At 41.1% G+C, this 72,089-nt stretch overlaps 3 protein-coding genes across 13 annotated transcripts in view; 2 read left to right on the top strand and 1 right to left on the bottom strand.

The window, feature by feature from the left end:
- Dnm3 (dynamin 3) overlaps positions 1–17,658 on the top strand; it is a 453,602-nt gene extending 435,944 nt beyond the window's left edge. For 4 of the 9 annotated variants that reach the window (XM_013114325.3, XM_013114326.3, XM_005071347.4 and 1 more), the window contains one exon: positions 8,640–13,357. In XM_013114325.3, the coding sequence (XP_012969779.1) occupies positions 8,640–8,709 (70 nt within the window). In that variant the 3' untranslated portion in view covers positions 8,710–13,357. Of the gene's footprint in view, positions 2,688–8,639; positions 13,358–17,479 lie in introns of those variants that run through there. The other 5 variants (XM_021227897.2, XM_021227898.2, XM_021227901.2 and 2 more) reach the window with 3 other exon arrangements.
- Positions 17,659–23,156: 5,498 nt separating this feature from the next.
- Positions 23,157–56,317, top strand: CUNH1orf105 (chromosome unknown C1orf105 homolog). 2 transcript variants are annotated; one of them, XM_040738259.1, is made up of 8 exons: positions 35,357–35,413; positions 36,219–36,318; positions 36,452–36,537; positions 39,914–40,001; positions 45,867–45,944; positions 49,929–49,999; positions 53,115–53,179; positions 55,971–56,317. In XM_040738259.1, exons 4-8 carry the CDS (start codon positions 39,957–39,959, stop codon positions 56,114–56,116), a joined length of 405 nt encoding a protein of 134 aa, XP_040594193.1. In that variant the 5' UTR covers positions 35,357–35,413; positions 36,219–36,318; positions 36,452–36,537; positions 39,914–39,956; the 3' UTR covers positions 56,117–56,317. The 2 variants fall into 2 exon arrangements, with proteins under 2 accessions (XP_040594192.1, XP_040594193.1); XM_040738258.1 differs by lacking the exons at positions 35,357–35,413; positions 36,219–36,318 and adding an exon at positions 23,157–23,244.
- Positions 32,874–35,345, bottom strand: Pigc (phosphatidylinositol glycan anchor biosynthesis class C). 2 transcript variants are annotated; one of them, XM_005071345.4, is made up of 2 exons: positions 35,206–35,345; positions 32,874–34,260 (listed from the first exon to the last, which is right to left on the bottom strand). In XM_005071345.4, exon 2 carries the CDS (start codon positions 34,047–34,049, stop codon positions 33,156–33,158), a length of 894 nt encoding a protein of 297 aa, XP_005071402.1. In that variant the 5' UTR covers positions 34,050–34,260; positions 35,206–35,345; the 3' UTR covers positions 32,874–33,155. The 2 variants fall into 2 exon arrangements, with proteins under 2 accessions (XP_005071402.1, XP_012969719.1); XM_013114265.3 differs by having other exon boundaries at positions 35,180–35,284.
- Positions 56,318–72,089: the final 15,772 nt, after the last annotated feature.

The following is a 72,089-nucleotide window of genomic DNA, read 5'->3' on the forward strand; positions in this document are numbered from 1 at the left end:
AACCTTCCTGCTTCCATCTCCCAAGTGTTCAGATTATACAAGTACTCCATATAGTGCCCAATGGGAAAGACATTTAAGGCATTTTGTAATTCTTTGAGCTATTTTTTGACAATAGATGCTGATATAAGATGCATTCTGGACCACATATATATTTTTAAGTTCGTAGTGTGATTATCCTCAAAGCTAATTTTATTTTAAGACTGAATGAAATTTTTCCTTTGAGTAAATCTTTAAGTGTCCTGCCCCAGGGCCTACACCACAAGAGGTTCCTACTCTCTGTTACTACAATTTGCAGTCACAAGGAAAAACTGTAAAAACTGAGCCAAATATCCACTGGTTTTTAAAAAACACTCCGTATAGTGTCAGAAACTATTTTAATAACTAAAATAATAAACCTTCATATGAGGCAAGTTCTACAGTATCTTAATTATTGGCTTCTGGGGTGAAAAATTAAGGAAACATTAGTGAATGCGCTAACTAGACAAAGCATGGCAGGAATTTCCCTCCACATATCTAGGACGGAAAGCAAAATAAAATCCATGCTGTGTATGAAAACCACCAGCACGAGAGTCAACTTCAAATTTTAGAGCTACCAATAAATAGCAGCCCTCCGAAAAATCCTGTAACTCATCAGGAGACTTCGGTTAATCCAGTGAAATGCTCTATACTCCAATTCAGGAATCTGTAATGAACGGCTGTTGATTGTCCATGATGTATAGTGGCTAGTGTTTTGCCCTACAATGTAAGTGTTTAAGTTGTCTTAATACTTCTAATACTCTAAGAACATATTAATATTTAATAGTTGAAAGCCAGATGGAATCTTTAGCCTTTAAAAACATGATTATCTTTGAATAAGCACATTGAGGCAATGATGCTTTCTGATATTTCTTCAAATTATGGTCTCACAGCTTTTGCTCTGTTTTCACTCAAGGCCTTTTCTCCATGAGTCTATTTGGAATATACTATGAATTCATAGTCTTCTAGGTGATTGGACAGTACATGGGGACACTCATGGCAGTGCCACTTACCAATCCTACTATATTCCCAAGTCCCCTTCCCTGCAGGATGCAGAATTTCAGTAAAATAGTCTAGAGAGACCCCAAGGAACCTTTGCAATTTACAAGTGCTTCTTCATTGGTCTCTAATCTGTTTGTAGTATTCATTTTAAATGCTATTTTTGTCATAGGAATTTGCATGTTTTACTTTTCCCCCTGTAGAATCCATACCATTTGTTAAAATGAAAGTGCATCTTCCAGTGTAATCCCGTGAGAGCAGGGAAGATAGCACTGTTATCTCTCATACAGAAAACCGTGTTGACTTGGAAAAGCAAGGGTTAGGAGCATCCCCTCTTTACTGCAGTCCCCTTGCAGCCCCCCCCCCTTTATTCATCCCTATTCTGATTTCCTTTGTCACTCTGGCCCTACACACCATTATATAGAACAGTCTTCCGCTAGCTACTTATGGTGGACACCTGCCTTCTAGCTGTGCTTGGCAGGCCAGCAGGATGAGGTAATAATCAGAAGAGAATGTTCTGGTTCTTTAGCCGCATTCACGTACAATTTTACTCAAAACAGCTCTCTGCGGGTGAGAACAGAGCAGCTTTGAGATCCCTCTGTCTAACATTCTGTAGGAGCCTAGAAGATGAAAACTGTAAACTTTTTTTTTATCCTTCTTGATTTAATGGAAATATAAATGATATCTACCTTGGCCCATCCTTTCAAAACTGTTTACACACAGATGTGCATGGAAACGAGACGCTCACGTTTATAAACATTTTGGCTCTATTTTCTCCAAGTCCAGCCGTCATCATAAGCATTTGCCCATGTGGCTGTACAGCACTGTTTTCCTAAGAGCGTATTTTGTGAAGGATTTCTCCAGGGTGATGGCGGTCTTTGTAAGACAGACGCCTGAAGGACATATGGTTTCCATAGATTTTCTGTCTAGACTGACTTTATTTAGTGACTCTTGGTCTGAATTGGTCTAGTTAAAGTTTCTGCAGGAGCTTGTATAAAAATTGTAGATGTGGGCATACCATCAAGGTGTACAACAAATCTTTGACTCATATTGGCAAGAGAATAGAAGGGATCATTAAACATTTTCCTTTAAGTTAAGCCATTCTGATCATGATGAACATCTGCTCACCCATTCTGCCCTCAACCAGTGTCCATAATGGAAGCTAACTCTTAGAAGTACTCAGAATAAATTCATAAACCCCTCACTGTTTTCCTAAGAAAATTCTTTGTGTTGCCATTAGTGGGGGGGAGGGGACATTGAGCGCTCTAATTCTTTCTTCACATGGCCCAGGAGGCCTATGATTTCTTGCCCTTTTAGTACCAATTTTTACAAACACAACATTTTTCTGACTCGAAGAAAAAAAAAAAACACCCAACAAGCCACTGAGTAAGGGACTCAACCATTTGGCATTTCAGTAGCTCCTTCAAGCAACAATGAAAATTCAGTTTTAAAATGTGGTTTTGAACCAGTGTTCAAGGCTGCTCTAGGAACAATAAGATCCTTTCAGAGGGAAAGAATAACTTCCAGGCTTGCCCAGCAGTCGGCCTTGCTCCCTCTTTTGTGAGAGCCCCAGCCCTGTTTAACTGCTTCACAGCCTCAGCCTCATGGAAAGGAAAGACTGTGGGACACTCCACACACACACACACACACACACACACACACACACACACACACACACACACACACACACACACACACACACACACACATTTGTTCACTGACATGGCAGCTTACAAGGCACAATGCCTCTCTGTTTTTCTGCTTGCTTTATTTTTTTTCTTTTGTTTTTAAATTTTGAGATCTAAGTCATGTTAGAGCTCCACCTGCTGGATTTTTTAAAGAATACTATTGAGTAGATCATGAGTTCATACATGGCCTTTGTCTCCATATTTGCCACTCAAAAGGCAAGAAAAGTATTGTGTTGTGCATTTAACACTGGCCTTTTTTGACTCACCAGGTATCACCAGGCAGGAGTAAAATGTTACTGCAGCAAGGTCTTTCTCAGTCTTCAGAGTCAGATTTATTTTGTTACAGTAAAACAAGTTTTTCAAAAAGAATTAGTCTGATCACCTTTCCAATTATAGTTCCCTTCTCTGAACCAAGGCTCTGAGCCCCATTCCTATGCCTGAAAGACATCCAGGGTCTCTCTCCTCTTTCCCAAAGCAGCAGCGAGTCTCACTATTTTATTCAGAGGTGCAGATTTCTGCCTTTTCCCTCCCTGTTCCTGATTTTCTTTTCCAGTGACTTCAAACGCCACAGAATTGCATATCCTGAAAGTGGGAACTTAACACTTTCCATAGCTGCCTCTGAGTACCTACTTCAGAGCCTTACTTTCTTCCTCCAGATGGCAAGATCAGAATCTCCCTCTCCTGGAGCCTGAGGTAGAAGGAAGGTGAGGGCCAAGAAAAGGAAGGGCAGAGGAGAAGGAGAATCAGGAAGGGTCTTACTCCTCTATTATTAATAGGAATGATTCTGTGGAACAGAGTCCCCAGAAACTTCTTTCTAGGAAATGGAGGAAGAGAGGGAGGGATGGATGGAGGGGAAGAATAAGGACTGTAAAGAAGGGGGAGAAAGAGGAGGAAGAGGAGGGAGGGAAATCACTGGAAGGAATGCCACCTGACTTAATTCAATATGCTGTAAATCTTTGGAAAACCAGGTCCTACTTCTGTTTTCTTATGTCTACCTCTCTCCATCTTCTTTACCCCCTTCCTCTCCTCAGGTTACCTGTTGTTAATGACATAGTACAGAAAACAATCACAACTAGTCTTTTAAACATCACAGTTTCATACCCCTAAACATCCTCTAAACTCTCTAAGTTGTTACATCATTTTATCTGGATGTGGGGCAAAAGAAGTCACTTGATAATTATGATAAAGGGTGGCTGATGCTTGATTTTCTAAGCAGCAGACTTTTCCTGGCTTCCTTTCCTTTACAGACACCCATTTCTATTCTGGAGCACCAGACCCTCAACTTTCCCTATGTTCTAGAACACTCTCTCTCTCTCTCTCTCTCTCTCTCTCTCTCTCTCTCTCTCTCTCTCTCTCTCTCTCTCTCTCTCTCTCTCTCTCCCTCTCTCCCTCCCTCTCTCCCTCCCTCTCTCCCTCCCTCTCTCCCTCCCTCTCTCCCTCCCTCTCTCTCCCTCTCTCTCCTCCCCCCCTCTCTGTCTCTCTTTCTTTCTCTCGACGCTAGGACTTCAAGCTTGCTAGCACAGCTTTATATGAACATTTACCTGTTGTTGTCACTGCTAACCTGTCTCTGTCCTAACAAAAGAGCCTTCCAGACAGTGTCAATCTTTTTTTTTGCAAATCTCTATCAACATAGTACCTTGTACATACATGGGGAAAGAAAGAATACAAAATGAGTTGACCTGCAATACTTAATCAAAATTTACTTTGGAGGCTGGCTCCCCACACAGTGTATTTTTTAAGTAAATTTATTTATTTTGTTTGTTTGTTTGTTTGTTTGTTTATTTTACATCCCAGCCACAGTTTTCCCTTCTTCCTCTCTTCCCAGTGCCACCCCACCCCCACCCCTGTTCTCATCCCTCAATCCACCCCTCCTCTATTTCTGTTTAGGAAAGGGTAGGTCTCCCATGAATATCAACAAAATATGACTTATCAAGTTGAGGTATCAAGCATGTATCAAGACTGGGCAAGGCGACTCAGTATGAGGAGTAAGGCCACACAGTGTATTTCACAAACTGATATAATACACTTTCTTTCAGTTAAGTCTACTGAAATAATCTGAGTCAATGTTTTTGTAAAATCCTTTTCCTTATCTTCAACTGAGACAGAGTTAATGTGAATGAGTCATCATTGAAAAGCTGGGTTTTTGTTGTTGTAGGCATATTGCCTCATACCTGTTAGGGAAACCTAAATCAGATCTATAGAGAAATCTAAATAAACTTTAACAAAGTACATTTCATTTTTATTTACCTCAGAGACAAACTTATCAAGGTTAGTACATGCTTATATTGCCAAATAAAGATTATGAACAATTTTCTCCTTATGTTCTCATTTCAAGTCCCATACATTGATTCTTATTTTCCTAGTGATATACATATATTATAAAATCAAGGGTTTGTTCTTACAGGTGAACTATATGTCACCTCTTGTTTGAGTCACATTATCTTTAGACCCTTCAAATAGACTCCAAGTTGTATATACTTCCATACATCTAGTACAAACTATTCTTGGTTAACAATGAGCTTGATGGCATTCCTTAAGCCACAAAAGGCAAAAAATATGCCAGAGAGCAAGTACTCTAGCCTTGTTTATAATAAAATTATAAAATACCTTTCATTTGAACAAAGTAATGAGTATCATAGCACTTTTCTGAGTTTAGCTAAGAACCATCTAAATATATAATACCTAGTTTCAAAATTCCCCAAATAAGAACCCAAATACAAATACAATGTTGACACCCAAAACCCTGCATTCTGCAACTTCTCTCATAGGATAAACATTCAAAGGAGGAAGTGAAGGCCTGGTTCATAGCTGCCTTTCCATTTTATTCAAAGATGTGCTTGCTCCTTCCTGAGTTAGATCCAGGTGCCTACACTCACTCACATCCATGATCTCCAAATTGTCACACTGCCCCCATCAAGTGCCATGGAATTTGAGTAAAAAGTACAAGATGAGAACTCACTCCACGGGAAGTTTAGAAGAGTGTTCAGAGGGGGCTGCAGAGAAGTGTCAGTAAAAAATGCTTACCAGTGCACATATGAGAACCTATTTTTGGATACCAAGAACCCACACTTAAAAAAAATCCAAGGTAGCTGTGTGTGTGTGTGTGTGTGTGTGTGTGTGTGTGTGTGTGTGTGTGTATTGGGAATATAATTCCAGTGTTGGGAAAGAGGAGACAGGAAGAAACCTGGGGTGTAACGACCAGCTGGTCTACCTAAATCCAGGAGCTCCTTGTCTCAAAACTTAAGGTGTAGAGTAATCAAGAAAGACTTCAACATCAACCTCTGGCCTAATTAAACACACACACACACACACACACACACACACACACACACAAAAGCTGATGAACAATGAACAATGAACAATGAAGTCTGTCTGGGTAGAGTCTCCCTGAACCCATTAGGATTGGCCTCACATCATGAACACTCTAGGCTAGATAACAGAAAGAACAGATGGAATTAAACTTCTATTCTTAAAAGACAATAAAGTGAGAGAAGGAAACAAATGGTGGCTTCTTAACCTTATCAGTGAAGCCAGCTTCTGCCTAAAATGCCACCCACCCTGCATTGATGAGCATCGGACTTTCTTACAAAAACTGTCATTGTCCAAAATCCTGTAAATGGGCCATCCCTGCAGCCACAACTCAAAGTCTTACATCTTTCCCTTTGATTCGAAAACAGAAACATGGCTCTTCTATCATAACCATAAACCGCCCACACACAACACAGTGTTTCAATCAATGTTAAATGATACAAGATGCTCCATTTCAATGTAATGGATTACTTAATGAAGCCCATCACTTAACAAAGCAACTGAGGAAAAATTGGTACAAAACAACTAAGTTTGCCCCCAAACAAACTGTCTTGTGAGGTGAATGTCTTTGGAAATGGGAATGGTTGGGAATTGGACCAAAGAAATAAATTTGAACAGTAAACCTTATATACCTTCTTAGTGCTGAAGTTTGCACATGTCTTAGTATTTGTCTGGAGTTTCTTCCTAGCAGTGTTTTACAATACAGTTTACTATTGTTTTAGAGATAATGTTCACTTTTTCCAAAAGAGTACGTGGGTCAAGACTCTTCGGGATTTTTTTAATTGCACATATATGGATTTCTTTAATCTGAAACTGGGCAGATTACAAAGATGTCTTAATCATTTTGAGGGAACACAATGGTATCTTAAACTTCCATTTTTTTCTTCTGTTATTAATTGACCAAACTGCTATGCAGTGTGTGTGTGTGTGTGTGTGGCGCCCCAGGGACATTCTTAATGAGCACAACTGAACAGGTTTTCCTAATTTATTCATTTAGAAAAAACTTACACACACACAATTTAAAACAATAAAATCTAAAAGACAAACTGGAAAAATGTGGGTTACAGTCACTATCAACTAATAAACAGCCTTTCTCTATGATAAGACCAATGGCTATAATATCATCAGGTGTTTCTTACTTCTGGGTTACTCTTCCAGTTTATTAGTTGTCAAACACTCACTACTGGATAGTAAGTGGACCATGCCCTGCAGGAATACTGATATGAGTAAAACAACCCATTTCTAATCAGTAAAGATGAGAGATGAGCCTAATTAGACATTGAAGCAGCTATCTCAGGAAGAGGAAAGTAGGTCAGAGAAGGCCTACTTCACTGAGAATTATCTAGAAAGATGAACAAAAAGTCACTGATAACAAAATTACATATAATACCACACTAAGCAATGCATGACACAAGTATTACCTCGGGCCTCCCCATCAAAAGAGAAACTGGTACAGGTTCAAAACTTGGGATATAAGCTGAAAAGAATACTGATGGCCATCTCAAAAATGGAAGAATATATGAACAGAAGAGACATTGTTTTTGCATAGTCATAGAAAGAAAATTACTTTTTCCAGTGGAGAATTGTCAAGCCCTTCAGGTGTCATAGAAATCTTTCTGTAAAAGGGCTTGTTCACTGAACAGCTAGCATTGTTTACATGCCTTCCTCTACCAATAAGTATCTCTATGCATCCTTTTTAAAAATAAATAATTTGACTTGATAATATTGAACATCTCAATTACAATAACATTTATTCAGGTGGATGACTTTCAGAAACACCATGGCCAACCAGATAGTGGCCAGTACTACTATAAATCTTGATGAACCCTGTAAGACTCAAAATAGAGCTGTCACTCATGCAGCTTAAATGGATACTCACCATCTAGCCTGTTCTTAACCACCTCAAAAAACTCTAAAAGCCTTGCTTTCTAATTTTCTATTGTCTGCAATTAGAAGCAAAATACAGAACAACTAGGGGAAGCAACTGCTAAAAGCAATAAGAAGTGGTAATCAACATCCTGGCAGAGACAAACAAAGATTCAAAACTATTGTTGATACTTAATACATCTCATTAATTCCTCCAGTAGGCATACCTCAGAGCACAGTTCACCCTCTGTAACAGTGGTTCTCAACCTTCCTAATGCTGTAACTCTTTCATGCAGTTCCTCATATTGTGGTGACCCCCAACCATAAAATTATTTTTGTTGCTACTTCATAACTGTAATTTTGTTACTATTGTCAATCATGATGTAAATATTTTTGGAGATAGAGGTTTGCCAAAGGAGTTGTGACCCACTGGTTGAAAACCTATAGCCATTGTGCTTAACTATCAGAGATCTGTGCAGGATGTTTCACAGTGGCTTTCAAATTATTCCATATCTGTATTAGTATCAGGAGAAATCTCCTTGGTCTTGATAAAGATTTGTATAATTAAAAACATACGATTTCCATTGAAAATTAGGATACCTGGATGACTCAAAGGTGACAATCTTAGAATCATTGCAGATTATGACCACTCCTACTGACCTTAATTGCATGTGCATGTGCATTATGGCTCTTTGTCAATGTCCTGAAGAACAATTCTGCTATTATACCTGTTTCTTTACCTGTTTCTTTCTCTTTTTCTAGCCGGAGGCCACCCCCATCGCCAACTCGCCCCACTATAATCCGTCCACTAGAATCCTCACTGTTAGACTAAATGAAGTGTCTGGCATGGCAATTAATCACTAATGATTTATGCAAAAGCAACATATTCTGTAACCTTTGCAGTCAACCATGAGTAGTCGCATGTATGAACAACCATAGGCAAGTAGCCAGTTTTACTAATGTATTCATCACCCATCTTCATTGCTCATGGTATGCCAGACCTTTGGGGTTTGACTGGAAAGAGCTGCTAACCTATAGAGAGACTTAATATGTTGTACTGACCAAGGTAATTTTGTATAGCAGTCCTATACTTTGGTACCATTTATTTATCCAACATATATTTGAAGAGTTTTTTAAGGTGTCTATAAAGCAACTTATAAGAGTTCTTAGCAGACATAAGAGTGAGCTTAGAGCCACTCAAGCTTCTCCCCACATTCTGTTTAGGACAGCAGAAATTCTGTTGTCTGATATCAATGCCACCACCTACTCCACAATGACTTATTTAGATGTCATTCCCTTCTTTATTTCATAAGACTGCTAGGAAGTCAGGTTTTAAAATTAGGATAAGTTAAAATGGAAGCCTTTCAGGCACATGAGGCAGTTAGCAAAGGGTTTGATCTGGGGAGTGTCTCACAGTGCCAGCGTGCTTTGCTTCATTCTAGAAGCACAAGCAAAAACGGAGTAAGGCCTGATTGTTTTTATTTTTCATTTTTTGGTAATAACAAAAAATCAATCAGTAGATTGGGCTGCTTTCAGAGTTCAAGGAAGAAGCAAAACTATCACCATTCTAAAAGTGTTTTGGGAAATATAATCTATTATCTTACATATTTACCCCTTTGTAGGCTCTGTGAAGGAAGGCTGACATTGAAAATGTATAATTTTACAGTTGATTTTTTTGCATGGGTAACTAACTCCATTTAGTTATTATGATTATTATTTTGGCTGGAGCAAAGTTAAATGTATGTTAATACATGATTCCAATGGTTTACATATAAATTATTATGCAAGAATCTCTTTAAAACAACTTTAATGTCTCTATCCATCCCAGACTCTTAAATCTTGCAGTGTAATGCATTGAAAGTGCAGTCCCTGGTATGGAAACTCAGAGTACCATGGTTTAATAGCACAGCTCACATGTTTACAGATGCCTTGCTCCAGCTTGCTCCCAAAAATACTTTTGCAATATTGAACTTCAAAACAACTTTTCAATTTCTAGGATTTCTAAAATTTACAAGAGCAGTCTAGCCTAGAGGTTAATAGTTCAACCTTAAGGCTAAGTTTTGAACTACCTACAACCAGATGATTAACATGTAGGAAACGAATGGGAATTCTGTCTGATAACTGCTCCCAGACAGCAGAGTGAGCATTCACTGATCCATGGAGTCCCATGACATTATTCCATATTCACAAAAGTAGATCAGATTTTACTAACTGCAGTGTCTGACTTTGAAGGCAGCAAACATGATTTGCATGTGAACTTCACTTTAATTTCCTGTGCAGTTTCTACCCAAAGCAGGCAGCCCTAAAGTATGACATAAAAATTTAGCCATTATTTTAAAAAATCCAAGTTAAATGGCACTGCATTGAACTTATTCTAATGGGCTATATTCCACTTATAATTGACAAAAATTAGAGAATATAATATATACAAAGGGAGTGTTTTCAATCTTTAAGTGACAGAGTATCACCACTCTTAGCTTCTCTCATTTTTCCCATTGGAAAAAAAATTGTGAATGAAACTCACACACAAGATGCACATTGTCATTGAAAACGGTGTCCCAAATAAATGGAAAAACATCAAGCAAAGCTTCATAATCAAACAAGTAATGGATGGTGGGGTCTTCACACGAAACTCCCTCCTCTTAGGGTTTCCTTTGCTTCTTCCTTTGAGTTCTCTAAAATAGGCAGCTAACGAATTAGATGCTTCAGGGTTTGGCTTTGTACTTACTGTGGTTTTGCATCTTGCTGTATTTCAAAAATTTCCTTCTGTTAGAGGAAAATATTGCAGAAAACCACTGGTGTGTTCTCAGATCAGCACAAACCAATGTCAAGGAAAATTGGGGATTTGTCTCTCCAAGTTTCTTCCCACTGATCTTAGACTGTCATAAACAATGGCATTTGTTGTCTTTTGCTTTTGTTTCTTGATCCACAAATGCCCTCTCCCAAGCATCTCCATTTGTCTGGACAGTTTTGTTCTCTTTGCTACTGTGTTATATCTGATGGCACCCAGAAACCCCCACCCCACCCCCAGAATTTCAGCAATGGCATTCCAGGGTATGCTGCAGTTTTAGGGGTTTGCATCCTACTCACAGGAGATGCCAACGTGAGTGGAGCCTGACGTTGTAGAATGTGCAGAGTTTGTGGAGTGGCATGCATATCATCAGGCCTTAAGACGGGAATGTAAGCTAGAAGGGCCTTCCATTTCCCATTCCATTTCTAATCTCTTGTGTAACCTCCAGATTGACAATTCAGATGCTGTCAGCACAATATATGTAGCTCTACCTTGTCTAGCATAACACTAAAACTAATAATGAACCCAGTGTTTTTAGGATTTGAAAAAAATAACTGTACTTGTTTGATAAGTAAATCCAGTTTTACTGTCACGTGCTAAATTTTGCATGCATGTTGGCTAACTGGAATAACCATTTACTCAGTTATGGATGGAATGTGAAACAGTATTGATTTAGAACAAATATATTCCCAAAACTCTTCTACTAAGAAAACCTTCTTGAATATTGCTTTTAGATGTGTTTTATAGCATAGAAGAGCAGTAGGGTCCATTTATTGGCAATTTCACTGTTTGTGCAGATACATACTCATTCTATCCAAAAGCATAAGAAAACAATTCCTGTGATATAAGTATTCTGAATTTAGAATTAAGTAGCCACATAGATTAATTTGTGATTTTTAGACTGTAGCCATAACTCTAAAATATGAAATGGGACCTGATACCAGTATGTGACAAGTGTTGATGTTTTCTGTGTACCCATTTTCTCTGCATGTCTCTAGGAATACACTATATACATAGTAAACATGTGTTTTGTGTCCTTTTTGAGTAAGTAGGTTCAAAAGCACTTGCTAAAATACCATTAAGCATGAATGTGATAAACATGTACATTATATATATATGTATATGTATGAGTATAAATATCAGTGTAAACCTGTGCTCAGTATGTAAAAATATGAATATATTTTTAACTGTGCTAATGCGTGATACATGTTGGGAAGATCTGCCATAACCTGTGATTACCGTAGTTCATTTATCATAACATACATGAGATACACAAGATTTTCTAACTCATACTGTATATATCCTGAGGGGTACAATGCTTATGATAACCAGGATGAGGTAGAGTGATGATAACCAGGACAAGGTAATGTCAATAGTCATCAGTACTGAAACCCACAGCACTGCTACTCAAAGGCATTACCCCTTGGTGATACTCTGATAAAAAGTATAAGATTTGGGAACTTTTCTCTAAGGTCCCTAGTTAGAATTGTGTTATCTGAAGATTGTTGAGTTGACTTTTAAGAAGTTAAGTTGATCTGTATGGTAGTCTGATCTCTATAGTAAAAGTTAAAAGAATACAGAGAGTCAGCAACATAATGAAAGGAATGGATATTCCTGAGCAGAGCTACTATAAAACATACAGGGGACAGGTTATTTAATTCCTTGGAGGTATGTTATCTACTCTTTCAGGTAAACCTTTTGCATTTGACAGACTGTATAATTAAATCGATGGGAATCTCTGTAGGAAGGAGAATACAACCTAAACAGATCTCCAATCTGTCTTAATTCAGTGAGAGATGATTGTGTCTAAGACTCCAGCCATGAGTTTTATGCAGTTTCACCTAGGACTACTAGCTGTGAACTCAAAGTTCCTGTGAATGAAGCCAACTTTAGAGAAATAATGGATAGTTCATCAGATCATTTAGTCTTTTTTAAAGAACTCAATCTGTCTTCTAGATAATAGGCCGCCTATCTAGCTGATATGTTTAAATTATGTGGTGCTCTGTATGTGATATTTTAGCAATATTTTTGAAGTATATATAGTATATGCATTGTTAGTTGTGTATATATAAATACATGTAAGAATATTTGTGTGTGTGAGAGCAAGAGACGGGAACCTCAGAGAACCTCCTGCTTAAGGTCTGTTAGTACTGGTATACTGGTGAGACTTCTCTACCACTGGTCAAGGGCTTCACATGTGGCTCCAGCTCAAGGCATTAATTTCCTTATCACCTTTACTGTTGAATTCCCTAAACTTTACTCATAATATTTTCAAAGTGTACAAAAATCACTCCTCTGCTGCCAATCTGTGGAAATCACTTCTCAGAAACCCCACCACTATGACCTTGTGTCTGATTCCACATGCACTCCTTTGTTTCATGGGCTTCTGTATGTCCTCTTCTCTCCCTGTTCAGAGCCAAACTTCTCATTTACTTTTTTATGAATGATGACTACATAGAAGTCAAATCCTGTCTTCTCTGTTTATTCCTTAATTAACATGAGCCAAAATACTTTCCACTGTCTTTTTTGGCACTTTTGAGATTTCTTAATGCTGGATTAATATGGATTCTGTGAATGGGATTTTTGAAGCAAATTCCTAAAGTCTGTATCATCCTTGAAGGTCATGTACCTATTGTGAAAATGTGAAACTGTATTTCGAACCTGAAATAAATTATTACATTTGAAGGAACCCCCAATTCCTCATTCTTGTATACATTTGAGTCTATGCATTTCAGTTAACACCTGAGAGTAAATTCATATTGCCCCCTTTGCTTAGATTTGTCCAACATAATTAAAGTGGAGAGTGATACCATTTTGCATGTCTATACTTAAGTTATGAGAAAAGGAGATTTTTAGAGCAAAATAGGTAAATCAAAGGGAAGGGGTGGAAGGAGACACTTCCTACTAATTTGAAATAATAGGTTGCAGGATTCTGTCCTCAGACATCTGCATCGTATGACCTTGGCCAAGAAGCAATGTGGCAGCTTACCCCTGGAAAAGAAGTATTTGTGGGAAAATCCAGGAAATGGGAGGAAGGATAGTCTATTTACATGTTAGGTCGACAGAAGACCAACACTGATCACCTGGCCAATACATGTTACCTGATCACAAGCACAAAGGAGGAAATGTACCTGCAATGTGTTCAGTAATAAGAAAATATAAGTGCTCAGTAGGTACAGACAATCCTTTCCCTAATTGTGTTTCCAGATAATAAACACCATCATTATGAGTTTTGTTGATAGCTCCCTAACCACACATGGTTCTAGATTATGCCATCAAAATGTACATTCTAGGCAGTATAAAAAAAGGGAGAAATGTTGGCTTAATTTTCCATGCATGGCCAGGATGTGTAATTATGGGAAAGAAAGCTGGGCAGATTTTTCAGCTGCAATTTCCTTCTCTATACATTTCCCACAAGTGGAGAACTCATGCCTTCAAAGGAAGCAATCTACTGGGAGAGATCATGGATAAGAATCAGGCTGGTCTCTTACATTTTGTTTTAATCACATGATTCTAATGTATGGTAATAATATTCAGAATAATTTCTAATGAAAAATCACAAAAAAATACCTCAAAGGTCAATATTGTCACTCTTTGGCAGCTTTCCATTTGTTTCTCAAACAGCTGTGCCATCACTGTGGCTTGATTTCTTCTCAAGATCCCTATCTTTCTGCCACAACCTTTCAATTGCCCTTTGAGAAATGCATCTGGCATCCGGTTTCACAAGACTCAACCTAACTTCACCCACACTCTTCTACCAATTCTTAATACTGTCACATTTTTATTGGTGCTCTTTCATACTGTGGTGGTGACATAGTAATTAAAATATATGCAAGGGATATTGACTAAAATTACTTACTTAATTCAAAGCCTTCCAAAGTACGTCGCCTGAGATTGTAATGAACTCACACAGAGACCAAGAGTCATTTTATCAGTGCATTTTGGGAGATAAAGGCTATAATTTAAATGTCTTTTACTGAAAGAAAATAAATAAATTACACCCCTTATATCCTTGAAGAGGATGTGAATCTTCAAGAGAGTGCTAGTGTCCACAGGCTTCCAAGACCTCTTTGATTATGTTTCATTCATGCACTACCCCACAGAACTACATAGTATTCTAAGTCGCCTGCTTTAAAAACAATTGCTTTGAGGGTGTTAGGCAAGAGGGGAAAGCCATTGTGTGTGATGATTATTTGAAACTAAATGACACCAACAAAAAGTTGTGGGATGAGTTCAAGTGTAAAAGCAAGATGAAGTCCCAGCTCAGGACAGACATCCAGAGCACTGGTAGCTTTGTGACCACTGTATCTGAGCTCCCTGGAAGAAGATTCCGTAAGAGCAGGAATTTGAAAACAGAAGAGGTGTGCACAGGCACTGATTCTTTCCAAACCTTGGGTGGGACCTCATTGTTTCCTACCTTACTTTCTTTTCTCCCCTTTCAAAAAAAAACTGCTTTGAATAATTTCATTATACTTGTGAGACTATTGTGAATGAAGATAGCCAGGTCCATTTAAAATGAAACTTCACCAAAGAACTGAATGCACCCCAATTAGTCCTGTTATCTTTCTTACCTCACTTTCCCATGCTTCAGGCTCACCCCTCTGCTGTGGGATGGCAAGTTGCCTAAACAGTGGGCAGAGCAAGCAAGCAGCCATTGTTTGGTGAAATTTCACAGGAGAGAGAAAGCCTAGAAAGAAAATCTAAGAGTTCATTCCACAGAAAGGGCACCAATAGAGGGATAGAGCTGAGAGGGTCTAATTCATTGTCACTAATAACCCTTAATAATTTTCTCATCTTTTTCTTTGTATTTGGAAAAACTTATCTGTAGAGTTATTTTTCTGAACATTCAAGAAAATATAACCTGAATATATAATCTTCACTATACTATCTGTGTCTATGAATACCAATTTGTTGGGGTATGAAATTTGTTAACTCACTACGCAAGTACTTTTGTAATTTTTAATGTGTAAAGCCCACATATGTTCAGCACTTGCCTTCAAGCACTCTATAAATATAGAATTCTGACAAGGAAATGGAAAAAAAAGACCTGTCAAGAGCCACAGTAGAACTCGCAGACCCACTGAATGCTTTTACATCAGTGGTGTTTTTCTGGCAACAACAGGACACGGGGTGACTGAAGATGAGAAGGAGCTGTCTGAGGGAATGTCACCATGGTGTTAGAGGCAAACTTTCTTGCTGTCAATGAAATATATTTTGGGACATAATATGTCTGATCCTGTTTCTGAACTGGAACACCAACCTAGCTCCCATGGGAAGGTGTTTTTTGGCATATGCTCACAGAATGTCCCTTCAACACTGTGGGCTTGCTGTTTGGTTTAATGGCTCACCTCCCCACCATGCTGAGGTAATTAAAGTGTTCTAAAACCCCTTCAGAACTCAAAATAGTTTCTGTTTGCTAGGCAGGTGATAAATCTCATTCGGCCTGACAGAAATGTAATTACACTTTCTTCATGAAAACACCAGGGATACCATTACCGGGATCTCTCAAAGCCCAAAGCTTGCATAGCCCCCACAGTTGAATGGTTAGGAACTAAGAACAAGTTTTTCATCATTTAAATAGATGGGAGGCCTCCTTAGCGTAGCCAGATTAAATTAGACTGGAGAAAATTTGGTCTAGGACTTTGGGAAAGGTAACTCAAGAAAAAAACAGTCAGTTTGGTCCCATTAACATCTCACAGAAGATTTAAAAGAGAGAAGGAAGTGTTTGGGTTTTGCTTTTTACAGACCCAACTGTCATCTTCACAAGAAAGTGAGTATGTTGCTGGACATCTGGTTCAAGATGCAGTCCCACAGAGAGGAGGGTTTGTGATGGCCTCACAGAGAGTCAGTTCCCAGTGACTGGGTTAGAAAGAGGGAATTGGCCCTGTCTGATACAAAGTTGTCTCTTGTAGCATGGAGGTTACTGTATCCTCTGGAGATGGAAGTCACCTCCAATTCCAGAGGCTGGTGTCAGGCAGCAACAGGACTCTGAACCCTGAAGCCAAACAAGCCAGGCTAGGGATCAGGGAAACATCCAGAAAACAAGTGTCTGTGTACCCTTGACTTGCTTCCCAGTAAATAAGGATTTTCCATGCTCCTTGCTCTAAGACAGAGGGAATTCCTTAAAATCCTGGGGCCACCCTGGCTGGCTGTTTTTCCTAGACTTGATCCTAGGCTTCCATACTATACAACTATTCACCTCAGATCTATGACTGTAAATTAACCCCTGAGGTCTCTGTGTTGGGATGAAGTTGCTCATTTGATCTTGATACCCTTTAATTTCTTCACCTTGAAAAATATTTCACTAGTCACCGGATAATGTAAGAACTAAGGAGGTAAATGGAAATTTCCATCAACAGAATTCTATAGCAATCCCTTCCCCCACGTGGGGAACATTCACATTATTCATTTAAGTTTTTGGAAATAATTAGGGGTCATAAAATTTGGATTAGAAATCAAATATGCAAATCTAAAAGATATCTTTAATATTGATCCTAATTAACCTAAATTTGATTACAAGGATTTATAATTCTAATGATGCAACATGTTGTTGAATGGGCACCCATGCCTTAGCATGCTGCTGGTACTCTGGGAGAGTCCTAGTGGCTGCTAACTTTGCCATGTGGTCTACTTTCATTTCCCCTGCATGTCTGCCTGGTCTTTGCTTTATTTGGGGTTTTTTGTTTGTTTGTTTGAATTAAACTTTTGTGGGATAATTTTGCATGCTATTATTTGGATTTATTTTATAATTTAAACATTGTTTTCCTCTACATTGTTTTTCTCTTTTATTATCTTGTTTTGTTTTCACTAGGAGACCCCCTCCTGCAGTTCCAGGCCGACCATCCTAAACCCATCCCCCCAACCCTGTCATTCAGTCATTCATCTCCTTTTGTTTCCAACAACATGTCTACCCGTGGTATTTAAAAAACTTTTGCTTGCACTATGTCACATGTATATAAAAACTTTTATTTTTGATCCATCTTTAATTAAAAATAAATTTTATTCTGTATAAAAAAATGCATGTCTTCATTTCCTTTCCTTTAGAAAAATGAGCTGAATTAAAATAATTCATTTAAGCTAATGCTGGATAAAGTTAAACTGCATTTATCTAGCCTTTTCCCCTTCTTTTTTTAAGAAGGGGAAATAGATTTTGTGGTGGACTGGGGGTAGGTGGGGATACAAATAGGAGGGATCAGGCAGGGAGTGGGAGAGATGTAGGAAAGAGTACTAGGAGAAATGACTGGAACAAGGGGGGTGGTATGAGAGGGTATTATAGAAACACAGTGTAATGGAAACTCCCTGAAATCTATAGGAGTAATCCTAGAGATTTCTCCTAGCAATGGGGAATACAGAGTTCTAATTAGCCATTTTTGTAACCAGACAAGGCTCCTAGCAGTAGGACTGGGACATTAACCCAGCCACAAAGTCTTCAAATTACAATCTGTCCTACCTATAAGGCATTTGAGGACAATGGTGGCACAGAACTTGTAGAAGTGTCCAACCCATGATTGGTATAACTTGTGGCCCACACCATTAGAGGGAGCCCACATCTGACACTGACTGAATGACCAGGAACTACATTCAGGTCAGCCCAGAGACCCAAGATAGAACCAAACATGATTGACTCCCCCACCCCCAAAAGTCAATGAAATGATTCCTGATGCTACTCTGCTATACTGATATATTAGTGCCTATCCTAACTGTCATCAGAGAGGTTTCACCCAGAAACTGATGGAAACATTAGATTGAGCTTGGGGAACCCCACAGAAGAGAGGGAGGAAAGATTATAGGAGCCAGAGGGGTTGAGGAGAGGATATCATGAGAACACAGTCCACAGAATCAACTAAGTAGGGCTCACAGAAGCTCACAAAGACTGAAGCAACAATCATGGAACCCGTATGGGTCAGAGTTAGATCCTCTGCATATGTTATGGTTATGCAGCTTGGTGTTCTTGTGGGATTCTCAACAATGTGGGGGGGGGTGGGGGGAGGTTGGGGGGGGAATCTCTCTTTGCCTGCACTTTGAACCCCTTTCCTCCTACTGAGTTGCCTCATCCCGTCTTGATGTGAGGGTTTGTGCCCAGTTTTATTGTATCTTGTTAGGTCATATTCAGAGGTTATCCCTGGGATGGGCCTACTCTTTGTTTAGTTTGTTTGTTGTTAAGGGAAAATGGAAGAGGAGTTGATCCTTGATCTGTAGGAGAGGAGAGGTGGGGAAAGAGACTAGGAGGAGTGGAGGGAGAGGAAATAAAAATAAAATAAAAAGTAAGTAAATAAGAGTATTTTTGAGATGGTTTCATGTAGCCAAGGCTGGTCTTGAACTCTGGATCCTATCTCCACTCAACCAAGTACTTAAATTAGTAGCACACAGCTCCTGAAAAATGTATAGTTTGATATATTTAAGAGCTGAATAGCAAAGAATTACATTATTAGACCACTGTGATTTATGATACTATTTGACAGAGAATGATAGTGTATTAAATTGAAAAATAAGTTAATGAATAGAAATATCTTTCAACACAGTACAAAAAAAAGGAAAAAAAAAGAATGAACATTTAGGAGTCTAGAAAGGGCACAGAAGCCTCAATCCTTTTGTTCTGCCTCCAGAATCTTATCAATAGTTATTATTGCACAAAAATATTTTACTATTACTTTCCTAATAAAGCTATTATAGAAGAATAAAAATGTAATATTACATGTTGTGGAATATATTTTAAGATGTGTTACATTCATTTCTCCTATGGAATATTTGTTCAATGATGTAAAAATGTATTGCATTCTTTTATGTTGCATTTGTTTAACTCTGTGAAGCTGTTACTTTGCCTGTCTAAAACATCTGTTTGGTCTAATAAGGAGCTGAAGATCCAATAGCTAGACAGGAAAAAGGACAGGTGGGACCAACAGCAGAGAGACTACTGATCAGCATGGGAGTTTTGACCTGCTCCATTTCCGACCTGGCCCGGTTCACCCCTCCTTAGGCAACCTGGTAGTTCCTGGCTCCCGGGAGGTCACCAGATTGATGCAGAACTTAATGTGGACACCTGATCGGCATAGCACACTACAGCCCAGAACTCCTGGACTCAAGCGATCCTCTAGTCTCAGCCTCCCGAGTAGCTGGGACTACAGGTGTGCGCCACCATGCCTGGCTAACAGAGAGACTAAAGGGAAGGAGAAAAAGAGAAAAGAGGGGAGTGAGAAAATGAGGAGAGGAGGATGTCAGGGGCCAGCCACCTAGCCATACAGCCAGACACAGAATAAGAAGAGAAAAAAACGACATACAGAAATAAAGAAAGGTAAAAGCCCAGAGGCAAAAGGTAGGTGGGATAATTTAAGAAAAGTTTGATAATTATGGGGTTAGGGAGAAACCTGGTGCTAGAGATATTCTCAAGAATCCACACGAATGACCCCAGCTAAGACTCCTAACAATCATGAAGAAGATGACTGAACAGGATTTCCCCTTAATCAGAACCTACATCCAAATAACTGATAGAAGCAGATGAAGTGATCCACAACCAAGCACTGGACTGAGCTCCTGGAGTTCAATTGAAGAGAGGGAGGAGGGATTATATGGCCAAGGACGGGGGTCAAAAGCATGATGGGGGAAACCACAGAGATAGCTGACCTGAGCTAGTGGGAGCTTATGGACTATGGACTGACAGCTGGGGAAACTTCATGGGACAGAACTACACCCTCTGAATGTGGGTGACAGTTATGTGACTTGATCTGTTGTGGGGGAGCAGGCAGTAGCACCAGGACCTATCCCAGGGGGCATGAACTGACTTTTTGGAGCCCATTCCCCATGGTGGGATACCTTACTCAGCCTTGACCCATGGGGGAGGGGCTTGTGTCTTCTTCAGCTTGGTTTATCAGACTTTGTTGACTCCCCAAGGAAGGCCTTACACCCTGTGAGGACTAGATGGGGAGTGGAAAGGGGGTGGTGGGAACCATGAGAAGGGGAGGGAGAGAGAACTGGGGCTGGTATATAAAATGAAAAGTCAATTTTTTAAAATGCATTATGAAAAAAATCAAAAACAAAGAAGGAAGGAACGAAAAAAGGAAGGAAGGAAGGAAGGAAGGAAGGAAGGAAGGAAGGAAGGAAGGAAGGAAGGGAAAAGCTGGCTAGAAATAAGCCTAGCTAAGGCTGGGCATTCATAAGAAAGAGTAAGTCTCTGTGTGGTTATTTGGGAGCTGGGTGGTGGGCCCCTAAAGAGTCAAAGGCCAAAGAGTAAAAACAACCAACTACAATTACAGAAGAAACTGTGGGTCTGAAACACATAAGCTTACAAATTGTATCTGAAAAAAACATATTTAAAGAAAAATCACATTTAAAATTCACGAGCAAGAAACCATGAAAGGGTGTCCCCCCCACCAACAAACTTCCTTGAGGATGTCAGTGAAGCACCAAAGAAATTGAGTCAATAGAAGCTTCAGGGAAGAGAAAACTTTTTAGTACATCAGTCCTTAAAGAATATCAGCATTGAAATTTTAGGCTCTGGATTTTTTAACTGTCCCCAAATTTATACAAACAGAATGCTTACTTTTAAGGTAATGTAGTATATTCTGCCAACTGTTTGGCAGCTTTGCCAAAGGCTTTTAATTTTATTTGTGATTTTCTTGTTGAAGACATACATGAGTTGAATTTGAATTGAAAAGCAGCTAGCCCTTCTCGGATGAGAGCCCTTGTGAAAATGCCTCATTTCACTGTTTAAAATAGAATAGTACACACCAAGAGAGCAAATCCTTCTCTGGGACTCTGTGTTCCATTTGCTTCCCTAGAATCCCATTTACATTTGACCTGGGGGAGTCCTGGCAAAGGCAGGCATGAGGAGGTTCTGGGCAGGGCCTCCTTCTTCTAAAAGAAGACCCCCTCATTAAAACAATTTTCTTTGGACCATGAGAACCACTTAAATCATTTTTAAGAATTAAATTCTCTACTCAAAAATGCAAGCCAGCTTCTCGGGTTTCAAGTTGCATGTTCTGTGTCACCTCCCTTTTTGCTGTATCCAGGTTCAATAATGAACAGGGTAACTGGCAACAAAGTTCAAAGACTCTAAGGCAAGGCAATCAGCCCGTTCTGTACTCAGGGCAACTGAGCCTTTGCCTTTACCTCAGTCCTCATCTGATAGTGTTTTTATGTTTGTATGTGTATTGTATGCTCACATATGTTGTGAAAGTGTGCATGAACTCACAGAGGCCAGAGGACTTCCCAATATCCTCCTCTATCAATTTCTACCTCACTCCTTTGAGTCTGGGTTTCTAACTGAATTTGGCCAGCAAGGCCCAAGGATCCCCCTGCCTCTGCTCCACATAGCACAGGGATTACATGCAAACTTGTGACTGCACTTGGCTTTTCAAATGGGTGCTGGGATATGACCCCATGTCCTCATGTTCCTTCAGCCAATACTGCTGTATTCTGAGCCATCTTTTCAGCTCCTTGAATTTTAAAGCAATATTTTTTTCTAGAGAGATCCATACACCAGCAGACACATAGTCCCTGATTATTTAATAACCCTTTGCCAAGCAAATTGAGGCTGTCAGTGCAAGAGTTTTCCTCCAATTAGTTTTGTTCTTTCAAACACTTGGTATCTTCTCATTTCGTCTAAAACTTAAATGCAGACTTTGTTTTTACCTACTACTTCACAATTTGGATATTTACGATTTGAACTGACCAGATGAACAAGAAGAAAGTGAAATTTCAGCTATACCAGAATGGAATGATCTTGAGTCATCTGAACTGAATAAAAGTGTGATCCCTCTCACTTTATAGACAGAGGAAGCAAGAGGGAGTCTGGGGAGAGAGGAGAACAGCATGGAATGAAAGTAAATGCCACGAGGCTGCACTGGCACGTGTTTACTGTACAAAGTTCTTATGTCACTCATAATATACCTTTCTTCAACCAGCTACTAGCTCTCAGTCTCCACCTCTACCTGCATCCTCCATGTGTGACAGAGTAGGAAAGGTATTACAGTCTTCAAGACTGATCATAACCCAGGATGGCCAAGAGGAGTTAGTGCTTCTTTTGAAAGCTCCATGTATAGCCACCCCTTTCTTTATGCATCAATTGTCTTGCAATTCAGAATAACATCTTGGTCAGCAGGGGCAGTAACAGAATCAAAGCAGCTTATGAAATAACCAAATCAGCAAGTTATCACATATTGTTATGATAAAAGGTTTGGTTATGTTTCTAGGGAAGACCATTAATGCTACAAGTGCTGATACAGCTAGCTGAGATCTCAAGAGCATTAATCCACTCGCTCCAACCATGACCTAATGTTCCAGAAGGTACCAATTGTGACTCCTGACAAAGAGACAAAGAGAATTCATGCCAGCCAATCAAAACCCAAACTTTTCATTCCTAATAGAATACATGCTGCAAGATTCTAAGTCATTCAAGTGTTGGAGAGAAAGGGGGCATGCTGTTATTGAAATTATGAAGGGGTCTCCCACCTGCTTTGGTGCCTATCTGAGAGGTCCTGCAGCAGCTTTCTCTTGACAGCACACATAGAGGCTGTTGTTCTGCAGTCCACGGCTCAAAAAACTGAGAACACCTAAGAGATGGAAAAGAGAGAGTTAAAGGTAGGAAAAATTAAAACCTTCAATAGTTCTCTTAGAGCTTCACCACTAAATAAATGTATGTCAACCTTGGGTACCTTATATACAAATGAGGAAAGGATTTCAGTCCAGGCTCAGGTGAATGCATTGCTTTGGGCCTGAGATGAGGCAAAACAGCATCGAACTATGCTAAGGCTTGCTAGTATGTATATACTATGGATAGTATGTAGGTTCTTCATAAAATAACACTTCTTCAACTAACTGATGAACATTTTGTCCCACTTCATCTCCCACTGTGGAGACCAGGAAACAAAGAAGGGACAGGTAACAACATCTCTTCATGGCATGTCCCACTACTCCCTCACCACCTTCTACTAAAGCCATCAGATTATGACTCTATCAAGGAATTGATCCATTTATTAGCTCAATAGAAGGATCCAATTCTTCAAATCCCAGCTGACATCCACACACTGGATCCCCATATGAGCCTGTGGGGACACTTTGTGTTCAAACCATAACAAAGACAACAAAGAAACCACTGCTATTCATGCACAGACAAGGACATTTTAGTGAGTGTGATAGACTTCGAGGTTCCTCATCCCATAGCTTGAAAAAAAAAACATTGTGCTTGCCACAAGTATCTTACAGCTTAACAAATAAGTATGATACATTTAATTTTAGGAAATGGATATTAAATCATTTCATCCAGTTTCCCGAGAGTCTCAGGTAACCATGCCTAACTATAAATCCACTTTTAAAATGAAACACTCAGAAAGCTGATAAAGACAGACTGGGAAAGATGCCGCACAGACATGATGACCACACTCCACATCCTCAAAACTCACGCAATAAAAGATCCAGTCATCTCAGTGCTAAGGAAGCAGTCAGTCTACCCAACTTGTGAGGCCTAGATCAGTGGAAAACCTGCATTAAATGTGCAGTTTATTGTTGCAGCATCAACTGAGAAAAATACCCAACCTTGAGCTTTGGCCTCCACATACACACACAGAAAACATACACACACACACACACACACACACACACACACACACACACACACAAAGATGGCTATGGCTAAAAACCAAAATCAAATCTGTGCTCTTCATATTCTAACTAGAGTCTGTATCTGGGTAAATCACATTGAACTTAGACCATTGGCATCATAAATGTGCCCCCACACACACTTGACGGGCACAGCCAGCTGCCTCCACATCATAGAATACACCTGTTGTTTTCATCACTGTCGTTGCTTAATGCTGCAAGCCACTATTACATTTCAATATTGTCAACACCTTAAGATCAAATGCTAAGGCGATCCACAGGTGGCAGGCTACTGGTGGATGAAGACTACACATTGCCACTTCCCTATTATTTTTAATTCCATCTCATGGTACTTTATATCGGATCCAATTTTCAGCCTGTTAACATCAGTGAAACTCATGACTATGTTAATCATGAACAAATGCCACAAAGTCTTTGTCGTGCCCCAGAAGGTAAAGACGGTCACCAAGAAGACACCAAGGAGGGTCTGCCTATGCACATTTTTTAAAGTGCCATTTTGAACTGCCATACACTATTGAAACCTAGTCTTGCCGGCTCTTCGGCACTATGTTTTCTTCTGATTCCTGCCTGAGTGAATGCTGTAGAAAGCTGCAGAAGTTCGAGCCAAAAGACAGTTTCTTCTGTCTGCCCTTTTCTCTTTTAAACACAAAAAGTATTTTCAGCTATGTACACAAAGGCTGCCTGGGGCCTTAAGGATCTGTTTATTTGGTAATTTTAAAAGAGTGGGAGGCCCACAGAGTTCTCACTTACCAGAGTCCAAATGTGACTTGGGCCCAGCACGAGGCCACAGGCCATCCCGGGGTGGTGAGCAGCTAGCCAGCAAGCTTGGGAAAGCAGAAGCAGCTTTTAAGTGGCCCCAAGAGACCACGTCTTTTTCAGCACTGAGGAAATCAGTACCAGTGTGGGCAAAGCAAACCAGGGCAGAAAACCTCAGGCTGCTCCTGGATGCCCTGGGAAGCGAGGCACCAACTGACTTCCCGAGTCCCCTCCTTTCTTACCTCTCTGTTGTGGAATGAGAGCGAGGAGCTAGGCCTGACGGGCTGTACATGTGCGAAGCAGTTGGGACACAGCTGCTTCATAGCTCTAGCTTTTGGCAATCCTCCTGTTTCACACACAAATGCACCTGGGAGGAAAGCGGTGCTCTCGTTTGTTAACTACAGCTGTTTCCTAAGGTAATCCAACATTGATGGCACTTGGGAACTGAGGACAGAAAAAGCAACTGAAAGTATTGACCTGGCCTAAGCAGACCCCAGCAGACCTTCTGTTGGTTCTAAAGTGCCTCTCCCTGTTGCTCAGTTTGCCTGTGCCCTTCCAGTGGTAGCAGGAATGTGTTTCCTCTGGTCCCGTGGTCCAAGGTTCCTCGTCAAGCCTTGGCTCTCAGCTAATCTGATCGCTTGCCAGAATCAGTTTCTAGAACCTTCAAAAAATACTTCCTGCTGTTGAAATGTTCATAGTTCTTAGGAAGTCTGGGTGATTACTCCCAAAGGGCTCAAGACAAAATACATGTCACCCAGACAATGAGCCCATAAATCCTGTTAGTGATCCATACCCTGAGACAAAACCTGCTTCAATATGAAGAGAAGACCCCAGAAGCCCAGCATCCCACTTTGAACTCACTGATATTTGTATCATTTGACTTTATCCCAGTCCATTTCAGCCATCTCAGAACCCCTAGACACCTATATCCACCCTGCACTATAACCTCCACATACTTCTGTATAGTCCTTGTCCTCTTCTCCCAGGAATCCCAAGCTTTTGAAATCGTTGCACTGTGCCCAAATGACTAACTCACTGCCCAGACAATAAAATCTACAGCATGTGCAGACTGCTCTCTAGGGCATGTCATTGATTAATCTACCACTCTGAATAAAACCAAGACTCTACCTACCCTGGTTTGCACCGTAAAATGGACCATGACCTGGGAAATATAATCAAATGTGTAAAGTGGAAACTAGCTTTATTTTCAATTCATCACCACCATACTCAGGGGAACTGTCTCATTGTTCTATTGCTGTGACAAAACACCATGGCCAAGGCAGTTTATAAAAGAATACCTAGTTGGGAACTTGCTTACAGTTTCTGAGGGTTAGTCCATGATCATCATGGAGGGAAGCATGGTGGCAGGCCCACAGGTAAGGCTTGGTGCAGTAGCTGAAGGAATCACAGGCAGAAAAGGAGGGGAAGAGAAGACTGAGTGGGCATAGAGTGTGCTTTTGAAGATCCACCCCCTGAGACACACCTCCTTCATTATGGGCATACTTCCTAATCCTTCCTAAACAGTCCACCAATTGGGACCAAGCATTCCAGTGTGGGAGCCTAAGGGGGCTATGCTCATTCAAACCACTGCAGAAGCACTAAGTATTACGGGTTAACCAGTAAAAGTGCTCTCCCAAGTGCCCCTCCCCTGCTGTCCTTCAACTTAGCCTCACTCTAGCCTCATTCTCACCACATTCCCTCCTCCATTCTCTCTAGAAAACTGAAGCAGTCAGAAAAGAATTTCCAAAGATTTCCTCTCCTTGTCTTCTACTCCCCAACATCTGTGCCCAAGCACCCTACCTACCTTCCCACTTGGAACCATAGCTCGACTCTCTTTCCACCGTCCTTCCATTTGCGAATTAGATGCCATCTCTTCTCATCTACTGAGGAATGCTACTCCACGAGCTCCTCCCCCTCTAGTAGCCACGCCTCACAGCATTGTTTTGTTTTATTAACTTCTCCTTGCTTTTCTACACTAGTCCTTGGCTGCCCTTGAAGCAAAACTTCCAAGAAATGTTGCTGCTACAATTTCTCTATTTTCCAGCCCACTCCAAATAAGTTGTTTATCCATCCGCCAAAGACTTACTAGTTTCAAAGATATGACCTTCTCCCATGTGGGTCCAATGGCATGATCTTAGTCCTTAGATTCTAACTGATCACAGCTGATCACCCTTTCGTACTGCGGTCACTTTTTGCCCCTGATTTCTAGGACACACAACCCTCTTCATTTTTCTCTTGCCTCCATTGCTTTCCCAACATTCATCTTTTGGCAGCCCATATTGCCTTCTATTTACAGCCATTATCTGTCTCCTCCTGCTAAACTGTAGTAGGTTAAGGATCTTTAAGCATTTTCATTTATAGATATACCTGAGGCACATGTAATACTATGTGTCATATAATAAGTACACAAAAGTATTAGTTGACTGCCAAATTCCTAAGGCAAATATCATAAAATATCAATGGTATAAAGTGCATAGAGATAGCCTTGATAGGCTTAGTATCTTACTAATGTTGGGGGAAGAGAATATGGGGTACAGGAGATGATGAGGGATTGGAAGCATTCAAAGCAGAGTAGCTGCTCTGCCATTCTGAAAGCTGAGTTGCTTCAAGGGCTAAAGGCTGACTAGCAGAGCATTGACCTAACCTATCAACATAACCCTAGACAATTTCCTGCTTCCGCACTCTGATTCTTGGTCTCCTAAATCGTAAAATGGAAATAATCTCCCTCCCAGGACTGTTATGAGAATAAACTAATGTATACTCAAAGTGCATAGCATAGTGACTGGGACAAAACACACCGTGGTGTGCTCTAAGATGTAGGTATTATTATTAATTTAATCAAGTCCCCACTTACTAGTTGCTTCCTGAGTTTATGGGGACCTGAGTTTCATGATTCCCAAGCCAGTAAGAATTCCAACCTGCAATCGCTACTGCAAAAAGTAACAACTGTAAGTTCCACAAGAGGGCACTGTGCCCCAGGCTTGTTTCATGGAATCCAGAGGGTTTGAAAAACTACATAATTGTGTAACTGACGCCCTCTGCTGACTTGTTTATTTCTTCTTGTCCGTGAGTCCTTTTTTGGCTTGGAAAATATAAATGATAGCCTCGTGTGCATCCTCGTGTATCCTCAGCATGAACGTTTAAACCCAGAGCCACCCAAGAATTTTCTGAGAAGTTCACTTAGGTACCCGTAAAGCACAGCACTGATACAAACATGCTCACCACCGGCAGCCATCATGTTGCTGCACACATACATGTGTTTTCTAACTCACTGCTTGGCATAAGTCAGCTACAGCACAGCAGAAAATTAGTAGTTTTTTGTTTTGTTTTGTTTTGCCACTCCGCAGTTCTCCTCCTTGATCCTCTCCACCCCAGCTTCAATGCCTGACACCTGTGTTACTTAGTCTTCCAGGACTGGAGAAACAAAATCCCTGCGATGATCAAGCTTAAGGAGAAAGGAATTGTCTTGATTCAGCTGGTTGGCTCTTCTGCCTGTGGTGGAGAAGCACACGAAGGCAGGGAGCCCACGGAAGAGCAAAGCTGCTTGTCTTGAGTCACTGAGACACACAGAGAGAGGGTCAGGTCCAACATCCCTTGAAAGGCATGCTCTTAGAGACTCCAACTCCTTCTGTGCCTTCTGTCCCTGAAGGATCTGGCACCTCCCAGTAGGATCATGCACTTAGCACATGAGTCTTTGACTGACATATAAAATCCAACTATGCCAGGTCCATTCGAGCAAGACAGGCAAAACCATCACCACCACCACCACCACCACCACCACCACCCCACTCTCACTTGCACAACCCCTCTCTAGCCTTCCTTGTACTTAGAACAAATGACAAGAAGAGGTGCTCAGAGAGAGGAGGGAAATTGTAGAAGAGAAGGTGATTTTCTTACAGAAACAAGTATTCGACAGGTTGAGATATAATTATAATACTACTAAACTCTTTCCCCTGTTGTGTCCCCCTGAATACAATATTTACTTTAGAAATCTGCATCATTAATATACTGCCCGCACCCTTTCAGTGTGGCTTAAGTTGAGGCTGGCTGGAGTGCTGGGTTTAAGGGATGAACTGTGTTCCCAGCAACTGCTGTACTAGGTCAAATGAATCATTTTCTAGGTTTCAATTCCCATCAGCCACAAGCCAATGAGCATGCCACAGGTTAGTCTTATCATCCTAATAGCAACAGGTAAGGGCTGAGGATTTCTCAGGGTTAAAAACCAAACCAAACCAAACCATGACGTTTTGTTTCATTTTCCCTAAACCTTTTTAGAATTCATTTATATTACTGATCTGTGAGATTTTTCTTGGAGAATATGCAGAAATTTGGTAAAATTATATTTTCATTTGACCCAAACGCACACTGATGAAACTTGTGGTTTCTCTACTGTAAGTCATGATCTCATGAACAAATTGATATTTGCTTTTACTCTCTGATTTTTTTTCAAGTTTGAGGAATGCTTGGTAATTTTTCTACTAATGAACTATGTAGCCTTACCCTGAGTAATGTTATAGGCCATGGCCACATTCCCTTTGAATCTTCTTCCTGGGATGAATTCTAGTCTAATCCATTTTTCAAAAGGTTCCCTGCTATCCCTTTGGTTTCTATCATTTGGGTTATTCAGTTTGTCATTCTGTCACCTGTTTTGAATTCCACAATTGCCCCCTTGTGCGGCAACTAGACTGTAAAACAATTCCAAAACAAAACGCATACTATTCTATTTGTCTCAGTATCCATGTAAATTATGCTTAGAATTTTGAGCCAGTACACTTTGGGTGCAGTATATGGAGCTCATCCTCCATCTGGATATAGCATCTCAAGAACCCCAAATGTACCTTATCCCATTGTAGTCGTCTGTTCCATGCCCTGTGCTCACTGGTTAGTTCATGGCAGTGTTAACAGACACACAAGTCCACTCCTGCTAAAGTATCTGCATTTACCCTGTCTTCCTGCTTCCTCTTCCTCTCCACCGTGAAGTTAGCAAATTCCCTAAAAATCACTAAATACACTTATTCCCATGATCATTTTCACACTCTCCATCCAGATCCTCTCTCTCCTCCAGTATTGCCACAAGTACTCTCCATGCTCAGCCTCACTAGTTCAGCTTCAAAGCTACTGCTGGTCTTTAGACTTCACTTATATATAAGGTTTTCTAATACTTCCATATAGTATCTTAGTGTATCTCTTTTGAAAGTCCCAGAGTTTGCCACTGACTACAGGATACTGTAATAATACAAAGTCCTCAGCAATCTGTACTTCTTCCAGGATGCATTAGGTCCCTTTGGAACACATAATGCTACCCACTCTGGATTCTGCTTGTGGTACTGTCTTAGTTGGAGTTTCTATTGCTGTGAAGAAACACCATGACCAGGGAAACTCTTATAAGGAAAACATTTAATTGAGGGGGGCTTGCTTACGGTTTCAGACGTTCAGTCCATTATCATCATGGCAGGAAGCATAGCAGCACGAAGGCAGTCATGGTGCTGGAGGAGTAGCTGAGAGTCCTACATCTTGCAGGCAACAGGAAGTTGACTGAGACACTGGGTGGTATCCTGAGCATAGGAAACCCCAAAGCCTGTCCCCACTGTGACACACTTCCTCCAGCAAGGTCATATCCCCTCTAGCAAAGCCATACTTCCTAAAAGTGCCACTTCCTATGAGATTATGGGAACCAATTACATTCAAACTACCACAGGTACCCTTCTCCCTACAGCTCCATTAGTGTCCAGTCTATGCTGCACCTTCCCACAACTCCCCATCCCCCATCCCCTCCACACTGACTTAGGGCCACAAATATGAGTAACATTTGAGTACTGGATGACTCCAAATAAAAGACACACAAAAAGAGCTGGAAACAACAGCAGCCACATTCATTCACCCCATTAGCCTTAAGAGTGGTTCAGTCTTTTGAAGCATTCTGTTCACTGTCATGAGATTGAAAACTGGAAACCTATTCACATAAACCAAAGTATTAAAACATGAAAAAGAAACACAGATTTTTACAGTTCTTCGCTACATCCATCCGCCATCCACTAATGTGGACTATAGAATAATTTGTACCACTTTCAAGGTACAAAATGTGTGACCCATCACAGTGCATGGATGCTTTGGGGTTCCATGGGACAGTTTGTCCCCATCACCAGAGGTCCCTGGGTTTTGGAAAACAGTGTAAGTGGTCTTGGGGGACAATCACCCACTTTTTACCATGAGACAATCTTTATCCATCACAGTAAACATCAAAAAAGGATGAAGATGGCAGCTACAGACATTAGTTCAAAGTCCTATTCAAGACATTTATGAAAAATCAGAAAAATAAAAAGCATTACTTCACAGTATACTACTTTCTTGCTATTTCTAATTTGAATGACTTACAATAGCCAGAGGACAGTACCTACATGTACCTTCACAGCTGGAAGTAGTCACTCAGGGAAGTACCTGATTAATTTTGTGCCATTCACCTCTTCAAATTTTTCTGCATTCCAATTATCATGACACACCTAGTGTCCCTTATCCAATATACTTAGGAACAGAAAACTTTTGAAGTTTTCTTTCCTCAAATTTTGAAATTTTTACATAAAATGATGGCTTAAGAATGGAACCCATCCAAATACAAAATTCACTTGTTTTATATATACCTCATACACAGTATGAAGACAATTTTATATTTCTTAAATAATTTCATACATGAAGGTTTCATGTACAATGTATAATGTATAGAACGTGGAATTTCCACAGGGAATAACATTGATGCTCAAAACTTTTCAGACTTGGGAGCATTTTTGGTTTCAGAATTCTGCATTTGAGATATTCAGCACTAATACTGTGCATCCTTAGGCATTCTTCAAGACAGTTCACACACAGCTTATCTAATTATCACAATTCTTAAAGATGAAAACTGAGAACTGAACAATTAGCTAACTCAAGGTTTCAATTTACCCCATCTTTAGACAAACCGGGTTGCTCACAACAGGCTACAGAACCCACGTGACTGTATCAATAGAGCTGAACCATTACTCACGCTCCCACTTTCTTTCCTCTAAATCCCTATCCTGTTCCCATCTTTGTGCCTTGGCTAGCGGATATGGCATCAAATGTAGTCACATTTTACCTGCAAATGTTCTTGTAACCTGGATTAAATTTGAGACAGCTTACAAAGCACATTTCCTATTACAAATCAGATTCACAGCTACTGTAATACTCATTTTCTTGGAAACGCACAGGTATGAAGCCCAAACTGAGCGCAAACAATCATTTTTTGGAGCAGCAGCTGCCCTCACTGGACAGTTGCCTGTTCCATAGTTTCGGTACCAGCTAACATTACTTACCTGGCTCTCAAAGGCTTTCAGCAGCTATCCTCCATGAGTAAATGTCACCTCTTGTTGCCTAACTGCTTCATATGAACTCTCTCCAGCGTCTTTCAATGTCTCTTAACATTTTGTTTCTATGATGCATATCTCTCCTTTATTGCCTATACATATGATCCGATAAGAACTAAAACGACTTCTGTGGTATTGGACAACAAGCTGGATATCACCATCCTGAATTCTCAAATTTGGGCTCTAAATATGTAAAGGAGTTCCTCGGTACACAGAAAAGGCTAGATAACTGATTACACACACCTACTACTCCTCATACCACTTTTATTAGAAAAATCATGAGACAGGGCCAGTGTGGTGGCTCAGCTGGTAAACGCATTGTTGCCAAGGCCTGGGTCAAATACCTGGGACATGCATACTGCAAAAAGAACCAAAACACACACACACACACACACATACACACACACACACATTTACATATAAATAAGAGCATTTTTAAAATATGAGACAATTCAATGGGTGTTACTTTTTTAATAAGCAGAACCCATAATGCATTATTTGTTACAAGGAATAAAGAGGGACAATAATTCATGACAGCACCAAAAAGCTTTTCAGTCACAAAATAACTGAAGGACAAACACCTTCCCCTAAGCCCTGGGTTAAACTCTTCCTTCTGCTCTCTGTTCTACCACCCAGATAAGCCCAGTGCTTCAAGAGAGGAACTCTGCCTTTAAGTATTATACTGTTTAGGTTCTAAGTCTTTTGGCTTGTCTTAATAACGGGATGAAGGTCCCTAGCTTAGCTAAGAAACCTAGACAAGTCTTCTTTAATTTCAGCTTCATCCCAAGGCCCATGAATATTTTCCTTAAAAAGCTGAAGATGAATGAGGTAGTAAGGGCAGAGACACGAAATGGAAAGCAGCAGAAGAGCAAAGAGAATGGCTCCCACACCACTAATGGACAAAAGACCCCCAAAAGCCGAAAATGCAAACAGCAGAGTGACCCCTACATAGCTTCGTGGGGTATATGCCTTCAGCTTCTTCTGTAACATGGGCCACAGTGCAAAAATCTGGATGGCAAATGTCACCATAATGAAGGCATGCAGTGACCGGGGGAGACGTGAAGCCAGGCAAACAGACGCAAAGATGGCCATGTTCAAGGACAGTGTGCTGGATACAATTGCGGCATTGGCACCATAATCAAAGAAGATGAGATGGCCCAACAGCATGAACACTGACATGGCATAGATGGTGTCAGTACTGACAGACTCTGTCAGGGTCTTCAGCACTGGCGAAAAACCGTAAGTGAAAGTAATGAAGACCAGAGTACTCTTCAGGTCAGCCCACCGGGTCCGCCCACTCTTCTTCCGTCCATCACCTCCATCGATGAGATCAAATAATACATATCCAATCAAGGAAGATGCCAGTCCAGTCCCAAAAAGCCACTGGGGGGCCAGAAGACCCTCATCCATGTACCACCAGATCACTACAAAGACACAGACACTGCACAGCTGCTGTACCACCACACTGGACTCAAACACCACAGCCCAGTATTGGTATTTCCGGGCATAGATATTTTTCCGGAGCTCTTCCAGGAATCTTTGGTCAACATAATTATCGGGGAAGGGCTGTCGCTCATATAAAACCTTCTGCCACTTGACTTCTGTGGTGTCCGTTATATGTTGAGCGCACATTATCTCATTCTTCCCTCAAATCTGGGCTGGTTTGATCTCCCTCAGAGAAGTCCACACAATTCTCGCTCTAGATACAGCTGCAAACTAGGACCTCTATGGAAATGCCATGCTGATACCCTCCAGACGTTTCCTTGCTTACAAAGGCTGCAACCCAGGCTAGGCCTGCTACGGATGAGTTTGTTCTGTGAGGCAGGACAACACAGCTAAATTCCTAGAAAAAGAGAGATCTGTGAATATATGAAAGCTTGAAAGGTCATGGGAGGACTATGTTACAATCAAACAACTCAGTTTAAGGAAAGCCTAAACTGTGTATAGTGACATAATCTGACGCATTTAAAATACATTAACAATTAAATCTGCATGACATCACTGACTCATGCTAAAGTCTTATGTACCTTCTTTAACTGTCACAATGTAAGTTAGTACCTGTCTCACTTTACCTAGTAAGACATCTGAGTTTCACACTGGTTGGGTATTTATGTACCAATAACAGTGGAGCCAGAACTCCAACAAAGACTAATATCAAAGTTTGTGCTTCTCATTATCTTCCTGTAAGCCAGTTTTAACTTTGGCGTTCATACATCTAAGGTATATACTATTTTTGCATGACTGTATTTGCAATTTATGCACATTTATAGTGACACAATCCATAGCTGTTACCAGGTTCCCAAAGGCATCAAATTGCGTTATAGGTCTCATGACAAAAATAATCTGCACAATTCATAAGAGCATGATACCTACAGTTTTAGCCCAAATCCAGAATTCAAACCTGTTTTGTTCATTAGCTAAGCTTACCACCCTCTACAGTGATATGTCATTCTAATTAACTGAAACACAAAACTCCAGTGCGGGGAAAACTTAGAGTCAGAAACACGAAGGTCACTCAGCAAATTTGAGGGAAAAAAACCTTCCTACCGGACCTTTCTTTATTCCATGGAGGCCAGGATAGACTTTTGCTTCAAAAGCCAGACACCCTGGAGTCTACCCTCACGCACGGGGACTCTGGATTTGAAAGGTCCGCGTCACCGGCCGGGGAAGGGTCCAGTTTAGTTCTGCCTGCCACTCACCCAGCCCGCCTCCCAGCCTGCCGCCGCCCCTCTCCCACTTGGCCTTGGCTCGGCAGGACAGACCTGACTAGGAGGATGCCGGAACCCACCTGCACCGAGCTCCTGAGGGTGCACAACTGAGAAGGGCAACCGTCCAGCGATTTCTACGTCCGGGGCGCGGGGTTGGAGGGTGCCACTATGAAGGAGAACTTCCGGGTCTGCACCACTCCACCGCCAAAGCGTCCGGCACGGAGCCGGCACACCGCGAGGTTGCTGCTGCCCTCTACTGGCTGCTCCTTTCCCGGAGATCGGCTCAAAGTGCGATCTCTGAGCCTGGGAAGCTCCTCCAGGGGTTCAAAGGGAGGAGGAGGCAGGAATAGATTCCCGGCTGGTGGAAGAGTGGTACCAGCTGCGGATGTTGAGCTTATGTTATTGCCAGGCCCTCAGCTAAGGGACTTCCCTTGCGTTCAAGCCTTCGTATAGATAGAGGTGCCAACCCAGGCTCCTAGTGCTCATAATACTGCATTAGCAGAGGAAACAACAAACCCTCCATACCTCATGGAGCTTTCTGGGCATTGACCGCCACAGAGACAATGAGATCATAAGCCTATATTTGTCCAAAGGCAGGCAGCTATATACTGATTGCAGCTAGATCAAGTGTCCAGATGTGGATGGCTCAAAAACTCGATTCTTTCCCAGACTTTGCCACCCCAAAAGAGTGAGGTTGGAGGCCCTTGGGTCTGAAAACACGGCTATAGGATTGGGACAAGAGATGGCTGATTTTCAGCTGAGTTCATGGAAATATTACAGAATTTATAAATAGATGTTAAGTACAAAGAACTAAACATATGTAGAATACAGGATATAATGGACACAAAAGTCAGAAAGCATGAACTCCCTTATTAACCGTGTCGCTTAGAGGAACTCACACTACCTTCACTCTGAACTCTTCGTTTGTAAACCAGAGAAAGCACGTGTTTGTTCTTGGCCACTTTATGGGATGGTTGACAGACTCACATGTACAAATTTTTGTAGAGGTGATTGCTAATAGCTCACTTTGGTTATCATAGTACCAGCACTAATCAAGTGTCTAACTGTTTTAATATTTTATTTTTAATTTTAGCTACACATGTGTCTGTGTGTATGTGCTCCTGAAAGCAGGGCCATAAGACACGGTGCTAGGTCCCCTGAAACTATAGTTACAGGCAGCTGCGAGCGGATAGGTGCGTGTTATCAATTGAACCTGGCTTTTAAATTTGAGTCACCTCGCCAGTCCTGTGACCCCTTTTAACATTTTTTTCATTTTTCATAAGTGTGATAAACTCTGCAAAATTATCTCTTTCCCTTTCTCTTCAGGCTTTTGTTCCAAAATTTGACAAGGTTCCTTGGCTTAGTGAGGCCAGCCTGGTTAACAAGCCCCTGGTACTCAGCATCCCTGGAAGGTAATCCCCCAGTTTCTGAGGACAAAGTGTTTGAGAGAGATCTCAATGGGTGTCTTTCCAAGGGGAAGAGGTACGTGTGATAAGTGGAGAAACCCGGTCAAGCTCACAAAACTCAGAAATGCCCTGGAGTTCTCAGACAAAGTTATGCAGCATGAAGACCTTGCCAGAGGAGATGAGGCCCGCATAACCTTCCTTTCTTTCTCCACTATTCAACCCTAGATACTATCTCTCAAAACCCTTCCATATCTTTCTCTCCCCTGCTTTAGTTTCCAGTCTTCAAATTTTAGCGATCAAACGTCTAGAACCATGACAATTCCTCTTTATAGAGTAGTAGCTGCTGTTTTTCTCTGGGCACCTTCTCCAGTTTCATCATTCCTCTCCCCACAAAGCCAAAAAAGAACACTTCTGTTTTTAAATATTGAGAATTTGTATGCAGGGAGCATTTAAGTTTCCACTTAAAATAAATAGGCTCCTCATTATTCCTCCCCTGCTTAGTAATTAAATTGTCCCTAGGTGTGGTGATAAGTGGCTCCTGGGAGGGTGGGGGGAGACAGGTTGTGAGACGATGGAAGGAGGGGAGTAAGGAATTGGGATAAGCAAGAAAGACCCAGAGGCAGCTTCATAGGCTGCTCAGAGACTGGAAAAGGTTGTTAGAAAAAGCACACTTTCCAAGAGTTTCCTTGCCTGTGGATAATTGTTATGCATTCCTATGTCTGTAAACAGATGACTCCATGAAGGGCATCCCTACTACATTTTTGCTTTGTCTGCACCTTAAAACAGTTTTCCACAAGCTGATAGATGGGTTTGTGTATTTTCAAAGCAAACATTTGAGTGCCTATTGGTCAGGGTATGTGTGTATGTATGTGTGTGTGTGTGTGTGTGTGTGTGTGTGTGTGTGTTTATCTGGCGTGAGCAATCAGAGGTTCAATAAAGTCAAAGGTTTGCTTTGGAAGCAACAAAGTAATATACTTATTAAGAGTTGACAGTACCTCAAGAATCATCGTGAGTCATGAAAACATAACATCTTTTTTAATTGCGCTTATGTCGTAAGTTCACATGCTGATGACAGTTAGATGGATGCCACCTGATAAGGCTATCAGATTGAGATGGCAAGGAATGTGAGAACTGACCAAAGGTGACATCTTGCCCTCAACCTGAGTCAGTGTTGCCTCAGATGTGTGAGTCTGGGGGCCAGATATACCAGGTTTCCTAAAATCTGGAAATTTTCAATTGCTAGAGCTTGACATCTAATAAGCTAACCCCTACTACCCCATAGTACTCTCTGCCTACTGGATGTGCCCCTGAACCCAGATGTAAAGCAGCCCAGTGCGTGTTCACCTTGCCTCCAACTCCCCTGTTCTTTGTACAAGCCTTCTGGTAAAAGTTTGGGAGTAGAGAAAAGAGCCAGGCTTGAGAGAGGCAGGCTTAGTACCCAGCTGAACAGTCATGGCATCTGTTCTTTCAGAGTTAAGACTAGGTATCTGTCGGCAGCAGTTGGAAAGGGATGCTATCATTTCCCCCCTCTGCTGGCCACATTTAGGCTGATGATGAGAAGTTCCATATGGTAGTAAGTGAAATTCTCAGTAAGTGAAATCCACTAAGACTGAAGTAGCAATCTCAATCTCTGCTTAGAGAATGAGCCTACTTCCCTCACCAGACTGTGATTGGGCCAGACCTGTGAAGTGCCCTCAGCATTCAGAGGACAAGGCAGGCACACTGCTTATTGGAAACAGAAAGAGGATAATTGATGTCTAGCTGCTTATAAGGACAGAAACTCTTCATTTGTCCAGAGTTTCAGACGCCAGAATGTTGGTTTGGCAGTGACTTTCCTAAGCCCTTAGGGGACAGTTCATAGCACTCAAAGTATTGCATGCCTTTGGACAAGCAGATCTATTAGAATGGCCTAGAGAAGATAAAGGAATGTTTAGTGAGACTTGTCTCAGGACATCCCAGCTTCAAACAAGCCGTGGAAACAGAGCTGTAGGGATGGAGGTGAGACCTGTAAGACCCCCAGGAAGTGATGGGGAAGGGAGACCTGTAAGACCCCCAGGAAGTGATGGGGAAGGGAGACCTGTAAGACCCCCAGGAAGTGATGGGGAAGGGAGACCTGTAAGACCCCCAGGAAGTGATGGGGAAGGGAGACCTGTAAGACCCCCAGGAAGTGATGGGGAAGGGAGACCTGTAAGACCCCCAGGAAGTGATGGGGAAGGGAGACCTGTAAGACTTCCAGGAAGTGATGGGGAAGGGAGACCTGTAAGACCCCCAGGAAGTGATGGGGAAGGGAGACCTGTAAGACCCCCAGGAAGTGATGGGGAAGGGAGACCTGTAAGACTTCCAGGAAGTGATGGGGAAGTGCCTGTACAGAGTCACTTCCTCTCAGGAGCACTCCTCCAGCTTAGCTGGACTGTGCTGAAACCACACCCATTGCCCAGAGCTGCTCAGGATTCGGAGGTCCTGTTAATGAGAGATTATTGTGTGCTGAAGCAGAACCAACTTCACCCTCTTGTCTTTCCTGGTCACTTTTGGAATAATAAATCTGAGGCAGTCTGTGGAGGAATTCACATCAGACTACCTCCCCTGCTTCTTACGACCCAGGGAAGTGGCATGAGAAATGAAACAATAAATACTTTATGAACACTACACTCCCTTCACATGAACAATGAACAATGGAATCCCTTCTCACTAAAGAAGAGAGGTGTTCTTGGTGGAGGATCAGCACTCCTTGTTTCCATCCCTTGGATGGCAAGGGCATGCCCAGTGTCTCACCACCCCCACACCAAGGCCTCAACCCCTAACACTTCAACTACATGAACTTCAGTAGGAGAGTAGGTAATCCTGTGGAGACAACGGGTGTTGCCCTGTCACATCTCCATGTCACCTGATAACTGGGAAGAAGGTTCCAGTGAAAGATGACCATCACTGTGGGAAGAAAGAGGTAAGTTGTTTGAGTGTGCAGGAGCGTGAAGTGCAGGAAACCAGGCAGGCATCAAAGGATGGGTTCTTGGTCATTGTTAAAGACTTCACATCCATGCAGACGTGTTGAAGAAGAAACCTAAGGCGCAGTTCATTCTGTGCACTTCGGCTCCCAGGGGCAGTCTTTCCCCTGATTTATTTGTATCTTGTCTAGGACTGTCATTGGTTACTTAAGAAAAAAAAAGAGAGACCAAAGTGACCTAAGAGCATATGTGGTAGCACTCATGACCTGAGCCCCCATGACCTGAGCCCCCATGGCCGGAGCCCCTGTGGCCTGAGCTATGCAGAACTGCAGAATTAAAGCAGAAGACAGAACAAGTTCCCAGGCCTTGTCTCCACAACAGCTGGGGTCTGCGTCTCCACGCCACGGGTTTTCTAACTTGCTTTTGCTTTGATCACTTAGATATCACACCTCTGCCACTGTTCTGACTTTATCCAAGAAGGACATGGATTTACCAAATTTGTTTCAAGTTCCAGATGTCATATCAAAGGTACTCAGAATGTTTTCATGAATCCCTCTGTGAATTGTCTTGCCTCAAGAGAGCATAATGTGTTGTGAACACTGTATCTGTTCCTTTGTCCCTAATATAGAATATGATTGTATTTCCTATCTCCTTAACGTGAGTCTGTGCCTGGCGCATCATCGGTGTACAATGAATATTTATTTGTTTAATTAAATGAATTTGTATCACCACAAATAAAACCAGGTTTTATTTGTGCTTACCCTGACTCAAGTATTTTAGTGCACCAGTATGTTATAACTAAAAATAAATAATGTTAGAAATACCAAAAAAAGGGAAAGCAGAAATTAATTATGGAAGAGTCTGCCAGAAAGATCTCAGAGACAGCGTGTTCCTGGTTTCTAGAGACACTAACCCATCCTCTTCCCCTGGTTTCTAGAGACACTAACACATCCTCTTCCCAGCCCTCAGGAATTACTTTGTCTTCCACAAACAAATTCCTACACCTGTGGAGCTTCCATTAAAACTCCCCCGCTTCCCCTCCAGCTAACAGAAATCTGAAACAGCTGGTTGCTGGTGGCCCTGGAGTCACTGTGTAGCACAGAGGCATCTAAGCTAAGGTATTTGAGCGCTTGTGGAGAGAGGGATGGAGGGACACACCTGGTGATATTAGGAATTCCTTCACTTGGTAAAACTGCTGCAAGGTAGTACCGGAAGGAGTGCCCACAGCACTTGGCCCAGTGCCCAACCCATAGCGAGCCGTGAGCAACAGTTATGAGGAGCCCTCATATCAGTCCAGGAATGCTAACTGAATGAACCCTTTTCATTTAGTCTAACGTGATACGGAAAAGAGTAGCTCATTCGCAGCCCACAGACGCGGCGGCACAGGGCAGGCTAAATGAGACGAGACTGGTGACACTCACAGAACTATCAGAGAGTGGGGCAACGTGCTTGAGAAGGTGGGAGGGAAGGTCACTCCAGGCTGGGAAGGGGTGGGGAGGGTGGAGGAATTGGCACCTGCATGGCTTGAAGGTAACACGTTTACACCTACAATTCAGAGCCAGCTTGGAGAAAGAGCAAAAGAGACTAGGGAAAAGGAAGGAATACCAGAAAGCTGCGGAGCCTGAGAGTACAGGAAATGCTTGAAGAACACCCAAGGATCTGAGAAAGCTCTGTCAAGCAGGAGCAAGCCTGCTGCCTGCAGCCTCAGCACAGCGAACCCATAAAACCACGGACTGTGAGCAGACATGCCAGTTTCAGCACAGAGGTGTTGGGGTCCAAGCTGTACTAAGAGTTTGGTTAGTTAGTCTGCCTCGCACCCTGAACAAGCAAGCAAGGCAACCGTGACATGTACTATGTGAGGGGGAGAGAGAAGACAAGAGAGACTGACCACAGACAAAAAGCTTTCAGTCACCGAAATCTAAACTATTTAGACAAGCTCACATCTGCCGCCAATTGCCTGCTCCCCGAGATTTGCTTTGTGTCTCAGTACACTGTGCCAGCACAGACACTAAGACACCAAAGCACCTTGTGGCTGCAGCAAAAGCTTTCCCAAAGACCTCTGGAGGCCTTCCTCTTGGCAGTGCTTAGCATTTTGTGACTGCAATGCTGGTGGCCGACCGCTAGAGGGCAGTTAGGAGCAACAGCCTCCAGCAGCCTGACCAATAAATAAATGGTAGGTCTGAGAGAGCAGTCTCTGAGCAGACCTAAGAGGAAATACATATGCACTGCTCCTGCAAGAATAGAAATCCACGGCTTTCAGTGTCATCTTCGTCTTAGTAGCGTCTGCTCCTCCACTGCTGTGTGTGAGAGAGAATCACCCTTGTAGGTGGGAAGGGTCTCTGGGCAATCTTGGAACCTTGTTCTATTAGGCACCACGCTGTGCCTCAAGTCAGACCCTTAACTGTCACAACAGTCCTCCAGAGTATGCTATGAACTACGAATCCTTGCCACATGCTTGCCGTGAGGTAAATGCAGGCTCGACAGCTGCTCCTTTCCAGAAAGAAACTATGTCATGCCTCAAGGGAGTGGAATGTTTTGTGGACATTGTTCCTTCTTTTTTTATCCTTAAGCCAGGGGATCTGCCAAGAAACTGCCAATCATTGTGACCAACCAGAGGCCCTGGACACCATATAGGTGCAAAGGTCCAGACACCTGGCTCCCTTCCTCTTCACCATCAACAGTCAAAGGGCACGATTTGAACTCTCACATTCCACAGCAGCATTCCCCACTTGCCCTGGGAGGGCCAAGCAGCAGCTGCAGGTACAAATGTGCCTGAAGCGACAGAAGGCAAAGAAAGATAGGGTCTGGGAGAGAGAGGCAGACAGCAAGAACAGGATGCATGGAGCCTCGGGGCTCTAAAACAATACCCAGGAGATGGAGGATGGGGGGGGGGGGATAACGGAAAGCTTTTGAATGAAGGCAAGAAATAAGCATAAACATCTCTCAGTGTTTCCTGGGCAGAATTTTCACTAGCCACACTCTCATCTAGCATTTTGCTTCATGAAGATTCCAAAAGGTTACTTATTCTACATGGAGGGAGAAGTGCATGAGTTACCTGGAGAACGCTGGAGTTACTGGAGGCTCTAAGCCTCCTTTGCCAAGCTGTGAGGTTGAGGAGGTACTAGCCAGGACTTGCAGGGCACACTGATTACTGCTCTCTCAATACCTCCCCCCAGTGCTTGCCTCTCTCTCTCTCTCTGACTTTGCTTTTCTGATCTAATGAAGTCAGATTAAACATGACAGTATTATTCATTTTGCTTTCAGCATGCCTGTAACAAAAAGCTTTGGCTGAAGACACTGTTCATTATCAGAGGGTCAGCTGGGAAACAATAAAAGATGAACCCCATTTTCTCACCACTAAGAACTCTTTAGCTAATTATTTCTCCTTGATTCTAAATTTTGAAAGTTATCACCACCAGAGAAACTACCTCATATGGTCCTAAGTCTTTTTCCTGTTTATATTTACCAAATATATACAACTGTAAAAAGCCTTCAGAATAATGAATATGATTGTTGTAAAATTATTATGACCACAGAACATACATTTAATAAGTCTGGATAGTACATGCCTAGCTCTTTTGTGTATAATAGTTTTCCTAGTGAATAGTAGGGAAACTTTCGGATTTATTCTTTGATGGAAATCATTGATATTTTCAGATAGAGAAGGGTGTAGTTATTTTATATGTGTTCTGAAACAGTGAACTGACTAGCCTTTCAGTCTTTAAAGGTAGAGAGATAATCATGCCCTCAAGTAGACTCTAAGGATTCACTTTTACCCTGAGGGGGAAAATCATTTGTCTTTGACTCTTTTATAAAAACAAAACAAGACCAAAGAAAAAAATCTTGACCACTGAGCCTAAGTGGATGAGTTACCAGATAAGTCTCTTAGCCTTTCTGGATGACTGTTTCCTCACTGGGTTAATTGAGAAAGGAAACCAGAAAGGTCCCTGTCAGCTAAGTCAGGAGTAGAACCCTGGAAAGGAATAGATGTAGTAAAGAGCAAAAAGGGCATAGGCAAATTATCATTATATTGAAATGAAGCTTGTCTGTCTATTTTTAAAATCACCATCTGGCACTTACATTTTCAGTTTTGTTATGTAAACAGGTATGTGTGTGTGCATATACCCGTGTATTGGGGGTGGGGTGAGTGTGTAAAGATGGAAAGAATGAAATAAACTTCAAGTTCTTTATCAAGTATTTTAGAAAGTGAAAATCTTGGATCATGAGCCAGCTCTTTGCAATCTGAGAAAATACTGTCCTAAAATAAGATCTTGCAGTTGTAAAACATTAGGACTCTTCAACATCTGGAGACTGCTTGACATCTGGTTACACCTCTACTAGACTTTCTACAGGTTGCTGTAACCTTCCTGTTACTATGATCGGCTATTTCGAGGACAGCTGCTTAGAAAATAAGAGACACATTTAATGTTCCAGTGTCTCTAGCTGGAGAGATGATATCACCAGGAGCTTGGCAGTGAGCCTGGCCAGTTTTCTCTCCATTGCTGCTGCTGGGGCTATGCCAGCCTTAGGGAACGAGAGCAAGGTGGGAATGGTGCAGGTCAAAAAGAAGAAAGAATGACTGGAGGAAAGGAGCCCTCTCGAACATGGAATCCAAAATGATTAATATCCACTTCAGATTTGCAGATTGCAGCTGCCTCCTTATCCCCCGGATAAAGAAGAATGGAGCAGCTCTTCTTGGAAGATTTCTGTAATACATCGATCGGTATAACAGTGATCTTTGTGGATATGTCTATATTTGCATCTGATAGTTCAAATTAATAACCATGACTCATTTATTCAATATTTGTTAATTTGTGAACCTGTGTCCATCGCAGACTCTAGAAACACAACATGCAAGACATAGTTCTTGCAGTTGAGTAACTGGAGGGAAAAGCTGTGTCTTAAAGGATAATGCATTAACGAGGACAGACTAATAATCTAGAGAATATTTTCATCCTTTTGATGCCAAAGGATGGTAGTCACCATTGTTCTGGGTATTTTGTCACAGCAAAGCAAAAGGTAGTTAATACAACAGCCATGCTCATGGGCTTCAGATTGGTGAATGGTGAGCAGCTTGATGTGAGAAGCTGTGTCTTGTATACCTCGCTGTACCCAATGAACAGTGAATTTGGATTATCTTCATGTCTTCCTAAGAGCTTTGTCTTATTTATGTCCCCATATTGCACCTCCCACATATGGTGCCCACAATAAATACTGGTTGTTAAATTATTAAACCTACCCATTTGCACTCATGCTCTCACATGCCAACCCACGGCGCTAATAGTGAGTTGATTCTTTCTCATGTCCTATAAAGATGAAGCATAGTTTTAATATTTGTCAGAAGAATCCAATGTTTTTCAGTATTATTCAGTCTTCAAACTGCAAATGCTATCTATCTGTCAGGATAAAACTTGCAGATCAATGTGGCAAAGGTCACCTTTGCTGTACACTAATCATGCTGGTTTGATGTGTTTGGCCTTTCCTGTCTCCCACATCTCCCAGGGCAACAGGAAAGAGTCAGGGCATACATGGGCCAAGTGGAAGGAGAGAGTTTAAATTGATAGTCCTTGTTTGTTGGCTTGTCACTATGGCTCTCTTCTTCAACTTGTCACCGTGGCGCTCTTCTCACTTATGGTCCACACTTTCTACGGATGTATCAGATTACACTGATGTCAGCGTGCATCAAAAGATGCTAGATTGAATATCCAAATGTAATTTGAGATTCAAGTTCTCATCCACCTCCTAAGGAAACCTCAGTCAGACATGTACTTTAGAGCCCTCCATCCCAGGTGTAAATGCTCTGAGGCTCTCTCCCATTTTGCAAAAATGAAATAAAAAAAGAAAGGAGTCTTTACAGTGAATAGAAGGGTGCCCCATCTCTTTCCCACTAGTTCTTCCTTTGCACAGCCTTTCTTCCCCAAAGGAGGGGCCTCACAAGAGATTTACCAGCTCTAGATCAGCTCTGACTTAACGCATGATGTGCAGAGGGCCTGCAGGAAGGGTTTCATTGAGTCAGAAGTTCCCAGGCCATTTGGTGGAAATCATTTGAAAAATGGGGGAAATGTGCTGCCTACGGGGAAATACAGCCCTTCTGCCATGTGTGCACAGGCTAAAAGGCAGAGATTCCGCTCCATTTTAGTTCCTTTTCCCCTATGCCAGCTATCCTTCCATTTCTGTCACTGTATACAACGACCCCAAGGCCGCCACCACCACCTTGTCTGGGGTCGCTCCCTCCTGCAGATCCCAGATTCAACAGTTACTCTGGAGAGTTAAAATCAGATTATCCATTTCATTTTTATGGGAGGAAAAGTCCCCCCCCTGTTTTTAACTCTTTCCTGCCCTGGGTATCTATCTTATCCTCTCCTCACCCATCTCTATCCCCTCTCCCCATAGGCCAGAAAGAACGAGCATGAAAATCTGTCGCCCAGGAACAAGCAACAACTATACTCTACATGTCGAGAAATGAAAACGGTAGGCAAAGGGGCAACAGGAAGTTTCCAGGTACAGAACTCCCCTTCCTGTCCTGGAGCTCTGTAGGAAGAAGTAGTGATGGGGCCCTTTACAGAGAAGACTCTGATGGTGCTGACTAAGGAGGCTGTGGTCCTGAGAGCAGCATCTACTGATACAATATAACCAGTTTTCTCCATTCCAACAAGCTAAAGGTGAACCAGGAGAGGTGGACCAGAGGACAGGAGAACACAAATAGCTGAAACCATAGGCTGTGGCCCATGAGCCACTCGGAGGATTGTCGTTAGCTACACACTTACAGAGATTCCAGAAGATATGAAGCTTCTTCTCTCACCACGACATCTCCACAACACACACACACACACACACACACACAATCTTCTCCACCATTACAATTATGAATAACACGCTTACTTTGGAGTTTATCATTAATTCAGTGTGAGCCTCAGAAGAAAGCTGTGGAGAGGTTCTATGGTAGCTTCATCTAGCCAGAGGTGTCCCTTGGCCTGGATAACTTTAATTTGTAATAGAAAATAGTGGGAAGGAGAAATGTTATGGGAAAAGAAGATTCCCAGGAGATCTGGAAGGAAAAAGGACACAGTGCTGTCATGGGTCAGAATTGCTACAGAAAAGAGGCCTGTTGTAGGGAAGGTCCCAGGTCAGAATTAGGACATGGGTTAATCGAAGGATTAGAATTAGGGTAATGTGGCTTTGGGGGTAGAGATATGACTTAGCTTAAGGCGATCAAGCTATCTGTTAAGTGCAGGTGATAAAGAACCACTTTAAGTCTGATATACACCAATTCTCCTTGGAGTGGAGAAAGCCAGGGCTAAGGTTATAAGATGGAGGGTTAAACGATGAGGGGCACAGGAGACGGAAGAAGTCTGAGCTGACTAATAAGTGAAGGCAAGTCGAGTGAATCTGTGTGTGGCCAAAGCGTGTGGCAAACACTGCCCTCACGTTGTCATCTCTTTTCCACATACCAGAGACCAGTATTCAGCAGGAACATTGACTGTGGTCTGCACTGGGATTTCTCCTGCTTGCATTCCTGGAATCACATTTAGAATGCCCTGACCTCGGGACTAAGCTGGCTATGGCCAACTGGGACACTTCTGAAGCTCCTGTTCCCAAGACCTCTTCCCTGACCTTTGCCCTAGCACAGGCCTGACAGGAATAGACCCATGGGCCCATGCCCTCACTGCTTGCTACAGACGCTACAGTAACGGTCTTCCAACACAGTAGTGCCTAGGAACTCTTCCCAGCTGGCTGAGAAACTACAGAAAGGTAGAAAGCAAGCCTGAAATGCTAGCCTCACACCTCACAGTATCCTCCAAGGGAAGGAACTATTGAGTTTCTGTAGTTTCTCTGTCGCCCACCCTTCCCTAACAGCTCATTCAATGAAGACAGTAGAGGAGGATGCAAAGACCCCTAGGAATGGAAGAGAACTTTCTCAGCATAGTAAAAGAGATCCACCACAAAACCCCACACATAACATCATGCTTTTGCAGCCATTGGATTCTGAACATAGAAGCCAAAAGTATGCCCTGGGGGAAAAGATGGCCTCTTTGTTAGCAGTGCTCAGGAAAACAGACACTCAAAGGGAAAATAGAAAAAAGTGGCCCCTCTTATCTTACAAACAGAAAATAGATTAAAGACCTACTAGAAGGAAACAGGAAAAACACTTAAAATGTCCATATAGGCTGATTTGGAGAAGGGTGTAAGACAAAGAGCAGAAAATAAAACAAATATAAATGTATGAGATTATATAACTATACAAGCCTAGAAGATTATATAACTACATATAAACTAAAAATCTGAACAAAAGAAACAGTCAAGAGACACCTATAAAATGGGTGGATTGCAAACCACTCATTTACAATGGGCTAATGTCTAGAATATGTAAGAAACTTAACATTTCAATAATAAAATTCAATATAAAATGAACAAAGGATATGGGCAGTCACTTCTCAGTGGGAGACATTCAAATGATGAGCAAATTACAGGGAAAAGATCTCTACTTCACTAGGAAGTAGTGAAGGCAGATATTGTTCTGATTTGAATAGTTATTACCAAAAAGTCCATAAATAATGAATATTGGCAAAAATTTGAAAAAAATAATGTATATTTGTGGGAATAGGAATTAGTCATTATGGAGAACATATAGCACGGTGGTTCCTCAGAAAAAAATCTCAAAATAGAGCTACCGTGAGATCCAACCAGCCCTCTTCTATTATATAGACAGAGAAAATTATATCAGCATATTAAAAAGGCTGATTACTGTATTGTCCACAGTAGCTAAGATATGTATCTAACCTTGAGACCTATTAAGGGATGAAAGGAAAGAGAATAGATGGTAATGCATAATGGAATATTATGAAGCAACATAAAGAATAGCATCTTCTCATTTGCAACAAAATCTTATACAGCCTGATGTCACTGTGCTAATTAAATGAAATAAGCCAGGTGCAGAAAGACAAATATTACCTATTTTCTCATATGTAAAATTTAAAAATCTAGTCAGGATATACAGTAGAGATCAATAAAGGTTGAGAAGGGTGGAAGAGATAAAGTAAGCTTGAATAATGGGTACCAAAGCATAGATGGAAGCAAGAAGTCCTACAAGTGTAAGTCTACAGCACAGTGACATGACTGCATTTCATGATAACCTGCTATTTTATGTACAGTGGAAGCAAGGAACCGGGAAACTCCGAATGCAAAGTAATAATTAGGAAAGTAAAGTGTTAAGTATCAAAATAAGCACACTATACTAGATAAACTAGCACAATCGTGTTTTTGTTGCATTTAAAAATTATTTAAGGATAGAGAAATATTTAACTACTGATTAGGTTATCACACTATATGCTCATATCAAATTATATCCATAAATATGTATAGTTAAGGTTTAAGAAATGAAAAAAAGATGGGGAAAAATGAGTAGATTCATCCAGAAGCAATTTGTCTCAGAAACAAAAATGCCATCGTCAGCAGCTTTGTTCTGTGTAGTCCCTAGACCCTAGATTATGCATAAAATACTACTAGTCAGAGTGAGGGGCTGTAGAACATGGGTGGGTCATGCTACTCTACAGGAGGTAGGAAGTTCCCTGCCCCCCTTTAGAATCAACTATAGATGAAATTTGAGGAAAGACAAGGTCTGTTTCTGTAATATTCTCTCTTCTTCTCCCCCTAGGTCCTCACTGAAGCTGTCGCTGCTCTCACTTCCCCAGATACTCCTTGACTCCTAATCATTTTCTTCTTTTTCCTCCTCAATCTTCCCTCAGCCAATGATTCAGGAGAATAATCTGACTAAAATTGCTAGGCCATTCAGATAGAGCTGGCATTGAATTTTTCTATTTTCAGGCATCCCTAGAGGTATTAGACACATAACAATTTGCAATTTTATTATACCATGAGTTTAAATCCCAAGTCCTTCAGTGAGTAGGCCAAGTGAACACCTACTCCCATGTTTTCATAATTACCATTTCGCTGTCACAGGTACCATTATCTTTAGTGGAAAGGTGCTGAGTGAATGTGCACTCCCTGAAGGAAAGTGCTGGGATCAAAGTAACTCAAGAGTGAGGTATCTTCCAACTTGAGAAGTTGTGACTCTGCTGATTCTAGCCTGTGAGAAAGGCACATGATTTCAAATGTGCTTCACATTGGCATCATGTGTTCACTAATACTCAAACACACCAGTGTGGAAATGCAGTCATCGCCTCAAGAAGATGCAGGTTTATCAGGAAAGGCAGACACCATTGAGCAAAAAGTGCAGAAATGTCTTATGAGTGTTCAGAGAGCAGGCCTTAGACCATGTGGCAGAGAAATACCAGGAGCCAGCAGCTTGTGGGAGTCATGGTAGCTACTCTGAGAGCAGGAGCAGGAAGATGCAAGAGGATATGGGAATGGTATCAGACACATCTCGGTTTGCTAATGCCCATTATTTAGATCAGAGTGTAACAGTCAACATACTGAATCAGGCTTTTTTCTCAGGTACAGCCAAAAAATTTCACAATCCCAGACCATGATGAGCAACCACCCTCCCAGAATTCTGTGAATCACAGGTAAGCCAAAGATGTAAGCTGGATCTGACTTAAGTTCTGGTTCTGTCTGTTTGGGACACTGAACTGGGATTGGAAGGACAGTAAACAGAAGACCCTGGCAATGAACTTCATGGTTGTTTTATCTTCTGTTGGAGCCAAGGGGTCTGACAAATTAAATTATGTCACTTCTTTGCATGAATGATTACTTAGTTACTATTAACACAACAGTTCTTTCCACACACATAAGAACAATGGGAGGGGTTGGGTAGGAAATGTCTTGATTGCCCTTGGGCAGATAACAATTTCCATATAGATGATATATATCTAAATCACAAAATATGGGAGATTACACACACTTTGTCCTAAGTTCAAGGCATCCTCTGTTGACTTTCATCAACTTAAATTCTACTTATACATTCAATTTTGTTTGATGCAATACAACAGAAATACAACAGGGTACCACAAATACAACTAAATAAAATCTAGTTAAATTCTGATTAATTGGGGCTTTATACTTTTTTCTTGTATTTCACTATCAACAGTGAAGAATTTACTTCTTAATTTTTTAAAACTCTAAAGAGAACTTAGAAGGAGTTGTGGGCATGAGGGGTTGTGTGCAAATATAATGTTCTCATTGGGAAAACCTCAATTAAAAAAAACTCCAGGCCCAAATACAATGCTTGGAAGATATGAAACATCATAATGAAACTCATTGTTTTGTACACTAACTAAAGCAAACAAAGATTAAATAAGACAACAAAATGGACTCAGTCTAGTTAAGGCATCAATGATCTTAATGCCCTGTGTTAGATGGTGGAATGTAAGCATGGAGTCACCTTTACAAAATAATTATAGAAGATACTAAGGCAACTTTTAATTCTCTCTCTTAAATAAAGGGAAAGACAGAAGGTCCTAGTTTGTCTTCCTGTAATCATATGTGGCTCAGAAGCAAAATGTTTTATGGCATTACAACATTTTGTTCCAGGCTGTGACAAAAGTCAGGTACACTGAAACCATGTACCAGTGCTGGCTCAGGTACACAAAGGTCACAGAGGAAACATGTGTCCGGGCAGTCCAAGTTCCAACACTAGTAACATTTACTCATACTTTTTTTTTAAATCATGATAAAAGTCATGCCAACTTTAAATAGGAAACTCTTTGAATCAAGGGCTTCTGAACAAACATTAATTCTTCTGTGAGAGAGACTTTGAAACCTGTTGCCCTGGTTTATTTAGAATGTTTTGTACTTTAAGAAAAGCACTTAATCCCAAAATCATTAACTGATTTTATTTTAAACAAGCAGTTCTTATTCCTTTAAACCATGGCCAAGAATTGAATGATCTTAAAATACTCTCAAACTCCCTTTGTTTTTTGCTTCATTTTCAACATAATAATGAAGGAAAGCCTACCACTTGTGTTTGATACTTACAGTGGCTGTACAATATGGACTTGGTTCTGTTTGTTGTGTTTAAAATCTTCTCCACTCTTTGTAAGTCTTACCATACATAGGGTAATGGAACCTCACCAAAACCATTTCCTTTACTCCTTTAAAATGTATTTTATCTTAGTTTTGGTGTATGTTGTGGGGTGGGGAGGGGATGCACCTGCAGAGGCCAGAAAGGCATCAGATGCCCTGGAGCTGAAGTTACAGGTGGTTCTGAGATGTCCAACAAAAGTACAGGGGCTTGAACTCAGGTCTTCTGGAAGAGCCTCTTAACCACCAAGCCTTCTCTCCAGCCCTGCCTCTCTTCTTAAGTGATTCTAACTATAGTCACTGCAAGAGTTACTATTTTATAAATGTAAATAATGAAGGATTAGGGAAGAAATGATGTGGTACACATACTTATTTGCTGAATTGTGGAATAGACAGATGATAAACAATCTAATGTGCTGATAGGCTTTCAGTGGTTCTCTACCTTCCTAATGCTTCAACCCTTTAACACAGTTCCTCATGTTGGGGTAACCCCAACCATAAAATCAATTCATTGCTACTTCATCACTGTAATTTTGCTACTGTTATGAATCGTAATGAAAATATCTAATATGTAGGGATATCTGATACGCCGCCTCCAAAGGGATAACAGGTTGAGAATCGATGCTAGCTAGTCCATGAAATGTTACCAGTGTAGAAGTCTTAAGGAGTTAAGCAGTTTAGACCAACCTAGAATGTCTTAGGATTGAACATATTTGGAGGGGGGTGGTCAGCCCCACATCCTTGGCTGCCAGGAGAAAAGGAGGAGTCACAAACTCTCCAGCCAGCCCAAACATTCTCTCAGTTTTGCTTTTAAAGGGCAAATGACTGACTTGGAAGACTTCTTACTTTTTGTGGAAATTAGAGAAATATTTCCTTAATCCCTCCTAGTTTTAGACTTTACATGTTCTTATAGTAGAATAAAGTATTTTTAAAATGAAGGTCTTATCAGAACCCATTAAGATACTACCAAGGAAAAGCACTTGAGAATTAGTGGGTTTTGGACAATTAATACTTCCATCCTTCTGCCAAGGGGCCTGAGGGTAGGTAAGCAAGCGCTGCAGTACAGAACACCCCTGCTCTATGTGTAAAGACGCATTCCTGAAAGAAAACTGTTGGTTCAGGATCCCCAATACCAAGTTCTCATCACAAAGGAGACTTATTTGTCCAGAGGGACAGAGGGCAGGGGATAAGAGAGGATGAGGGACAAGGGGAAGGGAACAAGGGAAAGGGCCAGGGGTATTTGTCCCAGAGGGACAAAGCACTGTCTCTGGATAGAGAGGAGACAGTTGTGGCACATAGGGAAATGGCAGTTTCTAAAGGGGAAAGGGGGAAGCCTCGTGCTATGATGATTTTTTTCCCATTTGGCTTGTTAATTAGGTGAGCCCAAGGGGGTTTTTGATTGCCAGACTTCAATACTTTGATAGCTAGACCTTGGCAGTCAGCCTCAGGAGAAGAAAATGAGCAAATAAGGCAACAGACCTTGGTGGTTAGCTTTAGGAATGTAATCTAATGATTTTCTTAGCAAGGCAGAGGGAGTGAAGGAGAAAGGCAAGGCCTGCTAGAGGCATGTTTGCCAGGCCCAGGCCAGCTAGTGACCCTTCAGTTCCTTTTCTCTAAGGTCTAACCAACTGACTAATGCATTTTCTCGATTCTTCCCATCAGAGTGATGATCCTTCATCATCCCCATGTCCAGCAGTTTACTCACTCCTGTAATGACATTCCAACAGGTTGGTTTGCTTTTAAAGTACTTCCAGTGTAATACATACTCCTCCACTTGGGGCCAGAGAATGGAAAACTTAGTTTCTGTGACAGCCTCTACATTTTCTGAGCAATTCCATTCTCTGTTCCATTTTTCTTTCACATATAATCTTTTGTAAGTGTTTGGATTGTTTCACAGCCCCCCTCCTCCTTCTTTTAACTCCAGCTCACTCTGTCCCCTCCAAGGGCCTCACATGTTTTTATGTCATATTGTCTCCAAGGTCTCTTTAGGTCACATAATTCTAATAAGCCACTTGCTAATGAACTTTCCATAGAAACGTGACACAAACTAAGTAAAAGACCTTTCTCAGCATTGACACAAAACTGAAGTGGATCACAGTGCTCCTGGAATGGTCTCATCATAAAGTCAGGAATCTTTTCTCCACGGAAGTCCTAAAACACCTACCTTCCTGCAGAAGCTGCCTGATACTATTCTGAGTTCTATTGCTACTTATAAAACAAGCAAACAAAAAAGACAGTAGTACATCCCAGGCTTCAGCACTGATTTATGTCTCACCCCTTAGAGGTGGGTGGGAATGGACTGACAAATGTACAACTAAACCATTTCTTGGGGGGACATAATTCAAAGATTTAGTAACACTCAAACTTTAGTGATTTCTTTTTCTACCAAATGGATCCAAAATAACTGAAACTACCTGGAGCTTTTGTTTCATTAGATTTGTACAGTAAAAGAAATAAAGCTATGGTTACAGAAATCAGATATTTTATCCTAGGAAGTTGCAGGGATTTATAACTGGCGCTGAGCTGAGAAGCCACCTAGGAAAGTTGAGTACAGAAGGGGTGTCTTGGGCACATGCCAAAGGAAACCCCCCAACAATAGGAGGTTTGGGAATACAACTCCATTGCCGTGAAAGGGGGCAGCCCAGTTCCCATGAATTTCCTCTCACATATCCAAAACTATTGACCTAATTCATGAGTTAGGTTGGGAGACCTAAGCTTAAGAGCATCTACCCAATGAAAGTTCCCCACCAATGTTCTCTGCTCAGTTATTCCCGGCAAGGCAAGAGAACACTGGGAGATAAGCACACCCAGTTGGTCTCAGTGTCATCTGTGCTAGTGACATACTTATTTTTAATTTCTCTTGGACCTGGATTTTTTTCAGATTTATCTTGCTAAGGAATGAATCAAACACACACACACACACACACACACACACACCTAATTATTATATCTCCTCTCAGCAAGATCATTTTGCAACACCAATTTGTTAACTCTGGGAATACTTCAATTAGTAACATAAAAGTTAGCTGAAGGTGCATGGGATAGGCACAGTATTTACTTGCCTGTACAGTCTAATCTAAGACAACAATCTTGGATACGGAGCTATAGGGAAAGTGGGTGCTGAGTGAACCCTTTATGGACTACACATTGGTGAATCTATATGTGGTACTAGCTGTGAACTCTCTGAGCTAGGCTTTCTTGCTTTATGTGTCCTCCAAAGCATGGGAGAAAGTGTAGCTTGGTACCAGCAATGCCTATTCCCAGATGCTGACCTCTCTCTGTGGGTTTGGTGTCCATATTCCCACTTTAAGAGCTGGAGCAGCATCTTGTTCCACACACTATAAGCAACCTTTGTGCTAAACCAAGCCACAGCTCCTGGCCACACCCATCTAACAGTTTATTCAGCTTTGACATATCAATACTTTAGTATTTGCTACTTATTGCCTAAGCTGCCACACCCATGAAGACATGCAATGAATACAGAATCCCAGTGTTTTCACTGTCCACAGTTATCTAACTCATTTTTCAGGTCAAAACAGTGATTTCTACCATTTTCCTAAATTCAGCCAAATCTTATTATCAGCATCCAAAATGGTAGCTGGAGGTTTCTTTGGACTCATTTATCTTTGTTTTTATTCCATGAGAACTGCAGGCCCTTATTTTTGATGAGCCCTGGTGTTATGTTACCCACCCAACATCTGTTTAGCACCTGGCCTCAGAGAAATGTGACAAGATATTGTGTCATGTCCTAAGTTGAGACTAAGAGGAGCTAGATGTGGTGTTCAACCTGTTTATGTCTGTCAGCCCAAAATATTGTTGCTTCCTATTTGCAATGATAAGGCTGCAGCTGCACTGCATTCTAGAAGTTCAAGCCCATAATAGATTTAACTCCAATTTGGATTTACCAAGCAAACTTGTTCCAGAAAATTCAGGGCTTCAACTCCCTTAGTCATTCAATTACTGCCAACAGGAAAGTGTTGTTGCATGCATGATTTATCCCCTTTAAGCAATGTATATTCTGGGAAAGAAAAATGTAAATATTTTTAAAAAATCAATCATGTTTGAAAAAGAGGTCAGGATGATAAGGATTTGGGATTATTCATAACTTAAAGTTCCTTTTGAAATACTAAATCCTTTTCATACTGTAGTCTTTTTGTAAGATCATGTTTATTTTTTCAAAGAACAGGACTATGGACACATGTGTCCTGGAGCAGTCTCCTGAGAATTGAGACCTCTTTTCCCTTGAATTAATATTACAGTTCCAGATATACTTTATCTTCCATTTAAATTTAATTGGCAATACTCTTAACTCTTGGATGTTATTTCTAAATTTCACTTGGCATCTTCGATCAGATTTAGAAAAGTTGGCATGAGATGGTTCTATTAAAAGAAATTCTTATGTGAATTTTGAGTATTTTCTAAGGCTGGAGGAGTCTCCGGTGGCCCTTGGTTATTTTGTGTTTTTGTAAGAACAGTGTCTAAGTCCTTATTCTCCACTCTTCTTGAACTGTCTTCTAGAGAGCATTAGCTACAGATTGCCCATTATGGGTCCCAGGACTGCTATCTTCCACAGTCTGCTGTCAGGTGCCTACAAAACTCCTCAGGAGACTCAACACTTCTCCTTTCCCAGAAAGAAACGACTGAGCAAGACAGTGAAGCAGTGAGGGGTCAGAGCTGAGTACCCCAAACTGTCAAGGAAGAGACCACCTCTCCAAGCTGTTCTGATACTGATGCATTCCCATAGTCTTCGTACTCCTGAAAGATGAATCACTTTTTCCTTCCCACGTGCTGCTATTCTAGATCTTGCCACTTTCTCCTAAAGACAAATGGTTTAATTTACATAAATATAAACATTTATTGATTAACACAGAATGTGATAAGTGTGTCTTGTGTTATTTTTGCTGAAGATTTTAACGCATGTTATGATAAATGACACTCTTCTCCTTCTAATTCATGGTTTTCCATTAAAGTTGTTTGTTTAGCCCATTCTTTCAGGTAAGAGGACCAGGGATGGCTCCTGGAACCCTCTATGAATTTATCTTGTTAATAATCACAGAGAAAAGGGAGAAAATGTCCTTTTTTCCTTCAGTTAATCTCATAGATAACAGGGGACACTATGATGTCATAACGGCAGATGATTGCTTGTTGCAATCTCTAGTCACAGGATCTATGCCCCATCGTGCCTTCTTGTGTCACCTCTTTTACTGCCTTGTGTATTGATCAAGTTTTCAGTCAGTCTTTGCCTATATTATATAGTGAGGTGGTTTTTTTTGCTTTAAAATTTTTTTATTTAATTTAAATTAGAAACAAGTTTGCTTCACATATCAATCCTAGCTCCCTCTCCCTCCCCTCCTCTCCTGCCCCCACTTCAAACCTCCCCCAATCCCTTCCACAATCCCCACTCCACTCTCCAAAGAGGGTGAGGCCCTTGTTGGGGGATATCGAAAGTCTGTTATATGATCTGGGGCAGGGCCTAGACCCTCCCCCATGTACACAGGCAGAAACAGCATCCCTCCATGTGGAACGGGCTCCCAAAGCCCATCTGGATGACAGGGCTAAATTGCCTGAGGCCCCAAAGGATGCTGAGGCCTCCTCACTGACACCCACATCCAGGGGGTCTGGATCAGTTCCATGCTGGCCTCTCAGCTATCAGTCTGAGGTCCATGAGTTCCCCATTTTTCAGGTCAACTGATTCTGTGGGTTTCACCTGCCAAGTCATAATCCCTTTGCTCATCATTCTTCCCTCTCTGCAACTGGGTTCCAGGGGTTCAGTTCAGTGTTTAGCTGTGGGTGTCTGCATCTGCTTCCTTCAGCCACTGGATGAAGGAAGTGAGGTTATTTTTATATGAAAACACATGCTTCCAGATCTGTGCTGATCTGTATGTACACAGTGTGAAGATCACAAAAGATAATTCCAAGCTTGTAGATACTATATCCATGGTCATACATGTTCCGAGCCAAGTTTCAAGAGACTTTGTATAAAAAAAAAAGCACTTCTGTTTCTTAGGAAGCAACTGCCTAGTGAAATGCTACCCCCTGACTAAATGAATGCTAGACCAACCTATGAGACTCAACCTGTGCCAACTGCTTTTGAAGAATGGAATAAGAGATCTCAGATAAATGAGTCTGTCCAAATTGAACTCAACAAAACAAAGAAAAGCAAACAAAACCTGCTTCATTGTCGTATGTTTCTGGTAGCCTATGATTTTTGTTTTCACTGTGATTGGAGTTCAAGAACTTCAAAAATAGTACCCATGAGTTCTAATATCATTTCAGACAATTTAGAAAGCACAGAGATGTTTTCTTTGGTTATTGTTTGTTGTTTGTGCATACTTCAGTGAAAGGACTTGTGCCTGCACTCAAGAATTAGGGGAAATACTTCCCTCATGCACATTTATTTGGAGCTTTGGAAGTAATCTGGATGTTAGGCATCTTAGGAGATAAAATGCTTCTGCAATCTCATTAAGATGGCCTAATCCAGAGCACTCTGAAACCACTTCAAAAGAACATCTTGGTACTTGCCAGCATGTTAACAGTGGGTGCTATGGTTTAGATCTTAAATGCTCCCTTCAGTGGTCACATATTGAATAAAGGCTTGGCCACCAGCTTATGACACTACCAGAAGGGAGCATCACCTTGAAGTAATGGAGCCAAGAAGAAGGGTTATATGTCATTTGGGGATATGCCTTGAGTCATCATCTCTCTTCCTCTCCCCAATTCTTTCTTTCTCCCTGTCTTTTTCCTTCTCCCCAGTCTTTTCTTCCTCTTTCTCCCTCTATGTTTCTTACACATATTTGGTTTTAGGAACATTTTATACCCTTCAATAATTGAGAACCCTAATACATTTTAAAATGGAAGTTACACTTATTAATATTTACCATATTAAAAATTAAAATGGAATAATTTTAAAACACTTTCATTAGGTGTCAGAATGTTTAAATTATCACAAGTAATTTAGTCTTGAAAAAAATCTACCATGTTTCAGCAAGAAGAATAGTAATTTATGTGCTATGTAAATAATTATAAACTTGATAACCCAGAAGGACTTCAAAGGCCAAGGGGTTCCAAGTCTACACTTCAAAACTTCAAGGCTGAGTAATATGTACCCTTGAATCTCAATACCTCCAGGAAAAGGGATGGCATGTTGATTTAACTCAGGCTCAGAGTAATGTGGTTCCTTGGTAGATGATTGGAGAGAAGGCAATACTAGGTTTTCAGCATTGATATGCTAACCTTTAAGCATCAGCGTCCCTTTACTACCTATGAACTTTCTAATTTTTCTCAAATAGTGTCCCAGTGAGAACAGAAGTCTGGTCCCCACTGCACTGTCCTGTTTCCATTTGAATATGAGTGTTAACTTGTAGATGCACAGATTAAGATACACAGGACCTGGTTAAGTACAGGTTAAATTTATTTGGGGAGAAGTCACTTACATAAGAAACCAATGACCCAAAAGTTCATGCTCTGAGGATCCACACCCAGTGTGACCCAACCTGAACCAAGAGCAGATGAGCCAGTCCCCGACACCAGACCAAATACCACATGCCCAATGGGTGTGGTCAGCACCACAGGTGAGGCTGGGTGGATCTCTCACTACATTAACTGATTTACATTTTGGTTTAGTATGAAATTTCCCAGAATCTCAGACCCAAACCTGACCTCTTAGGGCCTCAGCACACTAGTTATCACCCCAATGGCTTTATTATGTAGCTAACTTCTTGAGTTTCCCTGTTGCTTTGCTCCTGTAATCATATTCTGGAGAGTAATGGCACTAAGGGTAGAATGTCCCAATTGTGGATGTCCACGTCTAACATATCACCCTATATGACTAACCCATTGCTAGCATTTTAATTAAAACTTGCAAGGGATCTGCATATATACAGCATGGGTTTCTATACCAATAGTAAACTTGCTTAAAATAGAACATTGAGCCTATACCATGCTTTGCTTCCATTATGTTGTGGAAGGAAAATGATTGACAGCATCTCTCTGGACTCAGTTTTCTCTGAGTTGGGTACTTGGACATAAAAATCTGAACTTGTTATTATTTTACCTCTGGATGTTCTTAAGTGTTATCCAAAAACCAGTGATGAATGGGCCAAGCAACACCTTCATGCACTGTAACAAGCATTCTTCCCACCAGCCTGGTCTCTGAGCCACATCAGTCCCAAATGAATATGCAGGATGCTATATTAATTATGAAGCTGTTGGCTGTTTGCTATGGTTTCTTGTTGGCTAGCTCTGACTTAATTGTCAACCCATAACTGCTAATCTGAGTAATTCCACATTGTCTTCTCTTACTGGAGAAAGGGTCCATATCTCTTACTCCTCTGGCATCCTACATGGTGACTGACTGTGCCTCCATTTCCCAGAATCCTCTACCTCTCCTAGTCCCACCTATCTTGCTTCCCTATAGGTCAATAGTGCTTTATTTATCAACCAATAAGACAAATATATACACAGAAAGACTTCCCCCATCAATGCATTGTGATGATATATTATTTATGATTTAATAAAGATTGCTTAAAGTATTAGAATGCAAAGCCAATTACACTAGTTAGCTATAGAAGCTGGGCAGTGGTGGCATAACCTTTAATCCCAGGACTCAAGATTGATCTCTGTGAGTTCAAGGCCACCCAGGGCTACACAAGAGTGAATCAACCTAAAAGATTAACAGAGGTATATAAAAGACAGGAGCCCAGTGTCTGTTTGTATTCTGAGATTTAGCCCCCAGCCATGCTAAGGAGAGGCAGTAGTCTGAGGCTTGTGGAGGACTTGTGGAGACAGGATCACCCCTTTCAGTCTGAAATAGAGGTAAGAGATAGTGACCAGCTGCTTTGCTTTTCTGATCTTCAGCTTGAAGCTTGAACCCCAATACCTGTCTCTGGGTCTTTCATTTTTCGTATTACAATACATAATGTTATTCATCAGTCAAAGTTGTAAGTAGTTCAGATTAATTCTGAAAAATGAATAATCCTGGGCAGATGTTTTTATTTCAGTGCAAAAGCCTGATTTTGCTTAAAAAAAGAAAAGCTTAAATGAGGTAAAGTCTGTAGATAGACTCCTCCTCTTTTACCTTCCCTTACTCCAACAGGAAATTTAAAAACCTATCAATCTGTGTAATTCATTTACATTAGAAATGGAAAGAAATGCTATATTTGGGGAAGAAAATCTGTGCTATAGTTTTTATTGTGTTTCATTTTCTATAATGCAAGACTTGGTCCCAATTTTAATTCTGGGCAGTATGGGTAGGCTTCTACTGCTATTCTCTCTCATCGGGATCACTTGTCCTTTTCCCTTGCTCAGGACTATCAGGTGGGGAGGGAAAGAAGAAGACATAGGGGCAGGGAGGGAGACTGAAATTCTTAGCAACTGGCTGGCTTCCTGGCCTAATGGTCTTATACACAGCACAGCTGGTGTTCATTGTCTTAAGTATGCTTAATTCCAGGTAGTCTCAAGAGTGCCTTGTTCAAACAGTTGTTCAGGTGAAGGGATATTATAGGAATGAGAGTGATACTGTGCAGCACAGGAAGAACAAAGGGATTACTGCCTATAAATAAACCTAAACAGAAAACCATTAAGAATCAAGATATAAAGCTTGTGAAGTGCTCGCCTAGAAAAGATTGGAATTGACGCCTTGGAAGCCACTTAAAAAACCTGGGTGTGACAGGCAGCATCTGTAATCTTAGTGCTGGGAAGGAAGAGACAGCCAGATCCCTGGAGACTGCTAACCAGTCAGCCTAGCCTAGGCAAGGATAAACTAACCCCTAGAGAAAACTAGGCTAATAAATCATGTCTTCAACTATATTCTACTTAAAACCAGCTTCATTTGGCACTTTATAAAACAGTTCTTTCATATATGTAATTGTAACTCTGTTCAATTTTTTTTAATGTGTAACACCTAGCAAAGTCAGCAACATCCCATGCTATACTGAAACCCTGCAGACACTACCCAGTATACCTGAGATGTGTAAAAGAAAGGCAAGTCTATTTCCAGGTTTACTAACTAATCTGTAAAACCACAAGCTAAGATTCATAAATTTGGGGCTTGTTCAGGTATTGGGATTCTGCCTTTGAAGAAGTTATCATTTCATTTGGAGAAACACACATGCACGCACGCACACGCGCACGCACACACACACACACACAGTGCCGTGTAAAATGAGTTACAGAGGAATAGTCAAGAATTTCAGCTTTAACACTCTCTGTATCACCAACCGTCCTGTCCACAGGAACAAAGAAGAAATCATTGAACCTCATCAGCAAGGCAGTTAGGAGGGAAAATAGCTATGTTCATTCACACAGTGTGTTATCACTTGTTCTTTGTGAAGGCATTTAGTCACCTGATCAGCAAAGCCAAGTGAGGCACTGGCAGGTTTCTGCAATTTTCAGGGAAATTTTACTGGATTATTAGTTCGTCATAAGGGCCAATCCAGTGGGGATTCCATCCTGGGGAAAGAAGTTAAGGAACCTTATTCCCTAGATTCTCACCTTGAGAAAAATGCACGAAGAGTAAAATGTATAAAATCAAGAAAAATGCACGAAGAGTAAAATGTATAAAATCAAGAAAGAGATTGTGGTAACATTGGTTAGCTCTAAAAAGTCGAACTGAGTGGCTAGAGGGCAGAAGACGGCAGGGAGGATTCTGCAAACTCTACCCTTATTCTCTCTTTGGGTTGTGATTTGAGTCAGTGTTCCCCTGACTCAAAAAACAGAACAGGATGAAACAAAAGACCTTTTTGAAGGTGCCAAGGAGCTAATCTGACTTTGACATTGGAAACCCAATGTGCATAATTGTCTTGCTGACACTCAGGTGGACATATATCCTGAGTCCTATCAAGTGTCCAGTTGAAAGAATACATTTTATCTCTGGCCCTCAGGAAGTTTGGCCACTAAAAGTCAAGGCCTGGCACCCAATGGCAAATGTTTCATGCTTCTTCAGCATTTTCTAATTCCTCCCCTCTGCATCAACTGTATTCTCATTCTCTTACCATTAAGCAAAAGTGTTTCACAAGACGTTGTTCATTCATCCTTCCCCAGGGTACTTCCACAAAAATTCTTCATTCCTCTGACATAGATGTGCCTGGTTTTGTTTGCTTTTCTCGTTGTCGTTGCTCTTGTTACATTTTTATGGATAGTGAATATGACTCCAGCCATCCCATTTGGACCCAGCCCACTGTGCCACTCAGAGTGGAATCTAAAGCCCAGGGTATAGCTGTGGGAGCTAAACACCCTCATTTAAATGTCCTACTTCTTGAAGCATGGATATTGAATTTTTCTCTCTCAATGGTCAAATCTCTAATTCATTCTCTGTCATAGCCTTGCCACCAACTAAAGTTGACCTGTCATTCTAGTGAGAATTATTGTTCCTCAAGTTTTCCTCTGCAGCTGACTGTGTGTGTTTTGGGACAGGGTCTCTCTGTGTAGCACTGGTCAGCCAGGAAGTCGCAGAGATCTACCTGCCTTTTCCTCCCAAGTGTAGGGATTAAAGGCATGCAATGTCATACCCAGCATGATACATATAGTTTTCTTTTTCAAGACAAGGTTTCTCTGTGTAGCTCTGGCTATCCTGGAACTAGGTGTATAGACCAGGCTCCTTTTCTTCGGGAGGTGTAAACAGTATTTAGTTCCTCATCTGAGGGTCCCTGTAAACCTATGTATGAGTTCACAAATTCATTCTGGAGAACCAATGAGTTTATTAGGCTTCCTTCCAGAGCAGTGGGTGAGGAGTTGTGGGCAGGAAGATTTGCACCAAGTCTTGATGAAGACTCCACCATAGCTTCATATCATAGAAGGAGCCCACTCTCCAGACATTTCCAGCTAGGTCACTTAGGGCACAATTACAGACAACTTCTTGGAAGGAGTTGCTAGATACCCAAATGAGGGTTCTATGACTCGCTCTGTCCTTCCCTCTGTGAAGAAACATCAATTATCATCAAACTGGACTGTGATAATCTTTTGTAAGCATGTCCAGCTGAACTTCTGAAGATGCTGTATGTCTGGCATGGAAGACAGTTCTGTACAACAGCTATTATCTTTAAATTCAACCCAAATTAAAATGACACAGTGCGTATATGCCTCATTTCATCCAGAACTGTATTTCAACTTACTCCCATGATATTGACTTGTTCCAGAGATGGAGACAATTATTCTGTAAATGCTATGACTGAGGCAGAGATATGAGTCACTGAGTTAAAGTGTTTGCCCTCCAGGACGGACAGCACAAGTTTGGTCCCTAGAACCAATAGTGGAAAGAGAACTGACACCCCAAAGTTTTTCACTGACCTACGCGCACGCACACACGCGCGCACACACACACACACACACACACACACACACACACACACACTATGGCATGCTCCTGTCTTCATATACACACATACAAATAAATAATGCTAATGAGTTCTTTAAGTAGTACCCCATTCATGTGATTATAAAGTCATGAGTAACTACCAATTAGAGCTTCCAGTGGGCATGAAATAACATTCTTATCATGGGTTAACATAGTCACAAGGATTACACCGCAGTTTTGATGCCTCATAATTGTATAGCTGATTAAATTACCTTGATGGGGACCTTGTTTCTTATAATCTATTAAAAGGATAAAAGTATCTGCCTTAATAGTAAGGTTCTATAAGGATTGATACAACAAAGCACTCAAGACATCTATCTGAAACCTCTGACCTTTGGAGCAAACATATTTTCATATAACATTTGGAAATCTGACCCTTTAAGCTAACATCAAATCCATATTGTGATGTTTTGTTTTGTTTTGTTTTTAAGTTATTGTACCTGGGTGATAGCTCAGTAGAACAATGCCTGCCGTGCAAGTATGAATACCTGAGTTCTAATCCCCAGCACTCACACACTCACATAAAAAGCTGGTCTGGCAGTACATGTCTGTAACCCCAGCACTGGCTAGGGCACTATGGAAGACAGGTGGATCCCTGGGAATCTCAGACGAGCGAGCTTCATCAAGTCAATTGGTGAGCCTGGGGTTATGAGAGATCCTGTGTTGAAACTAAGAATCATCCAAGAAGACACATGATCCATGGCCTCCACACTCATGTGCATGTGTATGTGGATACAGATGCACAGAGACACAGACACACACAGACACACAAACACACACACACGATTAGATAGGCATTTATTGAATTAATACTTTACAATATATCCACCACTTTCATTCTTATATTGCTATATAGAATAGAATCATTATTCTTGTAGAATGAATGAGGAAACTGAATCTTGAAAAGATAAATACTTTCCCAAGCTCCCACAATGTTACAGTATGAACTTTGGGGTTTTGAGTACTTAGCTAGAGCTCCTATTCTGTCTCTTAGCTGTGAATGATACCAATTTTGTGAGTACAATATAATATCTAAGATGTCCTATTAATCACTCAGCTCATTCTTGTTGGAGCTAAGTCCAAAGGAGTAATTCACTCCTTTGAATCTTCTTCCTTAGATGGGATAAAGCTGGCAACAAACCAAAGCAAGCCAAGCCTCATCCTGTTGGTTTTTCTTGGGGTGGGAAATTCTACATGCTTGCTGCAGGCAGACGCCTCCCTGTTCTTTCAGCCTGTTAGATGCTCAGAATATCTCACGTCTTTGGAATGGAAAGTCCAGGAGGGGTGAGATGAAGTCAGGTAATGGCATGACAATTGCCATTAGGACAGACAAGGCTTTAAAGGGGGAATAGAGGTTAGGGTGGCTAACGAAATGGCAAAGTTATTATGGTATCTTTTATCAGTCAGTCTGGTAAGCTTTGGAACCAAAACCAAGTGGAGGAATGTACATATGATAAGGAGTACTTGGAAGTGTGGAGGGCAGGAATTTATAATATTGGACATCTATTTACCTGTAGTAAAGTCCAGAGTCTGGACATGGTTCAAAACAATGGATTCTGACTGAGGAGGGGAGTCTGGTAATGAAAAAATAGGAATCCCAGAGGTTCTTAGTGTGACCATATCATGATCTATAGAAAAGAAATATACAGTTATTGTATTCAATGTAAATATTTTACACATATATTTAAAACATTATTCTTATTATCATCATCTAAAATGATGAAAGTAAATCTGAACAAATTAGTTTTAGCTAGTATGATGTACAGAAAATGAATTAGAGCTAAAACTAATAATTATTTTCACATATTAGTGATTTTTAAGCAGCTTGTGAAATTTCTAAAATAAAAGTCATTTGGTTGCGATATTCAGAAACACTTGGAGAGAATAAAGGAAAGATGGTATTCTTGGGCAGACCTAGTTGTCAAAAAGGACAATTCTCTCCATCTGAGAGAATCCATAAAAACAAATGAAAAAGCATTGTACTGTTGATATTGCACAATAACGAATGTTCTACTCTTGAGAAGTCTGTGGTCTAATTGGATGGTAAAGATGAGTTAACAAACAGTAAATGTGAGAAGTGTTGTAAGCAAGGCAGCACCAGGCTCTAAAGAGTACTGTCTAACCTGTGTGCAGAGATAGGGAAAGCAGAACAGGTTTCCTGGAAGTCCATAAACAAATTTTAAGGCATATTTGCATTGGATCTGGTTCAAAGCACCAGGCTATTCAGGACTAGTGAGCCACAATGACTACTTTCTTGGGCTCTGTGCTTATGCTAAGTTCCAGCTGAAATGGTACACTCTCAGGCCAATGACATGCCACTTTTCAGCTTAACGCCTTCATCCATAATATCAAGATTGCAATATAGCACCTAGTTCATAGGATTACTGTGAGGATTGAATGGAATGACTATATAAAGCTCCTTTGTATTAACTTTCCATTGCTGTTACTGATATCTGGGCTACAACATAATGAAAGAAAAGTTCATTTTGAATTATGGTTTCAGAAGTTTCAATGATCCCATGGTCCTCCAGCCAATGGTGAAACAGTGTATCAAGGGAAATGAACTGCTCGCCTCATGATAGCCAGGAAACAGAAAGGAAGTCCAGGGTCCCAGTGTCATGTCCCCAGTGGTCTAACTTCCTCCAAGTAGGAATGCTAAAGGTTCTACCATGTCCCAGCAGCTCGAGAAAAAAACTTCACTTAATACATGGGTGTTGGGGGAAGTTCTGGATTCAAGTTATATAGCACTTGGTACTTAACTCTAAGTTAATATAAAGTATTCATCTTAAATATTACTTGTCCTGAAAAATCTGAAATTGTATTTGGAGAGAACTTAATTGTGGTGTTCCCTATGCTTAGAACATTGCCTTCCTGGGTTGCCACAAGGCTTTTTAATTTCTTCATCCAATAGGCTACTAGACAATAAGATGATGTTTTAAAAATTTGTTTGGTGACAATTTTTTTCAATTAAAAATTTTCTCACTATAGTGTGTGTGTGTGTGTGTGTGTGTGTGTGTGTGTGTGTGTGTGTGTATTTTTTCTCCCCTGGAACTCACTCTGTAGATCAGGCTGGCCTGGAACTCAAAGAGATCTACTGGTCTCTGCCTCCTGAGTACTGGAATCAAAGGTGTGTACCACTACGGCCCAGATCACACAATATTTTGATCATGACATTCCCCTCTCAAATCCTCTGCACTTCCATACCCACTCAGCTTTATGTTTTTTCCTCTCTCTTAAAAAAAAAGGAAAAATGGATAAATAAACACACACCAAAAAACCATAAAACAAACTTAAACAAGCAAAAGGTCAATAAGACAAATACTCCCCAAACAGCAACTGAAAGAAAAAGTATACAAAAATGCCATTTAGCTCTTTTTAGTTAGCCAACCACTATTGAGCATGGGGTTGGTATACTTAGTGAGACTTCACTGAAGAAAACTAGTGGTTTTTTTGTTTTGTTTTGTTTGTTTTTTTTTATCAGTGTGTATCAGTTGCAGATAGTACCCCAAGACCACTCTGCCTCTCAGTGTGGAGACCCCATCTGGCTTGAATCTGCGTAGGTATTTTTTATATAGAGTCTTCCTTTTTAGCCTAGACTAGCCTGGAATTTCCTATATAGTTCAGGCTAACCTCAAACTTGACAATCCTGCCTCAGTCTTCAAAGGGATTGGATTATTAACATGAACCATTACACCTAGCTACAAGTTAGTTGTGTGTGTGTGTGTGTGTGTGTGTGTGTGTGTGTGTGTAACGAGAAGTTACCCTAAACAGGCTGCACCTCAAGCATTCACCACAAAACCTCTTGAGCAACAGGCATTACTCTGAGTGCTGTTGATGGTGTACAAAAATGAATACAACTACGTCCTGTCCTTCAGAAGTCTGTGCTCTAACCGAACCACTGTGGGTTAACAGATAGCCACAAGGAATTGTAAGTGCTGTGATAAAGGCAGTACAGGGCAGTAAGAGACGCCTAGCCTGTGTTCTCATTTGTTCATTGACTCATTCGATTGACATTTGAGTTCCATAGATATACCAGATACTATGTTTCATGGTAGGCCTACAAAGATGATGTGTTTATGTAATGTGTTTCCTTCATAGTTGACAGCTTAAGGAGAGAGACACATGATGCATTTCAACATATACGCCATATCATTTAATAGGTACTTTGAGAACCCTCCCAGATATGATTAACACTGACTAAGTAACTGGCAAGATTTTATTAAGGTAAACTTCTAGCTAGGCCTTAGGGGAAAAAATGCCAAACCAGCATGAATAAGGTGGGAAAATTCCAGAAAGAGGAGGCTGCTTTCCAAAGACCCAGAGTAATCATGGAGTATATATTCAGGGCAAAGGGTACAGAGATTGGTTCAAGTCGGTTTTGTAAGCCTTTTTTATGGTTTAGAAATCTCTGGTAACGTTTTTGAAGTGTGTCTCCAGCATCAACCTGAAACCTGTCTGCTCACTACATGCAGCCTTCTCTCCCCACCTGTGTCCCGCCCATAGAGAGGTTGCTGGAACCAGGAAGGAATGAAGCAAAGCCTGCCCTTTAGCTCTGGGCATTCTTCTAACTTCCTCCCTCGCCTGCTCCCTTCCCCTTACTCAACAGCTTCCCTCCTTCCTGACCCACTTGGCATCGCTGTTCACTTGGCTCCCACTTCTAGTATCTCTAGAGCTCCAGGCTATTCCCCATTCCGTCTACAAATCAGTCAATAATAATTGGTATGCATATCAGTCAAATCAGATTCACACTCCTTTCTAAGATGGTATTCTTCCATGTCTCTTTTCAGTACTTTCTCTCCTTGCTGTGGCATTCTCTTTCCATGTACCCGGCTTGCTTTCCAAATCTTTACTATGTATTACTCAATCTAGCATGCCATCAGTTAAAACATGCAATATTATTTTATGTGCTAGTGAAGAAAAGTGTCCAAGATGAGCAATTTCTCAAGAGATCCTAAGTAAAGCTAAGAAATCAGAAGTCTATGTCCATAATATATGGGTAGATATGTACATAATACAAGAGAGAAACTCGACAGAGGACAGAAGAGAACATCTTGTATTTCTCCAACTTGACACTAATAGAGAGAAAAAAATCTCATCCGGAAATTTAAATTACAAGCTGTCATTTATGGCTAAGGATGGAGCTCGCTGTGGAGTGCCTACCTAGTGTGGGTGCAAGGTCCCAGGTCTGGCCTAGTAAAACCAAAAGAAAAGTAAAAACTACACACACACACACACACACACACACACACACACACACACACACACACACACACACACAGAGAGAGAGAGAGAGAGAGAGAGAGAGAGAGAGAGAGAGAGAGAGAGAGAGAGAGCCTGGCATCCATATCCATATGGGTAGTAAAGTTTATGGTTAGTCTAGTCCAAACATCTTCAATTTAGTTTGAAGTGATCTCAGAATGACCAGCAGAAACAAAAGCAAGCCCTCAAAACTAAGGTTTACATTGCCCAAACCATGAACTCCTTCCTCTAGCTACAGTCAAAGCCTTGCCAGACACCAACCATCTGTAAGATTTCATTGTGGAGAGGTTTGGACAGTCTGTGATGTCACTTTTGTGTGTTTAAATTATGAGAACAGTGAGCTGTCTATTATGACCAGTCCAAAGCTCTAGATCAGAGAATAGAGGCTTAGACATTAACAAGTCAACCATAACACCAGGATGCTGAATTAGTGCTTCAGGAGCCATCTCTAATTCCCTGACTGGCAGCTTAGGCTCATCCTTCCTGGATGATTGCTCTCTCTTAGTGCTGGCCTGGCGTCTATAGATATGATCATAAACTGCTGGAGATCTGAGCCTTGAGTTTAGGCAGAGCCCTTCTGAAAGCTCCTTAGCTGATTCTAGGCTTTGAAGCTGGAAAATACAAAATGCTTCCCAGGTGTGGTGGTAGTTTAATACCAGAACTCAGGAGGCAAAGGCAGGAGGAACTCTGAATTTGAAGCCAGCCTGGTGTAGTAAGTAGTGAGTTCCAGGGCAGCTAGAGCTACATAGTGAAACCCTGTCTTACAAAACTAAAAAACAAACACTGCAGGTTTTGAGAGGGAACAAAAAGTACTATAAAACAAGACCTAGATAGGAAGTGTAAAACTCTAGATCTTTCTATGTAAGAACCCCTGGGACCATCCAGTGAAATTCTCAAGGACTGTCTGGAAAGACTATGAGCATTCTAGAGGTTCATGTGGCTCATCCCTTTGCATAACTCAGGTATCTGTTACTATCTCCTCAGAGGAGTCCCTTGGTCATTTTGTTTATAATTAGCCCACCCACCACGGATGCTTCATTCCTTATTCTACTTGTTTTAGTCATAGCATTTATCACCAACACTGCCTGGAGTCACCAGTTAATTGTTAACTCGTTTCTTTCTTTTACCTTGAAAGAAGACAAGGACCTTATTTAGTTCTATGAACCTAGCCAACATAGTATCTGACCCAAAAATAATTGTTGAATGAGTAAATGTAAAATGAATCAACAAATAACATAAGAGGGCTGGAGAGATGGCTCAGCCGTTAAAGGCTAGGCTCACAACCAAAAACAAATAACATAAGAATGATAGCTAATCATTTTAATTTCAGAAAAATTAAATTTCTCAATGTGAAGTTTACACCCTACTTTCTTGGGTAGTTCATTTGCTCTGTGGAGTAGGCAAAACTGCTCTAGTGCCATAGCTTCTTAGCTTTGTGCCTACTATATACACAGCTCCCAATAAATATTTGCTGCATGACTGTACTTCTATGTCCCTTTATAAGATTCTACTCCAGGGAAAGTATTATGTCACCATTAGGAGATCTATGTGATTATAAATCAAGAAATAAAGAGAAAGGGTGAGAAGTAGAAATAGCTTGTAAGTGGTTTGAGAAATGGAAAGAGATTAAAGATTTAAGACAACATTTCTTAAGTTAGAAATGGGAAGTGTTCTTTTGCCACATGATGGAAGATCTGAGTAAGGGCAGCCTCCAAGTCTGGAGCCACTTGTGGTCCAAGCCCCAAGCACCAGAAGTCACCTGCTGTGACATGAAAATGTACCTACCACCAAGCAGTCAGCTGTGGCCTTTCAGAGTTCGGGGAGGGAATGTGAAATGGTGGGCAGAGAGACACAGATTTGGATGTGAAAGTCAGAGCAGTCAGTACTACAATGGCACTGCACCGTGTGACAAACTGAGGAGACAAAGATGACTAAAGCTTTGTCCTGTAAAACAAAGGTGTCATTGCTGCCACCCTACGCAAAAATGCTATAAGTGATAGCTGCAGAAAGTCTGAATGATGCTTCAGTTTAGGAGCAGCTGAGATTGGCAGCGCCCTTTGAAAAAGCTGCCCTAGTTTTCTTTGTGAAAGGCACATCCCGTCTTTCCAGTTCAAGTTGGGGTTAGTGATGACTGTGGTGCAGGCCACAAAGAACTGGTTTATCAACTCTTGGGGGTACAGGAAAGGAGGTCAATGTTACAACATTGAGGATGAGCAGAATGAAGTAGGAAACAAGATCTGAGCTAAGTGAAAAGGAGAAAGAAAGTAAATACATACCAGAAGAATGCAGTCAACGTAGTACACGTGAAAGTAACTGCAAAGCTTACTTCCTTGCAGCTCTCCACCTACTCCTCCACCTAGGAAGGAGAGAGATGGGTTCTGAAATTCAGAGAAGAGCAAAGCTCCTTGATCTATGACACTTATTCCATTTCTTCTGCAGTGTCCACTACCTTCTTTCTCTACTATAGCTGTTATTTTGAAAGTGTACTCTTTCTCTATTTGTTAAAATGCCTTATTGGGAAGGTATCAACTGAATGAGCAACTTACACTCTGCTTTATTTCCACAATAACTCATCCTCAGGCATTGTGTCTGAGCTCTTAATGTATACTAAGGGAGTATATACTTTCTGTATACTAGTAGGTGTGTAGGACAGATGGCCCTGAATTTTGAACAAATAATAGACTTTTCAGAGACTCTCTAAAAACTGACATTTCTCTTAGAAATATTTATGTTCTGGGTTCTTTAAGTAATGCAATTCTTTTGAGATTGTTAAAAGCAAAAATGCTTCCTTTTCTCTTAAAAAAGTTACCACAGTTCAGTAATTCCCAAACAGACCTGTAACAACCTAAGCCAAAGAAAGCCTAGTCATTTGTTAGTCAAAGGAGGGAGTGATAGCCTGGTGGCAAATTGCCTCAGCCAGGTGGCCCAACTTGAGAGCCCAAGGTGCTAGCCAGCTGGTCGCGGAGGATTTCAAGGGAAACAGTGTTTTTAGGTTACCTACAAGTTGGGCTGGCAAAATAGTTTAG

Source organism: Mesocricetus auratus, unplaced genomic scaffold (assembly GCF_017639785.1).
Source record: "Mesocricetus auratus isolate SY011 unplaced genomic scaffold, BCM_Maur_2.0 Super-Scaffold_100676, whole genome shotgun sequence".
Lineage (NCBI taxonomy): Eukaryota > Metazoa > Chordata > Mammalia > Rodentia > Cricetidae > Mesocricetus > Mesocricetus auratus.

Bases quoted from the DNA above. Each gene is read 5' to 3' on its own strand.
- CUNH1orf105 (XM_040738258.1), top strand. From the start codon at position 23,224: ATGGAAAAGAGAGAGTTAAAG. The intron at 23,245-36,451 runs GTAGGAAAAATT...CTTTCTCTTCAG, and splicing joins TGGAAAAGAGAGAGTTAAAG to GCTTTTGTTCCAAAATTTGA. The intron at 50,000-53,114 runs GTAAGCCAAAGA...TCTTCCCATCAG, and splicing joins CAGAATTCTGTGAATCACAG to AGTGATGATCCTTCATCATC.
- Pigc (XM_005071345.4), bottom strand. From the start codon at position 34,049: ATGTGCGCTCAACATATAACGGACACCACAGAAGTCAAGTGGCAGAAG.